Below are 60,948 nucleotides of genomic sequence, written 5' to 3' on the forward strand. Positions count from 1 at the left end.
TTTCCTGGAAACATTTCTTAACCGTTTTGCTTCGGCTGACTCGCCTTCATGATTTTTTCTCAACGACATTTAGATGGTCTCCTGTCTCACCTGAGACTTTGGAGACAGAACCAAACGTACAATTTATCTTAAACAAGACGAAAAAACATCTTTCTTAATTCTTCACCGAGCTCAAAACTTACCATCTCTACTATTTCTATCAAAAAAACATTACGCTATCGACATTGCTGATCCTAGCAATATGCAGGACGCGTGTCATAAGAACTTCGTAATAGACCTCGCTCATCGAAGTGTCTTTGTGGCTCAGTGGTAGAGCATTGGAGCGCAAATCCGAGGGTCTGAGGTTCGATTTCTCATGGGGACTCAGAATTTTTTCTTTATTCCACACTCGTGACAAAACGAAAAAACATCTTTTTTTATTCTTCACCGAGCTCAAAACTTACCATCTCTACTATTTCTATCATGATTGAAGTTGTGTACCGAACGGAAACCACTGCGGTAAACTTACATTTGCTTTAAAGAGAGGGAAAATGATTTCCTTTGTACTTATATCAAACTATACATGTAAGGATTGTTAGAAAATTAAAAGCATCGAGCCATATCGTTAAGGGAGTTTCAATAAACCTATTTTATTGCAATTGTGTAATTATGATAGGGCAGTGGTCAAATAGTAATTAGTATAACTCTCCTGGATCAGAATTGTAAATGTGCAACGATTTAAAATATAATTACGACATTATGTATTTCGTAAAGCTCATTTGTACCTGAAATATCTGTGAAATCTGCATACAGTTCAATTGAAAACAGGACATATTTCAAAGGGATGCAGTTTTTTTTTTTCATTATATTAAACGTTCCATAATATTTACAAGCTACATGCAGATACAAGTCGGTTCGGATCTGATGAACCGTGCACATGAGTGCATAGTTATTATCGAACTGCGCTTATCAGTTTTATTTCCAAATTTTGTGCGCTGAATGGCAGGTTTAAATCTCGTCGACCAGGGCTATGAAGTTAATGACTAGCTGAGATCCTACGCACGCTATGATTGGTCAACAATCTATCATTAACAACCCATAGTCATTATATAAGAGCATCTGACCACCCTTGCAATCGGTTTTCGGGCTTTTTCCTTTCAGGAAACCGTCAACCAACTGAGATGGGGCAACGAGATAGAGGAGAGAGTGAAACTGAGGTAGAGGTTACCGTGTTATGACAATTCGAAATATTTTTTGTTCAATTATGTCAAGTTTTTGGAAAAATGGATAATTGAGTTTTGTACTTTCGTAGTATGCCTTCAGTACTGAGAAAATTTGCCTTATGATTTTCACAGCTCAGTACACTGGGAAGGAACTGTACGCTTTATATCTCATACTACTACAGCTCATCATAAAAAATTTAAGCAATTCTTAACGAAAATTATAAACGGGAATCTGGTCAGATTGGTCCGTGTTATTTCATTCTTACAAAGAAAAAAAAAGTGAGTCATCAATTTCAATTAAGGCAAGGCTCGGAAAGCTATCAGCTGCCAACATCTTTTCGCGTCAAAAGTATTGAACATGAGATTCACGCTGCTATCAAGCGAGTTGAAACACAAAATGGAAATAAGTCATAAATATAACAAGGTCAAAAACCAACTGAAGAAAAAACTGAAAAGGTGCCTTCCCCGTTTCGGTAAGGCTTCGCTGCCAGCTTAATTGAAGCAACGCCTATGAGAGCCTTCAACACAGCGGTCAAACATGTGTGCATGCGTAAAAGTGAGTTGATCATCCAAACTGAAGAAAAGTTGCTTTTCGCGTGTCACCATTTCTGGTTTAAATCTCAACCTCATATGAGTGAAAGCTTTCATATCACACTTGTAGCTTTTTTTATTTAGCCCAATGGCTGTATTGAAAGATAAAGCGCGGAAATGACATACATAGATATGACAAATACATTCTTACCACTCAGAGAAGAGACTTTGTCGAGAGAAGCACCATGTAAATCCTTGCAACACCTGTTGGAAGAACTAATTACAAAGGCGGATCTAGAGAGACTAAAAGCAAATCACGATAACAGAAGCAACGTCGAATGACAGATTTTAATCAAAAATTATTTGAAACTCTGTAGGAACGTGCTCGTGCTGTACGGAGCTCGTACTTTACGTAGAACTCTGAATCAAGTATGGAACATATAATAAATAAATCATACTCCGCCATCGTTCAAATTGCACTTCACTTAGTATAAGTAAAAACCAAGATTTATGTTATCGCTGACGACAAAATTAAACTACAAACTACTCTCGTGGGAGAGAGTTTTCTTTCCTAGGCTTTCTTTCCCAGATTTAGAGGTAAACACATTTTGTTCCTCCATAAGCACAAAATTTGCCAATATTTCAGTTTTGCGACAAACCTGAAACTTCCAGTTAATTCCACAAACTAATTCCTCTCAGTTTTATAAGTTAGCGTTGATGACGAGATGGAAGTTGTTTTGATCACTCAACCAGTTACTATAATACTGTGACAGACGGAGCAAACGTGGAGCTTGCAAAATACTACAAACTTGATTCAAGTAAAGCAGCTTAAAATTTCGCATCTTCTTTCCATCTTATCAAAACGGCGGGAAAAGACCTCTTAATCACACGTTACAAAGCTTCCGTAGCCTGTAGGAGCGGTCAGCGGGTGCATTAGTGATCATTTGGTACTTCATTGTATATTGTGTTAAGCATTAAATAAAAGAGGTAAACAGATAAAAGTGAAGAACGATCGATATTTATTTATTTATCCACCGATATTCATCCGACCCTTAAAACATCAAACCGTAGAAATAGTTGGAGAGCAATGAGTCAAAGAAACTTGCCTTAAGTCATACGTTGTTAACTTGGGAAAGGAGAGAAATTACTACGCCATGTAATTACCTCGACAACAGCTTTCGTATCTGACGAACACGTCGAACTACGATATTTAAGCACAATCTCTCACTTTAAAACGGTGTCATAACAGTAAGCATAGTTTATAATCGATAACTTCCCTTTGTGTGTACAACTAAGGGGTCTTAGCCAGGGCAGAGCAGATCGTTGCCATTCTTAGCCACGCACGGTACCCGGAAGTGAATATTCCTTCCATTCTCTTGTGTCCGACAAAGTTTATATACACCTGTAGCATCAAGCAAAGGCTTCTTCGAGTAGCTGGTGCGAGTTAATTATTAAAAATTTTGCATCGGAAATTGCTGTGATAGACTGTTACTAACTTGTGGAAATTGCATATACTACAACAGCGACAAATGCATTCTCACGCCCTAGAAGGGCATTTTTAGTAGAAGAAACCATTCCATTTCATCTTGACAACGGTTCGTCCACGAAATTTATCGCGGAAGACTTCAAGATAAATAAGTAGCCTCGGGCCATGACTTAAACTTCATGGAATTGACGAATCAGTCTGCGTTTACAGGTAATAAGGTTTGAAATAAAGAGTGAAAGAAACGTTCAAAAACGTATTTCATCCAAGAAGTTGCCATGCTACAGCAGGTCAATAAACTTGCTTGCTGTTTGCTCGATTGAAACTCAATAGAATATGGCGCTGACCAACAGAATCGTGGCCCCAAAAAATCTATGTGACCATATAATGCGCGTGCGTTTAGCGCACCCCAGCTTAGGCGAAGACTGCGTTTTACCATAAGGAGAAACGAGGTTCAGGCGAGGTATATATATACTTCTCAACCTTTCCCATCATATTGGGGCGAGGAAGATGGAGCATGTTATTATCCGCCACATACATCCTGTAAAATTTGGGACGAGTTATTTCCTGTCGCGAGATGTCATAGAAGTGTCTAACTTGGTAACCCAAACAATTACACACCCTGATCAAATACTTACACATAGAAGTGATAACTATAAAAGGGTTTATAAAAAGAAATTTCCATACCAAACAGGTATACATGGTCGTAATGGCAAACCTTGTTATGGCGTAATTGCCGTGGAAAAAACTACAGATAATCGCCTAATTACGGCTTACCCGGTATTAACCTGACAGCTCGACTTCTGAGCCTTTACATCCTCTTTTGCTTCGGGACAGAGAATTTAATTAACAAAGCGGATTACAGAGTAAAATTGGATTGTTGTGATCATTATGCTGGAGTAACACAGCGGGTCAAATAGGTCAATCTACTTCTGATGAGAATCAATTTCATCCTCAACTGAATTTTTTAGCTATTAATTTATTTAATTTTCATGTATTTTTTTTAACGTGTGGTTCGATTTGGAAAACTAGGTCAAGCAAGTTTGAAAAATAAAGTAATTAAACCAGAACCAGAGAAAAAAAACTAAACAGGACATACTCATTTTATTAAAGCATCCGACCATGCTTGCCATCGGTTTTCGGGCTAAGAGAGTCTTGATAAGGCGGTGGAACATTTAGAAATTTAAGTATCAATCGCCCCATAGCCGCTCGAATTTGAGTGGAGGATGGGTGGTGATAAAGGAGAAAAAAGCTCGTTAAGTAAGAAACCCTATAATTACCCTGAGAAAATTTGCCTTATGATTCTCACAGCTTAGTAGACTGGGCAGGAACTGTACGTTTTATATCTCATACTACTACAGCTCGTCATAAAAAATATAAGCAATTGTTAGATAAATATTGGTCAGAGGATTTTTGGTGCAACAGCTGTCACTTAAAAATCTCAATGTGAATGTCCGCTATAACAACAATGCATTAGCACAGTTAAACGATTATATTCAGGCCATTAACACACTCCATCTTGTCCATTATTCACCTAGTAACTCCAAAATATCAAAGCTCATGGTTTCGTATTTCATCACCAGCGCGATCGTCTTCTCTTTCACTGGACTCGTCAAACCAAGTCATGATTTTACCCGTTGCCGTAACAGGATTTTCACCTTTAAAGATAAAAAGTGGTATTGGATCTTTAGGACAAGACATATTTATCCTTATGATGTCTACACCCTTTTCTCAGTGGAACCACAATTGCAAACTCCAAGCAAACAAGTGGGTATGTGATGCGAAAGAATTCGACATCTTAACCAATACAGGCCGATTCTCAAGTTAGCTGATTGGTTAAAAAAAATGACACAGCCCTCTCAAGACCTGAGATCCTAGATGCTTGTATTTATGCGATGAAACTCCGGTAAATGATTTTTTTTTTGTATATGACAAGCTTCCTGCTAACTACTGAATGATTCATTAAAGCTATTAATTGTTAGTCCTCAATAAAAGAGAGACAGACAGACTGAATAAAGAATGAGGCGAACAATCTCGATTTTCTTACACTGAATGATTCGACTAACTCGGAAAATTGAGATTTAAAAGAATCTCTGTGCTTCCCTCAAAACTCGGTATAATTTAGTAGATCTGTAAAATCACCAAGTGATGGGTACCAATCTTACAAATTATGACATAATTGGTGAACTTTTGGCAAAACAAACGATTTTACTCGATAAGCCAAGTACGGCAAACAAAGTGAATTGTCCTTCCCTCTTATGTGTGTCACAGATATCAAGCTCGTTGCGTCAAGTTTGAAACACTTGAACAGTCTCTCCAAGAGATTGATGCGAGTCAAACAGTGCCAAACCTGAACAAGCAGTCGCTTCTCAGCGGTCACCATACCAGGTTTAAAACAGTTCACATGCACTGTGAAATGAAGAGTGTATGCGCGTAAGTTCTCATATTTATCAGCAGCTGCCTTGACTATGATACGAAATCTCAATCGTCATTTTATTTTATTGTCATTCTTCTCAGTAAAAAAACAGCCGCGTAAAAATCACACGCGACATCAAACCACTGAAGTTTGATAAATAAATTGAGAAGCTGAATACTGAGAAAAACTGGGATCGTTGATTTCAGGCATTGACTTCATCCGTCCGCGACACGTCGTTTGATAAAATTCTTAGAGTTTCAAAGTAAAAAACTGTACTTTTATAAGGACCAGAGAAACATCGAATCAAGTTGGATTTACGCGGAACTGACGGACCAAATAACCACAAGTTATTTCGTAATTGAATTTAGACACTTAGTAGAATTGACGAATTTGATCGCCCTTTCGTTGATAACTAAGAAGTGAAAGTGGTTGCAGGTAAATACCGGTAAACGCACTAGAAGTTTCAGACACTATTAAAGAAGAAGGCTCTGGCATATCGTGGCTCTTAGAAAGTCCTTTGTCATACTAATGTGCGTGCGTCTGGTGAATCTAACGCTAAACGATGCTAAACAAAGACTTAGTTGTACCACAGGGAAGACCAATGATTAGATAAAGTAGAACCTATGAGCAGAGTAGACTAGAAATTTGGATAGTACTGGATCCTTGGGATCAAGTGTAGTGATACTACGGGTGTCGTACTAGTATACTGAAATAGTGAGCTCAAGGCTGGCCAAGGGCGTACATCTACTTCGAAAAAAGTTGTCATCAGGCGATGGGTGATTGGTCAATTTCCAAGACGGAAAGGAATCATGGGTATACAACTCAGTAAATACCGTAATTTCCGGTCGATTACCCGCACGGCCGATTACCCGCACCGGCCGATTATTGCATACGGCGAAAAAAAAAGTCAACGGATTACCCGCACCGGTGGATAACCCGCACGTTGTTATTCAACTTTTTCGGTGGCGAAAACGTGACATTAAGGCGATACATTTCAGTCTTTCGATTCAGACATGTGCACAATTCTGTGTCAATATTAGCTTATACTTTATTGATAAAATTATACAGTGAAAATTGAACAGTAAAATTATACAGGGCGAGTGTTAAAAACTTGAATGATAAAGTAAGTTCAGTTCAAAATCCATTAAAATCTTCATCCTCAGTGTCACTATTAAATAAGTCCATTAACTGCGCATCGAGTACAGGATCCAGAATTGCGGTAGATGTTATTTGTTCATCGTCACTGATGTCGGATGTCTGAGATGCATCATCGTCGGTGCCACTTGCAATTCCTGCTTTTCTAAAACCATTCTTGATGGATGAAACTTTTACAGCCTTTACATTAGTTAAGTTTCGCACCTATTATTTTCAACATTCTGGTGATGCATTTGGGATTTAAAATTACTGTCGGCAATTTCTCAAAAAAATCGATATCTCCTGTTCTACTGGGCCTAACAAGTCCCTTAAAACGGGAAAATTCTCTTTAGCTCAAGCTAGTGAAAACTGGAAATTTGTTACTGATGCGCCGGATATCCTTGGATTATTTTTGTCACCATCAAGGTTTTGTTTTCACGCGTGCCGATAAAAATTTGTTTGTCACGCAACTAATTATGCGTGAAATAAACTCGAGTTGGCATCATGTTTTCGTGCCGCTTTGTGGCACTTTTGATACAATAAAATTCATTTGAGAGGTGGAAACGCAGGTAGGTGAGAAATTTTTTCAATTCAACTTCCAGAAGAATTTAAAATTGTCACATAACCCGCACCTCCCTATTACCCGCAGTGGCGCGGATTTAATGCAAAATCAACAGATTACCCGCGGGTAATCGACCGGAAATCACGGTAATTCTTGCTGAGTGTTGTACATTTGTCTTTTTAACTGGATAGCAGCTTTTCAGTATAGCATTCTGTTACAAACAGAGCAAATATAATATGCACCTTCCCTTATCTTACTTTGAAAAGGTGTGCCATTAAGAGTGAATCTTATAATGTAGTACTTAACACTTTTTGCTTTTCTTTTCATATTATTGTGCTGAAAAATACAGCTGAAGCAATAATTTGAAATCCACATTAAAAACCCAGTATTATCCTTAGTATTGTCTGTGATTAACTTCTAAAGCAATAATTTGCTACCAAGAGATATAAATCACAGTATTCCTTGTTTCTACAAATTGAAGGCAATATTAATATCTACATCATATATTTGAAGTGTCCTTGGGAAATTGTTGATAGTGAATGGATTGTTATTGCCATTGAGTTTTTCTTTGTAAAACTTGTTTGCATGGTCAGTGATTCTATCTAGAGTCTGAATTCCAATACCCACAATATTTGATAATGGAAAAACAAATGCTATAAAAAGATGTGGCACAACAGCATAACAAGGGAATATGAATGGTTGTAATTTCAGCATCTGCATGATTTGCTTTGAGGGGGACAGCTGACAACTGTTGATCAGAATTATCTGTCATATCACATTGTTTTTCTTTAATATGTACACCTTTGAGTTCAAATGAAACATTTGGATTTTGATAAAGACCTTCAAATAGTTTATCAGCTCATTTAAGGTGTTAACTTCTAACAGCACACAAGTTCCTTAAGGATGGCACATACCATATGAATCTCTACCATGAGAATCAAATATCTTAAACTTACCATCACCATTACTGTAAAAACCTACTGAAGTACTAAGGATTGTTAAAAGAAAGGAATTATAATTTTGTCCCAGCAAAGCCTGCATAGCATTAGCAAATAACACACAATAATTGAAATCTTGTACTTCACAAGTACCATGTAAAGTACCAGTATAGCTTGGACTATATTGAAGCTGATAATTAATATTAAACATAATTATCATTTCAGGTACTCCTTTAAACCCTCAGAGTGACCAGCATCTAATTTCTCTGTACAGTAATATGGCTAAATCATTTGTTGACATCATGAGAATTGAGGAAATGATCTACTATTGTAAAACTAATTCTCCATGGCAGTACTAAAGGAAACATATAAAGAAGAGAATGGAGAATATAGATACTGATGTTGGGGCATTAAGGGTTAATAGGATTGCTTGGATAGACTAGATAGACCAGAATACGATTCATCATCAATGTTCATGATATTAACCAAGTCCATTGAGGATATAATACCATTCCTCTTGTTATATATGAGGGAAAGCAAGTGGCATGGCTACACAATGTGTACCAGCATTTAACCCAAACATTGCCATATTGTCTGAACTGTAAGGAGCTTGAATTGTTTCAGTAGAATTAATAACCGGACCAGGGTTTGTTTCTATATCCCCAGAAAGATTAGACTTAAAACGATTTACCCTGTGATTCAGATTTTTATAAACATTTGGTACTGAATTAGACCTCCATGCATTCGACTGCTTTAGCTTTGGACTGTTTATTACATGTGGATATTGGTTTTGCATTTGCATTTCCCTGTAAATGAGTCACAAGAATTTGGTGTTTGATCAGGGTAAAAACTTCTCCTTGGTAAGTTTGAGTATTTTCATTACCTGTTTTGCTGGAAAATGTTTGGAAATTATAGGGAGAAGTTAAATGTTAATCACTTCTGAGAGTTAGAGGGTTAAATTTATAGAGTGGAAAGGTAAGGCTAAAAAGTTCCAACAGAAAGAGCCACCCAAAAAATATTGATACTATTATAAACAAAATTAATTCAATATCTCTGCCTACTCCTTTCTCATAATTGGCAGACAACCAATTACCCTTCTAAAAGCCCCCTACCAGCTAGAGTATACTTTTAACTACATGAGCCAGAAACTATCAGTGTTACAAATTGAAGTAGCAAACCCATCAAAACAGATTGGGAGTGAGTCCTTGAAAAATTGACAATTTGAATGCTTGGAGCCCTACTATTTGCTACAAGTTTGAATAATTGATTTTGTAATTTAATTATATTTCAGTTTGTATTAGGGCCAGTTTGTTACAAACCTGCGCCAAGTTCTCAAAGAGAGAAAAAAAAGTGAAGAAGTGTGCAAAAGTTTCATGCCAGTGGAAGTAACAGCTATATATGTAAGGAAAATGGCTTGCACTCTTGTCTATCTACTGAATGCTGTTTTTGGCCAACCCACTCTTTTGCTTTTCTTCACTGATTGAGAACCTGGGGCAGACTGGCTGTAATATTAACAGTTCCTTCATTTAAAATCCTATGAAATTACAGCCACCATTTATAGAATGAGGAGGTTCACTAGCCTTAGCCCACAGTTATAACAAATTGATTTTCAAGTTTAAAGTTCTAGCTTTTTCAAACAACAATTCCACTGAACAAGTACACTAACTCATTAGCCAGCTAGAGTGGACCAAGTTAAATGTACAATTCAATCTCTATACATAAAATATTTAAATATGCAATTTTAACACAAAGGATTCAAGTAGCTGAAGTCAATTAAAACAAGAAAAATGCTTTTACTTCTTTCAGATACTACCATCCTAAATTCAGTTTTTAGGTTGAATTTTGACCATGCTGCTACTAGCAAACAAGACTGACAAGAAAAAAATTAGTTTTCACTTGCACAATTCCTTGCAAAACTTCATTTTTCTTTGATAATTAATAATTCAAACTTCAAATCCTGAGCCAAATTCAAATTCAAAGTGTACATTTGAGCTCTAAACAGTGAACTTCACATGAACTTTGAACTTTGAACTCTACTCTTAGTTTCAAACAACATTAATAAATTTCCCACACTACCTCACTTTTCACCTGTTGTTCCAATGGCTTAGTTACATATTGACTACAAAATGATCAGGTTTTTCTGAAAAAGCTTGGCTGAGGTAAAGTAACAGAAGCCACACCATTTTACCTTTTCCTTTTTCATCAGTTGCATAAAAAATTCTATCAAAACAGTTTCAGATAATCCAAGGGTTTATGTTCTTTAAGATATTTAAAAGTTTTTAGAGTTATATAACCAGGTTGAGGTAAAACAATTCATTGCCTTACATAGGTGGCGCTGATGCTACTGCACCATATGAAGGTTTGGGAGTGTAAATTCTCCCTGCTCCTCCCTGTGGTCCTTCTGTATAAGGGGGAGGTTGCTCACTCGCTGTGCTTGGTCCAAGGTTGTAGGGTGGAGGTCTGTTTGTCTGATGCTGCTCATACTGTGGAGGGGGATAGTATGGGTGGCCTTGTTGGTAAGGTTGTGCCTGTGTGGGGTAAGGTTGGGTGCTCGCTGGTGCAGATCTTATCGTAGTTGTCGTTGTTACTCTCTGCCCAACAATAATTCTGCCGCGATGAACTGTTCTTCGACGGCGACAAGCGCAGAAAATGCACATAGTAATGATGAAGATCACAGCTAGTAATCCAGATATTAAACCAATTATAAGGTTCCAATTAAAGCAATCATATTGACAAACTCCATTACAACAGATCAAGATATTTGGCAGACCACAATCGAGGTCGGAACTACAATCCAATCCAGAGCAGTCGATTTCCGCTGTGCATACATTGCTGCAACAACTTTCCGTGATGCCACAGTCGTTCTGAGAAGTGCAACTCAATCCAACACAAGAAGAGCCGAATTGACACTCATGGTTGCAGCAAACTTGGTTGAAAGAGCATCCAGATGCCCCAGATGAGCACCAAGCAGGAGTCACTTTAACAAAGTAATGGCTAACAAGGACAAAAACCACGAAAGAAGATCTGATCATCTCTCGAAAATACCGTATTTTCCCGTTAACACGATCTCTTCTTGCTTCCTTTTCACTTTGTGGAGTGTCAACACCAGATGTCCCACAATTCCTAGGGGATTCTTGTAAGACTTTGACGTCACTCCAAGCGGATTTTGGACTTTGACGTCATCGCATATAATTTTGCAGTGCCATCATACGACTCTGTGCATCACTTTCGTGAATCCCCCTTCCCCGTACCACGCGAGAAAAATTGGTTGAAAAAGAAAGCACACCTCATTTCAGTTAAGGCGGAAGCTATTTTGGAAATTTGTTTTTCGCATTCGCGATAAATAGCACTGCCACAAAAGTTGTCGTCCGTTCACTCTTTTCTAGATGTGTTCATCTGGTTGTAATCAGCGCTGTGCTCTCAGTTTGCGACTCGGGCCTCACTTCTGACCAACAAGCGTTGCAAGATCAAGGTAAACTGATTGATCTTTGAGAGTTGTGTTATACTGCACGTGTCTCATCTGCGTCGCTTCGTAGGCAGCTTACGCACATTAAGCAATGTTATCCTCTCAGTTCACCTTACAAACAGAATAGTTTGTGGTCATGTTTATTTATAGAATAATACCTTAAAAAACACAAAGTGCTCTATCTCTAGCCATGTTTTTGTCTGTGAATATGTCAGTACCCTGATGAATGAAATCTAAAACATTGTTTCTGAGCAAAAACAAGAAAAATTTTCATAGATTCTGGAAAACTGATTCATACAACTGAGAAACGTATGCCAGAGATTCACCTGGGTTTATTCAACTATTTATCGTTAATTATTTCCCGGTCACTGACGACCATCACTGCGTTTCCTTCGGCGTTTGCGCCATCCCTTCCCAGTAATGCATGTCACTTCAGTGGCCGGCCTGACTAAGAAATGGACGACCTCCGCGGCCGTGGACTTGAAGCACTAAAAATGGAATACTAGCATGATCTACACTAGACCCCACAGTTTAGAGAGAAGGATTTTTGTATGAAAGCTGGTACTAACTCAAAATATATTAAAGTTCACACGGCAACCAGGTGGACAATCAGACATAGTTTGATGCTACTCTGGTTTGCAGATTTAATGCATGTAATCGAAGAAGTTACAATTCATAGACCCAACGTTTCGACACTCCTGTCTAGTGCCTTCATCAGGGGTGATCTAAACGCTGCAACAAGAGGTCCTTTTGGGGGTTCTAGAACCTTGAATACCATTTCATCTATTCCTACACCAGAAAAAACTATTCATGTCACTACACGGGTGGTAGTGATTGCACAGAACCATAAGAAGGTTTAGGAGTGTAAACTCCCCCTGAAGTCCCCTGTGGTCCTCCACTATAAGGGGGAGGTTGTTCACTCAGCAAGTGACTTGCTATGCTTGGTTCAGGGTTGTAGGGCTGAGGCCTGTTTGTCTGATGCTGCTCATACTGTGGAGGGGGGTAGTTTGGGTAGCCTTGTTGGTAGGTGGGTGGATTCTGTTCGGGGTAGGTTGAGCTACTCTGCATTGCAGATCTTACTGTAGTAGTCGTTGTCACTCTTTGGCCGACGATTATCCTGCCACGATCAAGTGCTCTTCGACGACGAAAAGCAAAGGAAATACACATAAGGAACATGAAAAGCACGACAAGTGATCCAAATATTGAACCAAAGAAAACCGCGGCGTCATTGCAGTCGTTATATTGACAAGTGCCATCACAACAGTTAAGATTAAACTGACCACAATCGCTGTCGGCATTACAAGGGGACCCATTGCAGTCACTGCCATATTTGCAATCACTGTCGCAACACACTTCCTCGCTCGTACAGTCTGACTGAGAAGCGCAATTCCTTCCGACGCAAGAAGAGCCGTAAATACACTGATGGCTGCAGCAAACGTAGTTGGATTGACAGTCGCCCTGATATAAGCACCCAGAATGACTCACAGCAACAAATATATGTAATACATAGACAAAAAAAGCGAAGGATGATTTAACCATGTCTCAAAAATTCCTTATTTCTGTTTTTAAAAGATCTCAGTGTAGTTGTGTGCTTTCGACATCACTGGGATGTACCGCTTACTTCAACTTTTCCGGGTGGCATTCGTCGAGAGTGAACACACAAGTTTATAGTACAGCGGTCAAATTAAAAATACGTCATGTAAGCTCCAGCACTTGTTCTCCACGAAAAGTTCAAACCTGATATGTGCAAGATCGTACTGATTAAAGGAGCCTTGAGGTCCTGCAGCAGTTTCTTGATTTTGTTTAAGTATTTTGTGGTTCTCAAAAATAACTACCGAGATATATTTCTTTTGAGTAATTTTCGCGGAATTTTTGCCAGTAAGCTAAATGTGAATACAAATCTTTTTAATAACGGCATATAAAATAGCATTATATCATTACTGTTTTCTTCCACTATCAATCATTAGGAGAGGAAGAAGTATTATTAAATGCATGATCGCGTAGTTCGTAGCGATTCCCTAAATCCTAGATTCATTAAAACAAGCCAGCAATCTATACTTGTCTGTTTTTGTATACTCATATGTGGCTCACAGATAAAGATATACGAAAACTAATAAAAATGTCTTCAGTATGTTTGAACTATTTACAAGGTTATCAATGTGCCAATAAGCCTAACAATAACGTTTGAATTTTAGAAGGTAACGTCGTCTCTTAAAAAGTAAATTTTGAGGGAGATTCTCCTTGCAGCGTTAACTCCGTAGAGAGAAGTTCAATGTTTTTTTACTTGCATAATACGAAAAACTTGTTAACACTAAAACGTCAAATGATTCGTGAAATAACGAACGGGAATTTCAGGGATTGTACACACCCTACGTTTATGGGGAATTCTGAAGTAAATGGATGTAAATGACGTTCCCGATTTTGTGTCGACAGGAAATGCTTTAATGTATGCGAATGATACTACTTTTTATTGTATAGGCCCTAATGTTGAACGTGTTGTCTCCAATTTAAATTCTGTAATGGATCAGATCTCATGGAGTACGGGAAAATAAGCTTATCATTCACCCTGCTAAAAAAGAAGCTATGATTTTGAGGAGACCTCCTTTTATTGGCCCTATCCAACCCATACGTTTTGACAGTCTGGTTTTGGTATACTAGATTACGCAGCGTTCTCCTTTTCAGGCAGTAACCGGTAACATTTACCGCCTGTAGTGCCTCTTATTACCGTTTAAAATTGCTTGGAATTCTTGAAAATTCCACGGGTAAAAGGATTGCTGTACCGGTTTGAAAATTTATTTTACCTGTCATGCTTAAAATAAGGGAGAACACTGATTACGTACCTAGAGTGTTTTCCAAGGGCTCTCTTTTATATGAAATATTTTTAAATATTTCAACACCTTTCCGCCCGCTCCATTGCGTAAGTTTTTACAAAAGGTCAAAAGATCAGGTCTCTACAAGGCCCACACCGAATTGATAAAGGCAAAAAATCAGCTAAAGATAAAAGAAACTGCCCACCATTTTTCGAAACCCTCTTGTGATTTAACCACTTTGAGTGTAAGGCCTTCTTCACAAGGCATGTGGAACTAATAAGAACTTCTTGCACATATTCTCGAACTCCTTTCTTTTCCCATCGAAATAACCCAAGAAGCACTGGTTTTCAACTGAACAATTTTCAAGGTTTTCCTCAAGGAAGTCAATTTAAAGACGATTGAATAGTCGCCGCCATCATTGCGCATTCTAGTGTCTTAATCAAAGCTTGTCTTCAGTTTTTAAATGTCATCCTTTCGCGGGCTTTCGCAATTTTCCCACATTTCATAATTTTCCTGCTGACCAAAACTACCGTGTACTCATACCCTCGACGAACGCCATCGATATAGCGTCACCCAACTTTTCCGGTCACGAGAATAATCGGGAGCTCACGCAACTGCTTTGTTAAGCATGAAAAGTTGCGTTAAATTGGTCAATCAAGCTGTGTATGCGCTCCAGCTATCTAGGTCATTTACCTTTTGTTGCTGGGGTTTTCACATGCTTGAAAATCAGTTCTGCCTATACTAGTAGTTTCTGGGTGCTCTTTTTTTTTTCTTGATGTTCTTATTTACTTTTACTAAACTGGATTTGGACCACAAATGTCATATCACATTGCGTGAGAATTGAAAGCTGTGTTTCGTAATTGCACGCGCCCAGGTAACTCCGGAACCGAAAACATCTATAACATTTCTATCTACGTCATGTCTCTCGGAGGATTTTGATTGTATCGCGATAAAATTTATCTAATCCACACACGTAAGGCTCTGTAATATTCTTAGGATCCCCGTCACTGGGCAGTCAGTTCTCTTTAATCCCACCAAAAGGCTGTTCGCGATGACTGATTCCCCCTCATTTCCCCATGAAATTTATTAAAATCCTTCCAAAAATCCCCACAAGGATCCGATTACTGGCAACTCACACGTTACAGCCTGAAATACCATTTCGCTTACTTGTGATGAAAACAACTGTCTCGCTTTGCGTAGAAAAACATTATTTCTAATTTTGTGGAACCGGGGCATTTGAAACATATATTTAATTAAAACTCAAAATTCATCTGTTTTAAAAGTGTCACTGTTGGAGTTTTACTTGTTGTGTTGTGCTTATATTTCGTGGATAATTTGTTAGTCCCTAATCAAGAAGAAATGCTTTAGATTTGGTTTGAATTTACGCTTTTTTTCGCACAGGTGAGCTAATTAATTAATAAACCCCGAGAGAAGCAAGACTGGATATGGGGGAGAATTAGAAAGGCCAGAACTACAGAAGGGAGGGGAGGGTCAAGGAGAAGCGAATTACATGTGTTATCAGAATTTAGGGGACTGTCTCCTGTCTCTGTTTTTTTGCTTGGTAATGAAGGGGGGAAGGGGGAAGGGGGGGGAGAGAGAATCGGAGAATTTTGAGGGGGCATTCTGATTTTATCTCGTTAAAACTTACCCGACCCCTCTTTAGGCTCTGAAGTATTCTATTGATCCCTCATTGGCAGTAAATTCTCTATTATCCCCATTTTATACTTCGTCAGCGAGAACTGACCGTTCCCCCTGAAAAAGATTGGTTTTTAGGGGGAACGGTCAGTTCTCGCTGACGAAGTATGAAAGGGGGATAATAGAGAATTTACTGCCAATGAGGGATCAATAGAATACTTCAGAGCCTAAAGAGGGGTCAAGTAAGTTTTAACGAGATAAAATCAGAATTATCCGCCCCCCCGTCCACTACCAGCTGATTGATGAGTAACGATCAGTCCCTTAGACAGCCCAGAGCTAACATTTTGTATTCAAATGATGTCATTTTTTTGATCTCGAGTAATAAAAATGCCAGAGGTTTGAAGCTGCTCTGACACAACAATTTCTAGGGATTAATAACTGATATAGATCACAGGCTTTCAAATACAAATACATTTTTTGTGTCTGTAGCTAATATCAATGCCTATACAATATAAAAACCTTTTACTAAGGACACCAGAGCATAAACGGAATCATTAGAGATGCACTGGGTACTATTGAAGTGTGCTCCTCCATTTAGAGAGGGGCTGGGTAGCCTGTATTTCTACGTTATATTTATCGTTTACAAATCAGATATAAAGAACAAGATATCAAGTTTGAGTATATTATAAATGGGTTCCATCATACAGCACGTTTTTATACTTTCACGATAAATCCTAATCCTCTGGAACTTCCTCCCTGGTTTGGTTTGCGTCGCCTTCACCCCCGGATCTCTTCTCTGCTGTCTGGTTGTAAGGGGGAGGTTACACATATGCTACTATTTAATAAGCACATAGATTATACGTTGCTGGCTTGAAGTACTATCTTCAAACACTGTGACGTGGTTTACTCGCGCTCCGGACCCTCCCCCCCAAATCTTTCCTCCCCTACCTCACTGTAGGGGGGAGGGGAAGGTAGTTCATTCAATTCAGTTACAAGGTGATGCATATGTGTAGGTGATAGCTGACTTCTCTCCAAAGGTAAATCTTCTTCCAACACGGTAAAATGATTCAAATAGCTTCCTGAAAATCCAGTTCTAGAGCCCTCCTCTACTACCTCACTGTAAGGGGGAGGGGGAGGTAGTTCATTTGCTTCGGCTGTAAGGCGATGCATATATGTAGGTGTGAGCCGACTTATCTCCCTAGCTAAATCTTCTTCCAACAGAGCATCATGGTTCAAATAGCTTCCTGAACATCCAGTTGTAGAGCTTTCCTCTAACACCTCCCTGTGAGGGGGAGGGGAAGGTGGTTCATTTGATGCGGCTATAAGTTGCATACATATAGATGCAAAAGACAAATCTTCTTCCAACAGAGCATCATGGTTCAAATAGCTTCCTGAACATCTAAGTCTGGAGCCTTCCTCTACCTCATTACTGGAAGTCGGAGAAGGAACGTGAGGTGGTGAGTAGCCGAATATTTGTTGGTTACAGTACCCTTGCTCGTCGCTGCTCGTCTGTACATCTGTTTCTCTCTCCAAGTCAATTATCTCTATGTCTCGAGGTATGTTTGCCCTACTTCCTTCCGGCTGTGACGTCTGTACATCTGTTTCTCTTTCCAAGTCAATTATCTCTATGTCTCGAGGTATGTTTGCCCTACTTCCTTCCGGCTGTGATGAACCACTCTTACAGTTGCATACGTGACAAAGCAGCGTCTGAACGCAATTAAAAAATATGGCCGCGAATAACATTATTCCAAAAACCGCTAAGGTTGTTAAGAAACTGCATAAGGCATCAGACCATCCGCACATACCATAACAACACTCTTGATATCCACATGCTTTGCAATCGTCGTAAAGACGAAAATTTGAGCAATTATCTTCTCGATGGCATGTCCAATTACGACAATGTTCAGATGAGCCGCAGTCTAAATGAGACCTACAGTGGTAACCGAGACAGCTAGTATCATTCACACAGTTCACACTGCAGCTGAAACTTTCAGTTAGGTTTTCAATACTGCTCCAGGTCAAATAATCGTTGGAACAGGTGAGGCAGCAAACCTGATCATCACCGCAACCAGTTTGGCAATCTCGACCCCGGACATTGTCGCACTCGATTAGAATGGGGAACGTTGCAAAAAGCGCCAATAACGGCAATGCATTTGATTCGAACGATACGAGCAGAGTATCAAGAAGTGCTGTGTTGATCGTCGCCATTACGTACCTTGTTTGTCCTGGGATGATCAGCCTCCGGAATTTACCGCTAAATATTAAAAGGTAGCTGACGGCTAAAAAGTCACTTTCTCGGAATACTGTCTAAATGCCTTAGGTAACACATTGAAACAGATAAAAGGTACTTCGAACACCTCCTTGTACCTATTTCTGCTCGGAAAACTGTCCTAGTCGCAACTTCCCGATTCATCCGCCATAAACGCTTCGAAGTTTGATCATATGACCTGTACGTCACACGTCTGTACACTTCACAAAATAAAATATGGCGGACAGTATTTCGAGTGAGAGCAGTTCAATTTCGGGGTCTGATTATTCAGATTTTGATGACGGTGTAAGGTGAAAGTAATGATAGGGCTTATGAGCCTGTTGGTCTAATCAGACCCTGGCGATTTGAACCGCCAGGACGAAACGAATATAGAGCGCGAGAGTCAGAAGGAGATCAAGAGCCCATGCGTAGCGGCCGCCTCAATCAGGAAAGCGACAAATGGTGACTGAGTGCATTACGCTTGTAAACAAAGTATCTGAAAATCAGTCACTTATTGAAGATAGGAGAGATCAAGGAAATAAAACCAAATGTGCAGACTCTAGAATTCCAAAGGAGCGAAGTGATTTTGTGCTACACGCACGCACCTTCCGAAGCCTGTCAAAATATAAACATACACGCTAGTGGAGGTGCATTGAACCATAGTCTACTAACTATGATTGAACGGATTCATTTTTGAGGTAGTTTCCCACATTATACACGTTTCAACGCGTTTGTATCGGTTTTAAGTGTCCTTGTATTGAATTTGGCTGACGATTAAGGATTTCTCGGCTTTTACTGTAAAACATAAATTAACAAAAAATAGCATTCGTACTTTAACTTTTAACTTCGTTTTCCCTTTACCCCAAGGTGCCAGTGTGGAAACTGTCAATCAGTGTGGAGGGAGGAAGCCGGTAAACATCTGCTCTCAAGAATGAAAAATAAAAATTTGAAGGCTATCACAGAGGAACAGCTGCAGGCAGAACCCATATGCATTGTGCAGCATCCAAGAGTAGAAGACGCTTGATTTGAAGAAACTCTTTAATACTAGCTTGGAGCTAAAATTCAGCTATTTTTGCACAGAATCCTTTGTAGTTTTCAGCTGAGAAATGGTCGCTGCCAATGTGACCCGAACCTGGTGTCCACTATCACCGTACACTTTCATCAGCTGGAAACTGGCGAGAGCTTACTCCGTCTGCATTGTTATGTTATAAAACATCACTACACAGCGCTTCCCTGGTTTTCGTCTTCTTCGCTCGAAATCCTGTTGTTTAAAGTTCAGGTCGTAATTTGAGAAACATTACGCGCTTGTTATTTCCGTCGCACGATTGTGTCGCAGACTCGGTTCGTTTTTTTAACTAAGACACTGCGATTTATACTGTGGGTGCTGGGCAGTCTCATGACATGTGCTTTAATGATTTCCTCTCTCAGGCTATAGGCTTTTTTTTGTTTACGATAAACGAGCGTGAGTAATTTACTGTTCACCCAGCCGACAGTTGTATACTTTTGAAACGAGTAACCTTGGGGACATGATTGATTTCATCATGTTTTCCGGTCGCAAATGAGAAACATTACAAGGCGCTTCTATTGGAAGTCAAACTTAGCCACTCGAATGTGCTATATATGCTGTTCAATGTTAGTTGTAATCATTCCTGAAGAAGTCTCAGCTAGAGACGAAAAGCGTCGGAATAAATAGACAAAAAGTTACAACAGCAAGAAGTCTTCTTTTGTACTTCTCACTTGTCTCAGTAAAAAAAGATCAAGAAAGGATAAATCTTGAACATTTCTGGAACGGGGAAGACGAGTTTCGTTCACGAAACCAGATAAAGACCACCTATAATTTGCGACAACACTTTGCGTTTATGTGACGCTCACTCCAAAACCGATGGGTTTAAGGTCAGAGAGATATACACCGGACAAAATCTTAAGTTAAATGCTTTTGGGCCTGGACCAAAAAATATTTCTATAAGTAACAGACTCGATAATGGTCGAGAGGAAAAACAAAATTTCTTCTTTTTGTACCGCTGTTTGGCATGGCATGCAATTAGTTACCTGTGGCTGAATACAAATACGCGATCCGTCGCGTTTCGGATAATTCAGCCTTTTCAGTCTCTAAATGGTGGCTTGAACCAAAATGAAACAAATCTTTTTTTATCACCGCCCGGCCGGTAGCTGGACAGCGAGGGCGAAGTTGTTACTTTCAGGTCGTAATATAACCCTTTTCACTGCCTTTTACACATGTGACGTACACATCACGTAGCCTGGATCGGAACGTTTTAAAAAAAAATTTGTAGAAAATTTGGTTTTGCACAATATCGCCTATTTGCTCATCAAAGATTCTGTAACGTAGGAGGAATGTATTGGGACAATAAAGGGGGAAAAATTTGCCGTCAATTACCCTTTAATAAAGACAGCTATGACTTCATAGTTGTATCCGATTTACTCGAGTACAACTTTGTTGCATGCGACGAGCTTGAGACAGGCTTGCAACGCTAATTGTTTTGCGCAAATCAAACTTACAACTCGTTTGCGACTGACACATACGTCTGCAAAAATGTCGTAGCATATTAAAAAATGTCTTAAAACGCTGCGACAGTCGGAGCTGAAATTGATTCAAATGACTATTTCGTAACAAATTTCCACTGAGTTAGGAGAGAAAGGTAAAGTTTTCTTACATCAAAATGGCGGGCGAAGTTGCTTTTGTTGGCCATGATTAGTCACTGAATAGAAAAGCAAAAGAGGAGAGAGATAAATCAATTTCACTTTGTAGTGAAGAAGAAGTCCTGCTTAACGGGCCGTGCAAGGAGTATTTTTAGAGGAGTGGAATTGTATGCAATTTTGACCAGTTTGGCAATCTCGACCCCGGACATAGTCACACTCCTGAGGTCAGAATGGGAAACGGTGCGAAATGCGACAATAACGGCAACACGTACGATTTGAACGATATATCGTTGCGAGCAGAAGATCTTGAAACGCTGTATTCATCGTCGCCTTCACGTATTTTAATTGCACTGGGGGCACGGGACCATCAATTCAGAATATAATAATTCGATAATTATTAATAAGGACAGCTATGAATTCATCAATAAGCTATTGTTGATAGTTTTTAATCACTTCACAGCACATCAAATTTATTAAACTTATCTTAACCAGACCCATATAGCACGTTAACTGTTCCGCTGTTTCATAATCAACGAAAAATGAGGGCATCATCCCCCATATGTTCTCCCTAGTACTGATCTTGGAGATAGGGAATGAAGAGAACGAGCTCTTTTTTGTACTTTTAAAAGTGCTACTTTGTATAAATCTAATCCCAGTCAATAATTTTTAAGGCTGAATTGTGCAGAAATGTACCAGAAGGATTATGAGCTTAAATTAATTTAAAATTAGGTGACAAAGCAGTTTTATATTTACTATAACAGAAAAAAATAACTGTTCTCTGGTATGCAATAAGATCAAGAGGTTGAATCTTCAACTAAGAACTACTGGAATATGGTTGTACAACTTTCCTAATGAGTAACACCTGCTCTGATATCTGAAATTTGAAATCTGAAATTTCAAAGATTTTGGGGTCCTCAAGATGTTGTTCTTATCAGAACAAGCCTTAAATAGATGCTTGTTTTTTTAAATACCAATACCAGAGTTTCCTTAGAAAACAAAGGAATTGCTGACTTTTGAAAATCAGCCCATAACTACAGCCTCATTGACACCTCATATGCCCCTTATGATAAGAAGGCCGATATTGAGTCTTTGCAAGGGAAATAACTGGAAATTCACCAATCAAAAAAATTGATTAATTAGTCATAATTTTATCCTTGTATCAAGTTTTGTGAATATTTTACATTCTCATTTCCAGCTCTTCCACTTTGTCAAATGGTACATAAATTTGGCATATTTCTTGGCAGATGATACATCCAACCATCAGTTTCTTATTCTACTCAGCCTGATGGTTGGCAGGAGAGCTGAGTGCCAATGCTTACTTTTAAATCAAAATAAAATTTGGGGGGAAAAAGTTTACGAAGAAGAGTTAACAGTAGTTCCAATCATAGCTTTGGAGTGCCATAATCCTACTAGTTACAAAACAGAACTAAATGAAAAACAAAACTAATTAAAAACCAAAAACCAGGTTGTAGCTTTCCACTAATAAAATTAGCTTTAAATATAACTTGCTTTTTATTCAAACATGTCTGCTATAAACAACAAAGCCTTAGAGATCTCTTACAATCCCTTCCCAATGTGATTAATAAATATTACCTTAGAAATCCATGATATCCCTTATAGGTTCAGTGCAGTATGCTATTGCCTTTTGCCAAGTTTACAAATCAAAATTAGTCCTAATTATTTGCCACAGCAACATTTTTTTATCTTTTTTTTTTGTGCTAACCCAGGATTTGCACCAATCAGGTCTTAAACAACCTGGAATCTGGTTCCTACTTTAATTTTTTGCTTCACACTCAAGGTCAACATCTAAATAATTTTGAAATTCAAACAGTTCGATCAGGAAATTAGACAGAGCAAACTTGTTTTTCAGCTCTAAGCTGCACTTTACTTAGTTTAAGTGGCATTTTCATATATGATTGGTAGAAATTTCAAGAGACAAGCTTGAAGAAGGAATTCTACTATTTATCTGCCATTCATATTGATATCAAGAACCTCAGCCCTTATTTCTTCAAGTAACAACCATCAAGACATAAAATCCTATTGAATTACTTTAGCTGGAACCTTTGAAAATAAATTTGAAAGGTCAAAATTCTGATGCTTTACTAAGAAAAAAAATCAAAATTACCTAGGAAAAAATATGACAACCCTAACACTTTAAACCCTATCATCACTGTGCATAATCATCATGTTGTTTTCCATAAATTTTCTATGGTTACTGTTATGAAAGATTTGTCTAACAATTAAGAGCTTGTTACACTGACAATCATTTGTTTTGATTCTGCGAATTTAATGTTTGATTCAGAAATGTTACGGTGAAGAGAAATGAGAAGCTAGCCACTCTTAGAGGTTAGAGGTTTAAGGCAAAGAGTGAAGATAAAAAATGGGATCAAAGTTCCAAGTGCATGGCTTACTTGCATTTTTCTAACAATAAGAACAATATGTTCCTCTGTACATATTGGTCCTTTGATACACTGATAACTTAAATGAAATCAAACCTTCGCGTTTCTATAAAGAATTTGACACAGCACCATAGTTTGTATGAGGTGTATTCACCACCCCTGATGCCACCTCTGAGGTACGGTTGTAAGGAGGGGGTGCTTCACTTGTCTTTGCTGGGCCAACATTGTTTGGCGGATACTGAACGTATTGTGGCGGTGGACAGTAAGGATAGCTCTGTTGATAGGACGGTAGATATGGATAAGACAGGCTGCTGTCTCCCACAGTTGTTACCGATGGTAGTCTTCCTCCTTCTAAAACTCTTCCGTAGTACCTTCTTCGACGTCGACAAAAGCAGACAACAATCATGAAGAGGACCAAAATGATAAACAGACAAGCAAAAATTGAACCAAGCACGACCCAAATAGCGAAATTATCGCAGTCTACTTCATAGCTACATATTCCTCCGCAGCAGTACTCGTAAGATGTACAGTCGTAATTTGCCTTGCACGACAATCCAATGCAACCATAGCCATCTTTACAGGTTCCGCTACAACATACTTCACTCGAGGCACAATCTGATTCCACCGAACAGCCTTTACCAAGGCAGCTTGTTCCATTCACACAAATATTGTTGCAGCAAGTCTCACCAGAAGAACAGCCGTCATAGTTTGAACAACTAAGACCCACACAACTAGATCCCTGGATACAAGCGCTATTACAACATACAAAACCTTCTTTAAAGCATCCACCAGCACACCAGGCGGCAGTAACGGAGAACATCGACGAAAAGATAATCACTGCAAATATCAAGTCTTTCAAAGAAGGGATATACACTACAGATGCCGTGTTTGAGGCCATAATCCTTGCGGGTTTTCCTCAACATAAAATTTTCCCTTGCGCTCGTTTTGCACAGCTGTCAGAGTCACAAGACATATGACGTAATGCTGTCTTCTTCCCCGAACCAGTCTCTTTCGCTCTTAATCTGAAATTCTCATATGGGAGACTGGAAATGAAGAACTTAATTGCGTGACTTTGCGTGACTCGGTATCACCGACGTGGACAATATGGCGGACAAACACCGCGCTAGGAAGAATTGGAGATGCACTTTAGAAAGGGCGGAAAAATTCATTTCCTCGCAATATTTCGCTGATGTGAACTTGTTTAGTAGGTAAATCTACTGCATGGGTGTTGGTGTATTTTGCTAGATTCATTCCTGCTACATCATCGTTCGTTGCTTTTCAGATTAGAAATCAAGTATTACAGTATCTGTCAAACCACTTCCCGTACTTGATATAGTTATACATTTGATATATTATGTGGATCTATTGAAAAAAATAAATCCTGACGTTCTATTGAGTGACCTACGTGATTTACCGCCAGGTTTAAATTATTTAGTACTATTTGTGAAACGAAAGAAGTTTGCGTGCTTCTTAAATCCCGCAATTTCCAATAATAATTGAAAGGAAACTGCTTTTATTGTAATGTTCATAGATCCATTTTTTTATAATCATCCTTTACAGCTTTAGAGTCTCAGACGTATTTATTTAAACGTAAAACATGTATTTTGAGTTTGAATGAATAAAATCTTTGACTCTGATATGACATAGAGATTTGATTGTTTATGAGCAGGTATTTTAATTAAAGCAACCATGGAAATAGCCACTAATTTACTTTTAATCTGGAGCTGATTATTTACTCTTTCCCCAGGTTATATCCTAAGAAACTGCCTGTAAGTTCCCTGACTCACTACACAGCTCCTGGAAGAGTCCCATACAATGAAGCTGTTTGTGGGAAGTTTGCAGAGGCACAAGTGGGAAACAGTTATGGTCCTACGTGAGTCATGATCAACCACTGACTGCAGCAATTTACTTTTTAGTAGTTAGTTCAGCTAATGTACAGCAGATTCCTAGAGAAGAGGAGTGGCCTGGGGCTAAGTAGGTTTCAGATCCAGTATATTTGGCCGATAAAAAATATATTTGAGCATTTAAAAATGAAAGAACACCTTTTCTGAGTGATGAACCCATGGTTAAGGCTCATCAACTTATTGTCAATGCTTAATTTTAAGCAAAAGAAAAAGCAAAAACTCAATTATTTAAATCTAAATCAGTAAAAATAAAATAAAGAATCAAGGCATACTGTCATTTGTGATAGATAAATACCAAGGAGACTTTAGAAATGGGGTCTGCTTCATGATCAGTGGATTGAGTCCAAAGTTGGTGCAAATTAGCAGATTTACCTATATTTGACTCCAAACCCCTCCCTTGATCTTATATCCAAGATTGATGTTTTCACTTCCAAAATGTATTCTTAAATCCAACTCCTCACCCTCCTTATACAGGTGGTCCACTCATTGGTTCAAAGTTGTCATCGACATTCCAGAAGAGTGGACAGGAGAAATAGTGCATTTCAGATGGAACTCTGGATCAGAAGCTATGGTAACTTAGAACTCAGATATTAATTTTCTTATTTGATTCAATTCTTATATTTAGGAGATTGCTTCAATGGCAGAAATTCAGTGCTGAACCCTTTGACTCCAACATCTGATTGTTTATTCTTCCCTCAAGCTGTTACACATTTCTTTGTAAATTAGTGACCAGAATTTGATGTTAGATCAAGATAACAACTCCTAACGGATAAGTTTGAGTAAATCTCATTACCTGTTTGCCAGATAATGTATGGATATTATAGGGAGAAGTTAAATGTTAATCACTCCTGGGAATTAAAGGATTCAAGGTCTTAAATTTGGTAGAATTTTATCAATTATTTGTTTTACAACTCCGTTAATAATTTTTATCAGTAGTTGTTTATAATAACCGTAACAATGGTAAATATAATTTGTTTTAGGTGTGGCAAGAAGGAAAACCCAAACAGGTACATGTCAAAAAATTCACAGTAAGCAAGAAAAAAACTTGGCTCCATAAAAACTCAGAGAGCAAAATATGTTTTTTACCAGGTACAATTCACTCCCAGAGTTTAAAGTGTGCTGACTTATTTATTGGTATTGTTTGGTATTATTTGCATCACAAACTGCAATTTGAGAAAGAGGCACTTCATGTAACCTGTTTTAAGAACATATAAATATGTTATCTGGATAATGGTTCTAGGGGAGGGGATCATGACTGTCTTCTGGCCAGTTTTAGTGTCTGCTAAACATATGCCTCTTCTAACCTGAGAATTTATTTTTCAAAAGTATGAAATGGGTACCAGTAATCCTCAAGGTTATTCCAGCCCATACCACTGAAGGTTAGGCTTTTTCTGTTGTTGTATGAAGCAACCACAGGGTGTAGGAGTATTTTCCCCTCCATCCCTGTCATGAATGACCCCCTTCCCCCTGCCCAGCATTTCATCAAGTTCACAATTAAGTGTCCATTCATACTCATGAGTAGAGAAGTGCTGTTAGGGTAAAGTGCCCCACCCAACAACACAACAAAACAACAAGGGCTTGAATTCACACCTTTGGATGTACAGTAACTAGCCAATCATGGTCTTCTTTCATTATGTCTCATACTTTCATATCAATTTGTGCAATGCATTTTTATTCTATTAAAAAGCTGCTGTCAAACCTGATAGAAGTTTTAGCAAGAATCAATTTTTTTGGTTCCACTCATTCTCATAATTCTATTAATTTTTTTCTGTATTCTGTAGGGCCTAACAGGTGGAGATGGACATCAACAGCGTACAGACTATGTCCTCTCTACCAAAGCAACTCCTGGAAGGTACACATGAGCAACAGAGACATTATTAATTATTTTATGTGAAAATATCTTTAAATGTGGTTCCAGGACAGTGAAAAAGGCAAATGCGAAAGATTTGCTTAGAGCGCTGTCAGTATAATCTGGTTGAGATTGTTTGTTCTCTTGTTTGTTCGTTTGGTGTTGTTTCACTTTCTTCTGTTTTTTTTTTTTTTTATTTTTTATTTTTTTATGTCTTGCATTTTTAGCCTGAGAGGGGATTTGAATGTGGATGGGCTCCAAATCTCTTTATTCTTACCAATTGATGATTGCTGTGAGAATTGCAATGCTAACATTTTCAATGATTTATATTTGTTGTTGTTGTTGTTCCAAAGCTGTACCTTGTACGTGGAAATGGCTGCCAATGGTATGTTTGGTGCTGGAAAAGATGGCCTGATAAATGCACCGGACCCGAAAAGACATTACACGCTGTCCATGGCTGAAATTGCTGTGTTTGACGCTGAAGTTTACGAAGTTTTAATGGATCTTACGGTTATCATTGACCTGGCCAAGGTGAGAAATGAGTTGAAATAGCAAACAGGCGAACAAACAAGTAAAGAAAGGAAGGAACGAATAAGTTTATAATCAAACGCACAGTCGAATAAACGCACGCTAAAACGAAACAAACCTTAACCCTCTAAACCTTTAGAGTCACCAGCATCTAATTTCTCCTTAGTAAAATACTGCCGAAGCATTTATTAAGGTCATTAGAATAAAAGAAATAATCGGCATCCTAAGAAGCTTTGATCTTCAAATGAATTCTCCTTGTCAGTACCAAAAGACGTATATAGAGAAGAGTATGCAGAATATGGATACTGATGTTAGGGTGTTAAGGGTTAACAAGCTGGGGAATGAACAAAAGGTTTTGCAATCAAACTAGAGACAAATGAACGACCTAAAACAGTCAAGCAACAGTTTAACGTTAATTGAACAAGGAATGATCATTGTCCTGTGTAATTGTCTACCGCCTCACTACTTCGGCAAAAATGATGTCCAGGTACAATTGGGGTCACATATCCGGCAAAAGGCCGAATGTTTTGGAGAGTGCTTCAATTTTTTTCTTCTTCAGTGACTGTTTGATTTAAAGTTGGACTTCATCAATTAAAATTCCTGTTAATTCTGACTCGAAACTATACAAACAAAACTATTGTTTGTTATCTCAGTTCTATCCGCTACCACTGTGCCCCTGTGATAAATCTTTCGTTTACCCCATGGTAGAAACTTTCCTAGCCGCCGTTTGATTTTACTTTGACCTTTGTTTATTTCGCTTCGCCAACAGAATCTCTCTCAAGAGAATCCGAGAGCTTTCCAAGCTCTGTACACAGCAAATGATATTGTCAACGCTTGCCAGAATTTGTCGAATGATGGATCACTTCAGAGGTATAGCGCGGCTGTTTATTGTACGGTCAGACAGAGTATGCTCACGACGAGGTGGGGAGGGAGGATACTCAACAAATGTTTTCAAAGGAATGTCCCTCCCCAAGTTTCAAACTGTTAACCCTTTTAAACCACTTTTGACAAGAAAACCAGGTACACCTGTTACGCACTCGTAACTGATTAGCCGTAGTAAGGCACTATTACACATCAATTAAAAATTTTTACCTCTCTATGTCTCTTGTCACAATTCCTTGCATGTGTTGCTAGTTATCTTTTAGTGAAGGAGCATTTTAGCCAGTTCCAGGCAATCAGTTAGTATAACGGAGCGAAATTATAAACGGCGCAGTGGTAGTGGTTGGGGTCAACTTTACGCGACTCAACACAAGCCTTCCTCGCTTTTTGGCTCCACTACTATCGTGCCGTTTGCTACTGTTCTTCGTTTTACTGACGAACTGATGCCTGAAACAGGTTAGATGCATTTCGTTATAGTTTACGATAGGAAGTACTTCCCGCTCGGACTAATCTGCCTCTACATGTCATTAAGGACATTTAACGAGAACTGTAAAAGTAGGAAAGAGATGTTGCCTTACAACCGCTTTTAGTTCACTGATTTGGTGGAAGAGATGTTAATTTATCTGTTTTTTTAATAGTCTATGATTGGTTCTATCCATCCTTATATAATTCATTTCGTTAGGACATCATCCAATCCTTGGCCTTCAGTATAGGTTTTGTATTTTATGTTTTAACTCGTCTCATTAATGTTGTTACTTAGAGCAAACTCGGACCTTTCACCTAACTGCGGAAAGTGCTCTCTTTGTGAGAGAGAGACAAATTTTTGCCCTCCCAGGTATAATATATAATAGCATTCTCTAATGAGCTTTTTGCTCGTGTTTTTGTTGCCTCGGTTCCATGCAGAGCTCACGAGATCGCTACAAGATTTTTCAAGCAAACTAACGGTGAATCCCAGCACCAGGTTCACGCGGTCGGTAACTGCCATATTGACTGTGGTAAGCTGCTTCATCTGTCTGCTACTCTTACATGTATCACACATATACTCATTACTTTAACCCTTTAACCCCTGAGAGTGACAGCCATCTAATTTCTCCTTACCATATCACCAATGAATCAGACATAAAGGTCAGGGGAATATAGAAGCTGATCACCGATTAAAGAAGCTCTTGATAATTAGACAAATTCTCCATATCGGCAACGCAGGGAATATCTAGAGAACAGTTTAGAGAATATGCATATGATGTTAGGGGTGAAAAGGGTTAAGAGGCGTGGTGTGACATGAAGTCAGGACTGGGATAAGAGAGAGAGATCGGAAATAACTAAACCTTGATTAACTTCCTACTTTTTTTCCCCATTCTTAACGTATATAGGACCAACTCTCAAAAATTTAGTTTGCAAAATTCGCTACTGTGGCTAACCTATCTTTATCGATATCTAGTTGATAGTCAAATTACACTGATTTGTCCGTCGATGCCGCTCAACATGTTCTTTAGGTAATAGTAGATTGAGTTAAAAGCAATGAATTATTATTATGTTCAGCATGGTTGTGGCCTGTTGCTGAGACAGTGAGGAAGTGTGGGCGAAGTTTCGCTACTGCTGTGCGCTTGATGAAAAAATACCCTGACTTCAAATTTGTTTGTTCACAGGTTTGCTTTTAATTGTTTATTTTGTTTTTGTTGAAAATGTACTCATTAACTCTTATCTTCCTCCTCCTTCGCATCCCCTCCCCCCCCCTCCAACCTATATGTTAGTTACTGCTCAATTTAAGCCAACACCAAGTCTCCTTCTGTGTAGTTACAGTGCCAGCGCCTTCTTGGTTTTGTAAGTGATGTAAGTGGCATTTAATCCTATCCGGCTACTCTTAATCCGTCGAAGGACCTAGCAACCAAACTGAAACAACAACAAAAATAACGATGGAAAGTGAAAATGAAAAATCTCCTCACAGCCTGAATATAGACCTTCATCCCTTACGTCTTTCTATCCCCAATGTTTTAACATTATTCCGGTTACGTTAGCTGTAGGACAGTTTTTCACTCATTTAGTTTTGCAGCCTTTGATTGTGTCCTATATTTTGGATCCCAGGCGCAGCAACTGGAGTGGGTTAAAATCCATTACCCGACTTTATTTGAAGAGATTAAATTATTTGTTGCCAAGGGACAATTTATCCCTGTGGGTGGAACATGGGTTGAAATGGTAAGAAATCTCTTGAGTGCTACTATTTGTCAGTGTATGCAGGTCATTTAAAGCCTTTGAGGTAATACCAGATCATCGACAAGACAGTCAAGTTATTCAATATCTTGCTAGCAAACCCAGTGACGGTTAATATAATTCTTTGTTGTGCCTATCCCAGGATGGTAATATTCCGAGTGGAGAATCTTTCATTCGCCAGTTTTTAGTTGGACAAGATTTTCACCGGAAAGAATTTGGGAAAGTTTGTCAAGAGGTAGGTATAATTAAACTAACAAAGAAAATGAATGTACAGAAAGATGAATAAGTAGATAAATAAATGGATAGATCGTAAGTGAAAAAATGGATAAATAAATAACGACATCTATACATATTTTTAGTATACTATTGGAATACCCGACGAGTAGAGAAACGAGAGGGGAATGTTCCTTGAAAATTAGCCCGCCTTTATATTCTGGGAAATTTGATTCTGTAAATAAAACTCCCCAGTAAGAGATGATGAGGAAAAAAGTTTTCTTTCACAGTTAGGGCGTTTGACGCACTGCCCAGTCCATAGCAGGATCTTAGGTAGGCTAGGTAGTGAAGACGCGCCGCGGTCTGCAAGGAAAAGACCTGATTGGAAGCCTTGTTAGGGCACAATGTTTGGTTCTTGGAAAAGACAGTATATTGACGTTACCTCATTTTGTGACTAATGTTATCTCACTTTACTTTCTTGTTGTTGATTCTTGTCAGTTCTGGTTACCAGACACATTTGGTTACTCTGCTCAGCTGCCGCAGATTATTCGCGGAGTAGGAATGAAGTACTTTCTAACGATGAAACTGAGCTGGAGTCTGATAAATAAATTCCCTGTAAGAGACCTTTTTTTGTTTTGATTTGTTTTTGTTCTTTCACTAACTGTCCCTTGCTCGTTAGCCAAAGTGAAACTTTGCTCACTTTTTCTGTTCTTGCTTTGTTGTACTTTGTTTGTTTGTTTTTTTTTTTCCAGTCAGTGGTGTAACTGTGTTCATGAAGTGTCTAGTATTGATTTCAAAAGCTTACTCGTAAATTCTAGCTTTATTTCTTTTTTTCATAGTTTCATACGTTCTTTTGGGAGGGAATTGATGGATCAAGGTACGTTGCTATTTATAGCAATGTAAACGAGTGAAATAGCGGGGAAGCGCAATAACGGCGGATTTCATGAGAACTAAGCTAGGCCCCCGCTTTTCTTTTCCGTGCGCACGCCCTTTTGCTCGTTTCTACATTCTACCGAAATCATATTATGTAAAGTCTCTGCTGTTAAAGAATTTTTTAAAAAGATTCTTGAGAAGCTAAGAACCATCGTCGACAATTGTATTTCTCTTTCTACAAAAAGAAAGTTTTGATGATGATCTTGTTAGGGAAGATGGCAGTTCTTCCAAAAAACAACTTATCTACCTGTGGGAGACATAGTTGCCTAATGGCTAGCACGCTGAATTTTGGTGCAAGGTGAAGGAAGGGGGGCAGGGGGGAGGAGGGGCAGGGAGAGGAAGTGTAATCAGGTTTTGAATAGCAGTACACTGAGGTAGAGCACAATAGCAATACTCCCAGTCGCGTTATACGACGGAAAGGATTACCAGGATTACTTTCTTCGTTTACGACTAACCCCTTAACTTAATGTATCCCTTATTTTCTCCTTAATTTGTTGTGGACATTCGGCTGTATGGCTGCGCCAGCTTGTGAGTCCACAATACTTTGACCACTGTGATGACGAATACCGTTAACATCGACGTCAAAATTAAATTCTGGGGTCATCCATGTTTGAGAGCTGATAAAGGGGTTGCGTGGCTCTTTGATGCAAGCAGCGTTGTCTGTACCCTCAGCGACAAGGGCAAATTCACCAATCAGATTGCCCCATTACTTCCAATTGTGGTAAAATAACTCGGTGATCTTCAAATTACCGGTATTCTATCTAACTGTTCTTTTGTTTCCCTCATGTTTACAGGTGTCTTGCGCACTTTCCTCCCGCAGACACGTACGAGTCTCGTGCAAACGCTGCTGATGTAAGTCAGTGATGTATACATCTTATATAAGTCACGTCTTTTGCTCACGCTTCACGCTTACCGCATTAAACAAATATGCGAAGGATTGCTTTAGACTAAACTGGAGTCCCTTACCACACAATTTTGGATTTTGGCCAAAATTACATCTTTGCCGAGATAATCATTTACTGTTTGAGCTCCGGTTTGAAGACGAAGCCAAGAGAAAGAATGGATTTTAAATTTACTCCCCCCTCCTCAATTACTAACTGGTTGTCTTCACAGCCGCCTTGTTCTCCCCTTCACGGTCCATCTATTTTAATTTCATTGTAGTGATGATTTCTTCCCAATGCTTTTTGAGAAGATTGCCAGAATCGGATTTGTTTTTGGTGTATGTTTGTTTTTTTTAGTTAGAAATGTTTATCTCTATAGTCAGAGCGATACGTTTTTCTTTTCATTTCAGGTTTTAAAGACAGTAAGGCAACTGAAAGACAAAGGGCAAACTCACGCCAGTATGCTGTTGTATGGCCATGGAGATGGCGGCGGGGGACCCACGTGAGTGACACCTGAGCCATACGATTTTGTTTTACCAGTTTATGAATAATTTTTAAGTCTACGGCTGCAATACTTGTCCTGAGATACGGCATTCAGCAGTCTCTTTAAGAAAATAAACCTGGACCTGATCAACGCTAATCCTGGGTTAAATATAAACAAAAAATTAGATGTTTTCATGTCTGTTAAATCAGCATATTACCGAACGTAAAATTTATGCGAACTTGTGCCCTTGCAGTGAGGATATGTTACAAATGTTGAAGAGAATGGAAGATGTAGATGGCTGCCCGAGGTACGAGTTACTATGATTTGTATTTCATAGTTCTTCTGCATAGATTTCAGTCCGTTTAATTCTAGAGTATTACATCGCGCAAGTCATACCCTTACAATATGGAATCACTTTTTTTTCAGGGAAGCGCAGGCGGAAGGCGAGCGCGAGGACGATTAGCCACGCGTTCGAGCTTGTAACTGTTTGATTGTTCATGATGTGATTTTCGTTGTTAACTGACTCAGGGTGAAGCTGTCAGACCCTCATGAATTCTTCCATTCCCTTGAATCACGTGACGGCGGCAAGCTGTGCACGTGGGTTGGTGAGTTGTACTTGGAACTCCATCAAGGAACATACACCACGCAGGCGCAGGTGAGAACTGATAAAAGAAAATAAGAAAAGAAACAGACAAACAAACAAACAAACAGTGCTAATAGTTTTATTTACATTCATTGCTTTAGATTAAACGAGGAAATCGCCAAAGTGAATTCCTTCTTCATGACGCGGAACTCATGGCAACTCTTTCTTTCATTTTGGGAGGTTACAATGCGGGTTAGTTTTTTTTCCTTCATTTCTTCATTTCCTAATTAAAAAATAGATTGCTTGGGAGCAACTGGCGTTGTCCATTTTCTTCTCGATAAATTAATCTATCAACAGATTAACAACAGTCAACTGATAGCAACGAAGGGTTAATGTTGGGATCAGGCTAGGGGTTGATGTGTAGTTTCTCAGAAACTGTCATTAATTCAAATTAGATTTCAAATCTCTTTTTTTTTTGTACCTAGTTAGGGAAATGTCAAGACTTTAACAACCGATAAAACTGGTTGAACGCTTGTTTTTCGATATCTGGTATTTGCAAACCTTTGTATGTACGTTATATTTATATCTTGGTCTGTGATAAATTTCAGTTAATACAACTTTTAATTACTTTTGCGATTGATCAGAGATCTTTTTTTCTTCTATTTTTTGCTCTGTTTATCAGAATTTTATCCAGCTGAAGAATTCCTTAGGATCTGGAAACTTATGCTTTTAAATCAGTTTCATGACATTTTACCAGGAAGCTGTATCAAAGAGGTAAAAATGTCAACTTCTCGGCGTGTAATTCTTAAGCAAGGGAAGTGAGTGATACAATCTAAGGTCTTTTCGTGTCATTTTGTGTCATTGTCATTTAAGCTCTCGCACCCAGGGTGACTGACGCGTGTCACCACCACAGGTCCCTGTCACTGTCATTGTTACATGTGCTTGTTAGTTACTGACACGGGTCACTTTCACTTAAAGATCTCTATTGCTTGTCACTGACATTCTCACATAACCTCTTCACCATAACGAACAGATATCACTGTCGCCATTACTTTGACATGTCGAAGTCACCCTTTGCAACTCTTCATAACGTGTTACTGCTTGTCACTGCTGCATGTCATATTCAAAATCCGTATCACTGTTGCTGCGCATGCCAATTAGGATTTAGTGTTCCCTACACTGAAAGCACATGAAAATATCAAGCTTCTAAAGAGAGTTTCTTCATGTAAAAACCTTTCGCTCTTCATGTTTAGGCAGCCGACGACGCTCTGGCAAATTATAGAGGTACGTTTCTACTGAAATGAAAACTCGTATTTTATTTAAATGAGCCACATTATATGTCTGCAGTGTTACTAATGTTTAGTTTCACAACGAAAATTTGCAGAAATTCTTAAAAGTATCGCTCGCATTTTCGACGACAGTTGCTCAAAGGTTATATCTCAGGTATGAAATGAACCTTTCACTATCAGATGTGACTAACCATTGTGATATCTCTTTATCTTGCAATATCAACACACCATTCATCAAAGATGTGATTAGAGGGGTGGATCCAGGAGTTTTATTGATAGGGATGAAGGGAGGGGGGGGGGGGAATGTAAACTTGAATTCAGAAAACATATAATTTTTTTGTTCACATTCTGTCTTAAATGAGCTAAGAAATATTTCAAGATAAGTGAATTTTAAGTACTTGATATTGAGGAGTAACATGAGATCCTGTCGTTGCACGAACTTTGGTGTCAGACAAGAAATAAAAATCCGATCGATCAGATGGGAAGGGGGGTCTGGACACGCCCAGTATCACCTCCTGGGGCAAACATTGCTATCTTGTTATAGCTCCGAAGCCTTTTCAACGTTTACAAAGACATGTATGGCAGCTTAAGGGAGAATTTCGAATCAGATGATGGGATCAAAGAGCACCTTTGGCTGGAAACTATCGGTCAAACCTTTGTATTATCAGTATTGTCTGCAAAATTATTCTATTCTTATATTAATTTCTCTGTTGTGATGAATTTATTTACCCAATGCCCCACTACACACAACAAGAAAGGTAGCCATCGTTATGCGCTCACTCACTTATTCTTCTCGATAAAATACAGTTGAACTCTGGGGAAGAAAATTGCCTGATCAAACCAGTTCTTGTTAACACGCTCAGTTGGCCTCGGTCTGAAGTAGTAACCATTCCTAAGGAATTGTGGGAACGCTTATCTGCAAACGAACAGTCGTCCATGAAAACGCAGAGATCAAAGGAAGGAGAAAACCTTGGTGAGAGTAACACAATGCGATGCACCCCGGAGGATTAAAGCCCCAGACTACCACGAGAAACAAATCCATTTGATTGAATAGGAAAGCATCAACATAACTCTACAATTTTTTGAATACCGCGGGACCTCATTGGATTTGCTTTCAAGCGTTGAAATAGATCTCTTCTTGCCGTGAAATTTTTTTTTTTTTAACCAGTTCGGTAATTACATTTCCCCTTTGGAATTATTCCTTTCCATTCACAAGTGCCTCTCTTTTATAGGAACTTGGGGAAATGACTAACTAGTCTCTTGTTTTTTTTTGTTTTGCACCCCTGAAAAATTCTGTAGCTTGTTTTACTCATCTTGCTTACTATTCATCTTGTTTCAGTATCGGTTTCTGTTTCAAGCACGAGCATATCCAACGCAGTTGAAACAACGAATGAATTCCATCCAGTTTCTGTATCATTGGACGAGGTTTGGCTAAATTCAGTTAAGAAGTTTTCTATATTGCAGATCCTAGAAGAATGTGTCCTTGTGGTGAACAAAAAGCCCTTTTCAACTTTGTATTGTAAATCTAAAACTGAAGTTGTTACACAGGCCTATCTGAGCAAAAGTAAATATTACCAGGGATCAATGAGATCTCCCGCAAAAAAAACAAACGACCTAAAGCACAGGAAAACGCGAGTTAACATGTCGAGTCTGGCTGTATTCCTAGTGTGTCCATTTAGCAAAAACGTGCTTAATACTTCAACCCTTAAATGAGTTTTTGACCTCAAAAGCCTGTCTTCTTGTATGAAACTTGACAGATGATGTGAGCTTTCCAGTTTTGATTCAGCATAGCTGCCCGGGTAAAGCTGTCTTGTTCAGATTTTTTTATTTTATGTTTCAGACACAGGGATCTGTCACATTGGAAAACAATTTAATTCGAGTTGAATTGGTCCGAGGGGGTCTGGTAAGAAGTCTTGTACACAAGGCGAGTGGCAGGTAAAGGTAGTCGTAAGTGCACTGAAGACAGTTGCTTGTGTCTTCAGTCATTCATTAAATTTTAACGGTTTACCGGGGAATTTGGCACGAAGTTACAAATAACAGTGACCTCATAAACTTATTTTTCTTCTTCACCGTTTTCAGGGAAGCGATCAGCCCAGGGTATTCTGGAAACCAGTTTGTCCTGTTTGACGATGTTCCATTGTTTTGGGATGCTTGGGATGTGATGCCATACTACTTGGAAACGAGGTTTGTTTAAGAATTGAGAGAAACGAGAAAGAAATGGCCGAATTTTTATTCTACACAAAATTTGATTGTATGCTCTCACTCTCCATGTTAGTTTACTCTACTTGCTTAATGATCCTTTTATACTCAAATAACTTTAATAATGAACGAGCTAACGACTGAAAAATGACAGTGGTATGGTGGCTGGAAGAGTAATGTGTTAGTGGGGGAGAATGGGAACGAAGGACAGGCAACCACGTTCAACAGGACTAAATATTATGTTCCGAGTCTCATCCATCGCTTCTAACCACCTCGACTTTTAATACTTACAGTAAAGAATGAGTAAAAGTGTGGTAATTGTTCTCGGAGAAGTTCAGGGAAAGGCTTAGTGTTCACAAAACAGGGCCAAGCAAGTAATTATTCAGTTTTGTCGGAATGGTCCTGACGAGTCTCGCTCTCCTCGATGACGTATCTCAAATGAAAATTTAGTGATAGTGATAATAGTAATGATAATGATAATAATAATACTGATGATAATAATGACAATAAAAATGATGATACATGTAAAAAGGATTTATAGTGATAATAATGATATACCTGATAATATCTTGTTTTTCCAATCGTATTAGGAAACTATTACTTCCAACATCCTCTGAAGACTTCAAGGTCTTGGAGGAAGGGCCGCTTAGAGTCTCAGTCGAGGTAGATATAATAACTGTTACTTATTTGCGCTTACTTGCGTTTGTTTCAAAAGGACGTTAGACTACCAATTAAAATTTTGATTGGCTGACGTTGATATAGACCGCGTTCAATATTGCCTCAGAACCTTATGGTTTTCGAGTTTGTGGAAGGGAACACAAAAATTTAAACGTAAACGATATTAACTATGAATTAAGGAATATTATGTCGGTGATGCGGAGGAGAAATGAGGTCATAGCATGTGATAGAGCAACCCCTATTTGTGAGGAGGGGCCTGGAGTGAGAAGAGGTCAGTCGAGAAAGCTGTGATATCATAATTGTGGTGCATCTAACAATTTGTTATCATTAAGCTTTCGACTTCCTACAGCCACGAGCTTTCCTAACATTTCTTTTTTCTTTTATAGTTCTCTATAAGGATCAGTAAGCACAGTTCTTTGAGGCAAACAGTATCTTTGGATGCTGACTTACCATATGTTAAATTCCACACAAAGGTAAATCTCTGGGAAAACTGAGGTATCTGAAGAGATTAAGTGAAGGCCGAGTGAGGTAAAGGAGAAGGGACTGAAGTAAGCATGATGAAGAGATCGTGTTTTCGAAACAGAAAAAAATGTTCGTATTTCATCAGTATGCGTTGAATAAATAACATTTTCTGGCTAGATGAAGTTAAACCCAAAAAAATGCGCGATCGGCGAGACATACTTGGTTCTGTAAAAACAAACTGACAGACAAGTACAAAAAGACGTGAAAATAGATGATCAGAATTAGTCGATAACCACTGTATGTGCAGCATCGCACTGTCTTACGGTTTGGTAGCGAAGGGTTTGAGAACACTGAATAACATAAATATAACATAAATAACTTTGTTCACTTAACTAGTTGACATTGTTTGGTCTATGTTTGATGATGGAGAGATGGAGCAGAAGTTTCTCAACTCTATTTAAAAACTGTCGGAAATGTCTTCCATCATTGCAGGTTGAATGGCACGAGAATCGAAAGTTTCTTAAGGTTGAATTTCCCGTTGATGTTCACTCCATGAACGCTACTTACGAGATTCAGTTCGGCCACTTACAAAGGCCTACGCATTGCAATACTTCATGGGACTGGGCCAAGTATGAGGTAAGCAAATTTGTTTGTCTTACACAGTCTGGCCAAGTGAAAAATTGCCACTTGAATTTAAGAACGAAGGAGATTTTCTACACTTATTATTTTTCTAATGTAATTTGTAATGTACATCATTCAGACAACCACAATACAAAAATTTTCGGATATCACGGTGTGCTTTGCAGCTGATTGAGTAACGACTACATATTGATGTTATGAACATTGTGTCAGGTCTGTGGTCACAAGTGGGTGGATTTGTCCGAGCACGACTGGGGCGTGGCACTCATGACTAACTGCAAATATGGCTATTCTACTCATGGGAACGTCATGTACATCTCACTGTAAGTTCACTGTGTTCTCTCGTAACGTGCTTGAAAGTGCCACCCCGACAAAATTCGGTTATTATTTATGAAATTCTGAGTGATTTTCCATGGTTTCCTCGCGATGCGATGACAATCTAACATTTCTTCCACAGGCCAGTTCGAAGTCTGTTTAAAGCTAATCCTGGTTGAACTTCATTCCAAACTGTATATCACAGTAGCAGTTAAACCATCTTTCTGACTGAAATTCGGGCTTCGAAAACTTCAGCATAGGACTCTTCTTCAATCGATTAAGAGTGCACAAAAGTTTCTCTACTCCCCCTCATTTTCTACGACCTGTTCCCTTAAATTTTCATCTTCTGAGTAACTTTATACAACAATAACCAAAGAAACAGAATTTTTACTATCGTTGACCTTATTTACCAGGCTTCGTGCTCCTAAAGCCCCGGATGAGGAAGCTGATATGGGATCGCATGAGTTTTCTTATGCAGTTTATCCTCATACAGGTATACATCTTTGTTAATTTCGGATCGTGTCAACTTTTTAGACCTTAAAAGGCTGATGAATATTTTAAAATGTCTCTGTCTTGTTCTTTCCATCTTAAGGTACATTTCAAAGCGCTGGTGTTATTCAGCATGCTTACAACTTCAATCAGGCAATCTCCGTTATACCTGGTTCTGTTTGTGAAAGTGAGTGAAAACTTTTTGGATTATTCGTGTTCAAATAAGTGCCTGGAATCCAGTCGTCAAAAACCCTGTTCGCTTTAGGGCCGCTAAGACTGCGCGGGAAAATGCGAATGGGGCAAGGTACGATTGTTTTTAGCTTTGCATTTGATTGGTTGAAAGGATGGTGCGAGATTTTTGGACCAATCATGGAGCAAAGTTTAATAAAACCAAAACAATCTTGTATTTCTTTTGCCACTCAATTGAAAATAGCTCTATTGTGCAATATATTAAACCTGTTTGAAAGGGACACTTGCAATACTCCAGCGAGATTTCGCTTAAACAGGTTTTATGGTCAGTGAATTATGAAAATTGATTGATTATACCGAATACTGATAACTTCCATTTCTTTCCTTATTTCTATCTTCTACACTCTATGACATTTGGTCCTTTTTGTAGGAATTAAGGAAAGGTCCTTCTTTAACGTAGACAATCCAGCCGTGATATTGGAAACAGTGAAAAAGGTAAGGAAGTTGTGCGACGTACTAGAAGAAATTAATGTCCTATCCTGTTGCTTTGTATTTCATTTACGTCGTCTCGTGATCTTAGCTAGAATACCACAAATCGTGGCTTAGTGAAGATTTTTCTTTGTATTTATTCTCCTAATTTTTCAATGAAAAATTGAGGAAGATAGCTTGAATAATATTTGCTGTTCATTGTTTAATGTTGTAATCATTAGCCTTTGATTTTCAGTAAAACTTCAATGTTAAATTTCCTTATGTTGTTAAATAGCAATCCGTTTTTAGTCCTCTTCTTTTGAACCATCCTCGTTTCGTTCTTCTTTTTCTTTCTCACTTTATTGACTTTCTATCTTAACAATAAAATAATATTTTGAAGTTCCCCTGCCCTCCTCCATTGTAGGTAAATTTGCGTGTCGCAGAAGAACGACACAAAGGACTTTTCATAAGGACCTAAAATTGAACTGTGTTATGACTGAGAAACAGCCTAGGTTAACAGATAAATAAATTTGTTTTGACAGGCAGAATCAATTTCATCAGCAGCGGTTGTTCGACTTTACGAGGCTTTCGGAGGTCGCGCTCGTGCCAGACTCACGACTAGTCTTCCGGTCAAGAGAGTCGTAAAGTAAGTGATAGCGAGGTACTGTGGCAACCCACTAGCTTACATCAGAATTTACAGCTAGCCGTTCTTAATTTAAGAATCAATTTGGATTTCCTGTGTTCAAAAAAAAGTAAAAACAAAACGAAACGAAAAAAGAGACAAAAAAGACAGATTTTAGAACAGAACAGGCTTGTTGATACATGGTTCCAGAATTTATACAATTTTCAAAGAAGCACTTTAATCGTGGCAGTGTCGCACATGCGTACGAATTGAATAACATGTAATCGCTACATTGTTTTGTTAACTTTTAGATATTTTATGTAATATTTTCATATTGTTTGATCTTTTAAATTTCGTCAAAGTTGATTATGGCCAGAAAGGCACTGAACTATGCACGATTGTTAGTTTGAAACTGATTAAACCACCTTTTTATCAACCGTACACTTTTACATTTACCTGGGTAGATTAAGGATGCGGAGTATCGTAAGAGCAAGTCACTATAGTTTACATAATATATTCTTTCATTTGCGAGCACTAAAACTGAGACGTCAGAAACTTCAAGATGTCCCAACGACGTCGCCTAAAAAAAGCATTGATAAAACTTTAATTTCCATTCTCGTGAGAAGCCCGGTACCGGTGCCGTTTTCAACGACGTCAGACCTCTTAAGTATATCATATGAAGGTTGCGTTGAGTTTTTAAGCTGAAACGAAATGGGCCACGGGACGCTAATCCTAGGTTTTGCAAAGATGTTTTGCAGAGTACGGCCAGGGAATGTACCAAATTTTAAAACGCACGTGCACAGCTTTTTAAACTCGGTGTTTTCTTATTCACGTGGACAATTTAATTATCTAAAAACGTTCATTAAGAAGACAATAGCCGGCTTGAAAAGGCGTTGATTGTCTGTTTGATGTTCTATTTTTCGGCTCTTGTGATGAATGTTCACGGTACTTTTCCGAAGAATACATATTTTATATTATGTAAACAGTCAGCCAGTCAGTCAGTTTTGAAAGATTGGGGAACTTCCCAACGATTTTTTACACTATACAGGATTGAAGCATCAGTATCAATCGAAGGAACAAACTTTTTCACGGTGAAAGAAACTTATCGCTTAATTGTTAATTCATGGAAAGTTTTATCCAGTGACTATTTTCAATAAACGTTGACTGACAGGTGATAACGAAAGAGCAAGTGGATTAAATTTCCAAACTGATTTTAACTGCAAAGTAGCCTCTTTTGCAAATTTACTGGATAGTACTAATTTCATCCGATAAATGAAGAGGGTTCGCGTCTTGTGTTACGGAAAGTCAAAATAGGCAGAATGTAAGCCGTCGTTACATGAACCTAAACGAATTCACGTTAAGCATTGGCCATTGATGGCTGTAATTTTTGTCATGCTGTTTAACTTATTTCAAGTGATTAGTCCATCACTCTTGTTTATCCATTAACTGCCAATCCGGGTTTTACATTCTTGGCAAGATATTCTTCGCGCTGATGAATGCATTACTACGAGTTAACGGCAAACGTGCTTGCTTGTATTGATACGTTGGCCTGGCCCGCTTACAGAATCGAGTCTTTTACTTTATCCCTTAGATATTCCGTCAATATGTGTTCTAAAAGTTTTGGCGGTAGTGATTACCTCTTAGATGAAGCGCAAAAATGATAGTTGCTTTTCATGTCAGTCTATATGTAGCGTCTTTGTCGTTAAAACATCATTCGCTCCTGAATAATCTATGGGGTTGCCAAATATTGGTTTTCTCGTGTCTTTGGCTAGTTGATTGGCTGCAGAAAGTTTTTCACTTAAATCTGCGTTCGCATTGCCTTTACAATTTCATGTCTTGCGAGTACAGAATATTTATTTCTTGCATTTACTGAATCAGATTGAAGATCTTCTCGTCATAAGTATTCTCAAAGATTTAGTTATGTTATTATTTCCCACAACATGCTACACGGCGCTGTCTGCTTTTCGTCCAAAAAAAATTTGTTTAGTACTAAGAGAACTCTGATACTGGTAATTTTGCCGTATCTTGCTGTTGGCCTCTGGGGCACCTGTCATCTGAAAATTATATTCTTTGAAACTGTTAAAAGTGTATTTAAATACTCTTTGAGGATAGCCGATATCGCTGTAAGTCAGGAATCCGTGTCAAAATTCCATCTCAAATTTCAACCTTTCATCTAGAAAATTCTAAAAAAGAAGTAAATCCATTCGTTTATTTAAGCTGTTTCCCATTTTTGGTTCTCACTCCCCTTCGCGTTCATAAGCTAAAGCTGCAAATCTATTGTACCAGTTTAATTTCCTCTGATTGATAGCGCCATAGGGTTTTTTTGCATTGTCAACTTGTAAATTTGTAACCCTGGACATGGCGTGTGAAAAATGAGCGGTAAGGAATCATTTGTTATTCGCCCAACACTCGTTAACACCTGCAGCTCCCGTAGATTTTCAACAATGGCTTTAATTAAAATTCTTGCCAGTAGCAGGAAAGAGACGCAATTTGTAATGTATTTTGTTGGCGAGGAACGTCGACGTCTTCAAGTCGCTTAATAATACATTTCTGGTACATCTGATCTCACACCTTTCTTAAGTTTTGACTCCTTTGCAGGAGATCTGGCGATTTTCCGATCATAATTTTGCGCTGGAGAATTCGCTTAACGACGCCACGTTAATAACCAGCGTGGATTGGTAGAACTTGGTAGTTTATTGCATCAAAGGCTATTTTTTAAAGCGATTGATTTACAACGACGTGTTTTAACTGTCGGGAGGCATTAGAAACTGAAATGTGCTATAACTCAACATCTTTCATCAACTCAAGTGACTGTAACGAAACAGTACCTCTTGTAAAAGAACCCTCATTTAGCAAGGTTTATCGACTGGTAACCACTATTCTGTTCAGCGCCATCCTTGTTGCAAGCCTGGCCGGCAACAGCCTGGTTGTTTTTACAATCCTTCGACAGAAAAGCATGAAAACTCCATGTAATTATTTTATCATGAATATTGCTCTCGCAGACCTCGGTGTTGGGCTGATCGCGGCACCCTTACGTATTCTGGAAATATTTACCTCCTGGCCATTTGGAGATTTTATGTGCCGCTTTCTGTGGCCGATCCAAGATGTTTTTGTGTGTGTGTCCGTTCTCACTCATACTACGATTGGCCTAGAGAGATACAGGGCTATCGTCAAACCTTTTAATCCAAAAATATCTTTGCGGAAAACCAGAGTTATCATTACTATTTTATGGTTGGGATGTTACGGCGCCAGCGGAATACCACAAGCCTTTTTATTGGAACTGATCGAAGTTCTGCCAGGCTGGAGAATTTGCTCGCTTCAATGGCCTTCGCAGATGTTCCGTCGCTGTTACATCGCGTATCTAGTCCTTGTTTTTATAATGGTTCCACTGGCTGTTCAAACCTGTTGTTACATTAAGATCATCACTGTTTTAAATAGGAAAAGAGAATTTGGGGCATCTACTCGCATCGTTTCCAAGAACAGCGACGAACATGAGAGACGGAAAAAAAATAAGCGGCGTCTTATTCGGATGTTGCTCACGAGTTTGGTTATCTTTCAATTCTGCTATCTCCCTCGCGGTACTTTGATGGTTACTCTCGAATTCCAGCCAGTTGAAGTTATAAGAAGCAGCCGGACTATCGCCTATGCAGATTTAATTTGCCTAGTTCTGTACTACTGCAAACATGTTGTAAATCCTGTTATTTTGTTTCTAATGAGCGCTGATTTTCGAAAAGCGTTTGTAGCCAGTATGACGGAGTGTGTCGGAAAGCCAGATCACAGTCTCTTTAGTCAACGGGAAAGCATCGGCCCAGAATCGCTTCAAGAAGCGTCGGTTTAGAACGAGTCGTTGATCGAATATTTTGATTTTGTTTTCTTTCGGTTGAGATAATTTGTAGAAAATCGCGAGAAATTCCCGATGGGAATAAAGGTAAACGTTTTGACTGGGGCTTGCTCACTGTAAGTTCAGTATTGTTCGTAGAATGAATGTCGCCTTGACTGTACTCTGATGTGAAGAAAAGGTCCAGAGGGAATGGCGGCTAAAACTGGCATTTCTAATGATTTCTAGTACACAAATTGTCTCATGCTTTTATGCGCGAGTACTGCAAGCTCCGTCGCGATGTTTTCGATTCGCGCGAATTTTTTTTACGAACGTTTTAAAAAATTGATGGAGGAGAATTTTTGAAAGTTATACACAGCTGTCTCGAGTTGTGCCAACCCCCTTGTGCTTGAATATAAAAATAAAGTGTATAACAAAAATATGTGAAGAATAAATTTTTTCGAGAGGTATTCCACTTTTAAGGAAACTAAGCAAATTAAAATGGCCACCAAACATGGAATGAGGCATTCTATAGGGCCTCTTAGATGCTATAATGAAATCCAGGAACAAATTTCTAAAGCAAGTATTTGAATCATTCAATGCCTGTGCCACTTACACTATTGTATTTAATCCGCACGTCTAAAGTGTTTCTCTCTTAATAAAAAAAAGTTTTCTTTTATTTGCAGACAGAACTATGAGACAAAGTTTACGCGTGAAAACATGTTGATAACATATGGAATCTTCTTAATTATAAATCGCTTCATCGGATATTTGCAATTTATTGATAAACACTCCATTATTGGGGATTATAAAAACTATTACAGACTTTATTTGTCTAATTTACGTTGCTTTTGATTCAAGGGCACTTTCATCTTCTTAGTACAGTAACAATTAATACTAATATCAGTATGCATATTCTCCATACTGTTCTCTATACATTTCTTAATGTGCTGATAAGGAGAATTTGTGTAACAATCTAGAGCTCCTTAAGTTGATGTTCATTTCCTTTATTCTCGTCGATGACGAACGGGGGTCGTACTAGGAGGATAAGGGTAAATGTTACCGTGACACACCCAAACTCATCCGATCAAGCCTCGCCATCCCCTCTCCCCCCCTCCCCCGGGCGAAAAATAACGACCGGCCCTCTCTGTTCATGTGAGGCTTTTGGGTGGCTCTTAATCTCTGGTACCCGCAAAACTGCCTGGAACGCAAGCTAAGCGTGTGCTATTTATGATGGTTCCCAACGGTTTTTGTCAATTGTGCTCTGATGGATAAGCACCCTTACCTTTACGAAAGGGTCTCAATGGGGTGATGGCTTTTATATCCTACAGTTAAAATTTTGGCAATTTTACTCTACAGTTTAAGGCTAATTTCTTTCGTTTCGGTTACCACAAGAAATTTTACGGTTAACTTTTCGGGACCAACGGTTACAATTTGTCGATTTTTATGCCCAACGGCTAATTTTTTTGCAGTTCTACGGCTAACGCTGAGTTAACCTTACGAGACTCTCTTTCTAAGGTAGCGGCTCCAAGAACAGACACGGTTACAATGAAGCTAATCTTGTGTTCTAATCGGTTGCCCGAGCGGACACAATGACGAGAAATTTTTGTTGGTTTTTTTAGAGCGAGGAGGGTTTCGTTTTATCGCCAACCCACTCCAGATTTCTTATTTTCCTTCCCCAGTTATAACCTACAGGTTTTCTTTTTTTTTACCATGTAGATGCAACCTCCTAGAGGTCCCAGATGATGGTGGTGAAGTTCCGTTGTCGCGTGGTCGAGTGGATCTTAGTTTTCGACCATTTGAAATAACAACACTGCTGCTCTTTTTTGAATAAAAGGCCCTCTGTCGTGTAGTTGAGGTAACTCAAGCTGTTCCGGCATTTTTCATTAGGTAGTATTTCAGTTCTTTAGCTTCAGCCACATTTTTGAGACGTTTCCCGGCGCGACGGCACAGTGGAAAAAAGGTGTATAATCCATTAACTGTGCAAATATCGTTGATATTTTAGGCTATCCCCTAGAGGGCATTTCACACCCTTCAGTTTCGTCTCTAACACCATTTAGTTGGTTTAGAGGTCGTGAGAACTTGCCAGTTAAAAGTTATTTAAGTTTACTTGCCGCTGGGAGTTTTAGGAGGGGGTCACTCTCGTGAAATTTTTAATTTCCTTTTAATTTTAAATCATTTGCGCTACGGACCTCTTTCATAAATGGCGGGCGTGTACATAAACCCCCTAGCTTGGACGATATGGTTTGAATAAAAAAATTTCTCGCAAAAGCGGGGCCGACAGGGCTAATTTTCACTTTCACAAAAGAATTATAATCCTGCCTATGCTTATGAAAAAGGTCTTTAGGTTCGTCTTTAGCCCAACACGTTCTTTAGCTGAAAATAGATGAGATTAGACATTCTTGTCACTTAGGGATTGTTCTACGTGTATAACATCCCATTCTCTTGCACAAGTTACCTCCAAGGTGAGGCATTTAGACGGGAGAAATGCTAAAGTGCTTCTTTCGGGTATAAGTCGCAACATTTTTTTAAAATTGATATAAGATGTTTAGTACCGCTCTCGCTAAGCGCGGTCCTCTCTCAAAATGAATGCTCAAAATGTAGGCGTTAATCGGGCTAAAAAAGGCGTATCAGTGCATAGCTTATATACCAATGAGGTCACCGATTGCCTCAAACTCGCGGGTATATCTCTAATTTTCATCCACCAACATATTGAAAACAATGCAAATCCGTGTGCTCGCTCAATTGCGCTCGTGTCAAAGACATTTGCATAACTCTGAAAATTGACCAAGATCTCCTGTTGACCGTTCAAACTTCGTTCTTTTATCTTCTTCGTTGAGAATTTTAGGTTTTCATAACAACTGAATAGAGAATAGATGCCAAGTTGTCCTAAAACGTTGCGTAAACGTGATCGATCGTGACGCTTTCGCGCTTGTGTGAGTTACAAAGTAAACAAAGGTGATCGGAAGCGCTTCCTCGATAATTTTCATTGAAATATCAGGTCATGAACTACGGACAAATTGATGAATTTTTGATGTGCAAACTAAGGTCGAAGAGAAGGGTCTCCTCTGATCACGCTGGTATGAAAAATATTTCAGGTGAAGTTTCCATATCTTGTCTGTGAACTAACTCAATACATCTTGTAACTTGTAACAATTCCGTGAGCCATATTATTACAGTCGCTACGCGCTGGACAAAATCTGTGTACTTTACATTTTCGATTACTTTCCACACGGGTGGTCTAGCCAAAAATCATTTTTGGCTTGAGGCGACGCAAAAAAAGAGAATTGGAGAACAACTAAACTATTTTTGAAACATGTGTCTTAAACCCTTTTCATAGGCAAAAAATGAAAGAAAACGGGAAGTGGAGAGAACTCCTCTTAGCGAGAGCGGCACTTAGTTTACATACACCCGTTTCTGGCAAAATAGCGATGAAAACATCGTGTGAGAATTCATACAACATTGAGGTAAATAGGAAGTTTAATACTATGTAAATGGGAAATCTTTTTTTTTTTATCTCTTTTCATTAAACAGACGTTGAGTACCTTATTGTTTTTCTGCGGCCTAATGAAACCCTGGGGTCGAGCTGGAGATTTCTGGTGCTTTGCATTGTCATAGAGCATGTTTTCTTTGTTTTGTTTTGTTTGTCAGGATCACAAAGTGATGAATAACTCGGTGTATTTGCTGTTTTTATTTGTTTTGTACATACATTTGGCTTCTACTCAATGTCGGGTGGATTCGTATCTTAAGACAAATGATCAATGGTCAGCACATGGCAGCTGTAATGTAACCTCATGCTTGACCCACTGAATAAGAAGACAACCCGACATATTTTTTTTTTGACCTTGAGTCTTCCAATTGCCGTTGTACGTGCCTTGTAAGGCATTCCTTGTTACTGTTCTCAGCGGGTTTGCCCGCCCTGGCCCTGTCTGAGTTTCCTTTCGTGGATGTTATGTCGTGGCAATTACCTTCTAGCTACTTAGTATTAGATCAAATGTCAGCGTAAAAAATTGAACATTTGGATTGGATTCGCCCTTAAGGCTCTAATTAGCTCACCAAAGTGAACTTAAGTGGGTTATCCTAGCCAACCCTTTTGGAGTTTTTTTTTTTTTTTTCAAAAAGAAAATAACTCTATGTTAGCATATACAGCGGTATGTTGCTCGCACCAATCAAATCACCGCATTAGGGTATGTATCTCATTCCAATCACATTGCCGCATTGGTGTATGTATCTCGCACCATTCTTATCACAGCATCTGGATATATTGCTACAATCACAGCGTTTGGGTATTGTTTTCTTGTAAATGATGTCCTGGATCAGGAGGCTGTGCACAAAGAATGACATTAATCAGAAATTTTGGGCTCATATGTTAAGTGTAATGGTTTGTGGCTTTCGCGAAAGCCTCGTCGACTCGGGTCAAGATTTATCTGGATATGAAAGGTTCGCATTTAAATCTTTTAAGTTAGAACGTATTTTTTCCGTTCCTTTACCCACAACGTACACACCAAACAACTTAAATTCCATCACCTACAATGAAAACAGCTTTTAAAGTCCAATCAGAACATACTTAATCATTGCACCACATGAACATTAGGTATTTTTTCACGTGCTTGAATTGTATTCCACCAATCAAATTCCGTTTTGCCACATAATACTTCGCTCTATCACGTGTCATTTCCTTGTAAACAACCTGCATTTTATCATGTATTCTAACTGCATTGTCCAACCCCACTGAAAAAATTCACATGGAGCTAAATGCTGCTGATATTGAATTGTCCACGCAACTCTCCCGCATTTGACTTTTTCTGCCAATTAAGGTTTCTTTAAGTTAGCTTATACTTAACCCAATTGCGTGTTAATTCCTTCTAATAACAACCTGCATTTTATCACGTATTTCACACTCAGAGGGCAAAGTCCAGATAGGGAAAAACCAATCAAGGAGCCCTCTTTGAAATATTTTTCTCTTGCTCAATGTATCTTCACTTATTCAAGATCGCAATATATCTTTCATTGGGGTCTGTTAGAGGTACAACAGAGTTTCAGTTTGCTTTACGTGGGGTTATATTTTTGAGGTAAACTGTAGACGAATAATTTTGATTTTCTCTCTGTTGGAGAAAAGGCATCAGGCTTAGTCTCTTTTCGCAATAATTATTTGGTCTCGTCACGCAACGCGCTCTCTTTCAAAATAGAGGGCGTTGTGTAACGAGACCAAACGGCTGCGAAGAAGACAACAGTAAGCGTGGCACCGATGCATTTAATTTTTCTGTAGAAATATTTAGGCAATAGAGACAATAGACCACATAATATCTGTGTGAGTTCAGATAAATTAGGTTTTTTCTGCCCTTCTTAGATATTTTAGTTTTTGAAACTTGTGCCCTTTTCGATGACAAAAATGAAAACATTAAGTACACACTGTCCCACCTCAACCCACCCGGCCAAGAAAAAAAATTGCATGCTACGCATGCCTATGTTTACATTTGATTCCGATCCCGCAAAGCTCTGCTTTCCATGGTTACTATCGGTGACATTCCATGGAAGCATTTCTGAATGCTAACAACAAATATGATTGATTAACGAATGGTAACTCCAAACTCACGAACTTCAGTATGGCAGGGGCCAATTAGTTTCCCGCAGGGAAAATGATCACCAATTCTTAGCAGGCTTCGGATAGATTGGGAAAATATGTGGTTTAGGAATTTGAACTCACTATTCACAGTCAAAACGGTGATAAATCATATCGGGCTTGATGCGAAATTAAAGCTAATCATAGCTTATCCGATATCGTTTTCGTGGCTATCTTTTTCTTTTTTAATTTGATCCTGAGTTAAAACTGTTAGGACTATTTCCAGCTCTTTTGACCACTCCCTCTCTCTTTCTTGTATAGATTTCGATCTGAGCACGCAGACAAAATTGCTATTTACTGTTGGGTGAATGCACTAAGTGACCTCAGACCAAAAGATAAAGCCTGACAAGGACTTATCCTTTTAATTAATAAATTTTCTGCTGCTCTTGAGCCAGAACATACAAAGTAAAGACTAAATGACATAAATCCACTTGTAAGCGAGCTGGTTTGGGCTAGATTTTGGGGTATAAACCGCTTTTACTGCTAAGGAACGTCAACACTAAAACCAGCTCGACATGCATCGTTGTCAAGAAACACGAAAGATTACGAGACTTATATTTAAGTTTTGATAGGAATCTTGACCTGTCGATAAGATTCTTGTTTTGCTCCTCCTCTGACTGCAATCCTTTTGCTGTGGCCCCGAAAGTTTGCGCATTCAACATCATTTAACCATTTGCCATCAAAGATTATTTTACAATCGTGTATAATTTAAGGTATTTCCGGGTCTGAACGAACATACCCATGGAGAAACCTTTTGAGGCAAAAAAGAAAAAAAAAAAAAAACACCAAGAACCGTGCTAATAAGGTTTTCTAAGTTGTTTATTATTGCGTCAATTGAAATAAATCTGGGCTGGTATGCACTTGGATCCTCATGGTAAATTGAACACGTAGCCACGTATTTTGAGGTGAGAAGTGTTCCAGCATGTTTAGTTACACTTGACCTTGGCGAATTGTTATATTATAAGGGAGGGGGGGAGTGGTGTCTTGAGTGTGGTTTTAAGAGGGGAGGGAGGCTTAGTATTTGTTTACTATGTAGTTACTAAAAACAGTACAGATTCTGGCGGAAAAGGAAATGAGTTTTGCCATTCTTTTAAGGAAACATTGTCGCAATAGAGGAGACGAACCTAGTAGGGAGGAAAAAGTTTTATAACTGACCTTCAAAAGCATGGATAAAAAACTTGGGTGGAAAGTTAGCCAAATTTGCACGACAAATTTTTTTTGAAAGGTAAATCTAAATGAGTTCGTCAGGCAAACTGATGGCCCCCCCCACGCTGGGAAAAATTTATGGAGAAGTGACGGTATTCGTGGCATGTAAAACGTATCATATTTTCTGTTCATGATAAAATGAAAATGAGCTCTTAGAGAATCATAATAATAACACAGGGTGTTTGTTTTTCATATGGTTTACTGCTGCTGGCTGTGGCGAATTATGCCGCCATGTGTCATTAAGCAGAGTATCATGTTTGTTTGATGAAATATGCCACCACTGCAAATCAGCCTAATTGAGTTCACTGGCCATCATTGACTTCTAGATAAAAAGATAATTCAGGATTGAAAACAGTTTAGCCCGAAGAAGACGATGGCTTCACCCACTTCGACCGTCTTGTGGAATATTTCCTCCCCCTCTCCAGAGAAAACGTCAGCGCAATCATTGCCAACGCCGACAATTGGATTTGACGTGGATTCGTACGAACAAACGTATAACACTGCCTTGGCTATTCTCTTTTCAGGTGTGATCTTTTTTGGGGTCCTGCTCAACTCTATCATTGTCTTTACCGTGTATCGCTGGCCAGAAATGAGGACACCTTGCAATCTCCTCATCGTGAACATAGCTGTGGGCGATCTGGCAGTTGCTTCCTTAGGAGCACCTCTGAGGATCATCGAAGCGTTTGTGGGATGGCCGTTTGGAAACTTTCTATGCAGCGTCCTGCTTCCTCTTCTCGAAATGTTTGTTACTGTATCGGTTGTCACGCACACGACTATCGCCCTGGAAAGGTTCCGTGCCATTGTGCGACCCTTAAAAACGCGTTTATCACTTCGAAACACCAAGCTCGTTATCTTCGCGATATGGCCGGCGTGCTACGTAGCTTCTGCGCTTCCGATAGCCCCCGTTTTAAAGGTTCAAGAGATCGACGGTTTGGATCGGTGTTATCCACAATGGCCATTTGAACTCTATCGCCCGATATACCAAGTATATTTAGTGACATTGTTCATCGCCGTTCCCCTTGTCATACAAACTATGGCATACTTTAGGATCATGAAGGCACTACAAAACAGATTGACGCCGATGTGTGCCATGGCGTTAGACCGAAATATACTGTCTCGCGCGATACAATACCAAAAGCGCCGACGTGTTATCAAAACTCTGGCGATTATGGTGTTTGCGTTTCAAGTTTGTTATATTCCTCGAGCGGTGATGCTTATGTTCTATGAGTTTGGCATAAAAAGCGTGGACTGGACCAGCTTCAAATATGCTGATCTTGTGATTCTTATAATCTATTACTTAAAACACGTCTTGAATCCGATCATTCTTTTTGCATCAAGCAGAGACTTCCAACGCTGGAGCTGTCTTCAAATTTTTTGCCGTTGATATCTTTGCATGCGGCAGAAGAGATCATTCTTAAAAGCTCGTGACCTTTTGCACGTGGGTGTTTTTAAGACTGACAGAAACTTTTCGTCAACGATTTAATTTTTTTTTATGAATGGTTAAAGGTTACTTCGAAAACTTGACTTAGCGAGCAACACTTGACAAAGAAATGCAACCATTTATTATAATCAAACAGATACTGTTTTTCATCGAAAAAACAATGGTTAAAAACATTTAAAACAACTCGGGATGGTGTTTTCTTAGCTGTTTTGAGCTATATGTGGATTGACATGTTCGATTCGGATGGCTGCCGCTTAGTGCCGGATACGTTTTGATTCCATGGTTTTTGGTTTCCTTCTCTTTTCCGCAAAATGCCTTTTTATGTGGTGGCGATTGCGGTCGAAATTAAGTTGTAAACTAATACCAGAATCAAAGTTTGAACTCTTAAAAGTTAGAAAACTAAAACCCAGAGGTGAAAAAGAATAAATCTGAGATTGTCTGTCTGAATTTAGCGAGGAAGGAAGTTTATGTCAGATGAAAGTCCTATTACATAACGCATTAGACCTTTCAATAACTTCAGTCTTCTGGGCAAACAATTCACTAAATTTTTCCTCCAGATTATCGCGGTCGTCATGCTATGGCGCTCTAATTTTTCTAATCTGTAATTCTGCAATCGTTAAGGGTAACAATAGAGCATGGACAGCGCAATGAGACGCATTTTCTTTGTTTAATATGTTAACACTTTGCGCTAACAAAGTTTTTTTTATGATCACATGTATGGCGTTAGAGTGCACTTGCAGCAACTTGAATCTCTCAGGGGCTTAATAGTTTCATTCAAAGCTCGTTATAGTCTTAATTCCATTTCTTGTGCGTGGCAGCCCCATGAAATGTCCCTGATTGACGCTGAAAACTTAACCCCAGCGAACTTTGCATTCTTTTGCATGAGGACTCCGGACTACTTTCTTTATGATCGCCAGGATTATTGCGATATATACCCATGATTTTAGAAACGATTGGACCCATTAAGGCGATCACATTATCCCGCTTCTAAATTATTTTATTCCTTTGAATTTTTTGCGCTGTCATGGCTGATTTTCGGCGTTTAGCTCCGGGGGGTCGCAAATCAGTCTGGGATGTTTGCAAGATTCAAAGTCTAACTAAATTAAAACTCCTCTGCCCTGAGGCTTTGTAGACAAAACCAAATCGTTTGACATCAATTATTAATAGATAGAATTGCCACAAGAATCTCGAAAAAATTCAGCATTTATGTGAAATGTGTAGAGGACACTGCATTATAATCAGTCAAAGATGACCTAGATTTAGCATAGCCTGTTGTATAGAAGTTAGGAGCGAATTTAACAAACGAGCTTACTGTGTATAATATTATGGTGGTGCTGTTTGTTCGTGCAACTTGTACAATCGTGACAGACCACCTGCAGGTCTTTCAACTCTATAGACGCTTCCGACTGTCGTAAGTGATGTGCAGTAGCAATGAACGTGATGATACGATAAACGGTACCCAGACAGCGATCGAGCGAAAGGCATGCGCAAATGGATCAGCTCCAGCCATCCGAGCACCCTGCACATTTCAAAGGTAAATTTCAGAAATAACCGCTGTCTCACCCCCCCCCCCAAAAAAAAAAGAAGGGGGGTGGGTTAAAGGAAACAGAACGAGGGAAAAGGCAACTCAAGACTTTTCGAATACAAAGTTTATCAGCTATGGGTTTTCTTTTAATTTTCCGTTTTGTATACGTCTAACATGACAACACACCACCTCAGCTTTCTGCGGTTTTTGCGGAACAAGTAAACAAATTGATTTAGCCTGCTTGACTGTGTCATGCAAGTGACATCCATTAGCAACAAACCACGTGAAAAATCAATTGAAGTGCACCTCTTATCAATGGTGAATCAGCGAGATTAATGGTCACCATTCAAATTTTAGACAACCTGTATTGTAAACAATGTCATTTCTCTTTATTGTTCTGTCTTATCCGCTAATTATCTTCCCACCCCCGCTTTGCAGCGGCTTTCAACAAACAGGTGAGCACTTAATTAATTCACCACAATTTAACCGGAACAAACTTCCTTCAAGCTATTAATTTTTCACTCAAACTTCTTGTCCGACTTCAAACTTCTTTACATACACGAAATTAAATATGGCTTTTGATAATGGTCTTACATAACTTTGAAAATTGTAGAAATCATTTGTCTTTGAACAGTTTGTTATAATATATTATGCCATGGAGGAATTAAAGTTTTCTTTAAATCAAGTTAATGAAACTTTTCATGTCAATAAAACCATAATTTAGACTAGGAAGCGAGTATTGGTCGATTTCCATCGCGAATGGTTTCATTCGCATTTCGAATTTTGAATAGAATACAATTTTAAATTTTTCTTGTTTCTTAATTTTGTTTTTGTCGCTAACACTACGTCGAGAAAGTTTGATTTTAGACTGTTGTCTCTAAAATGTTCACTCCTCTCTCGAGTGGTGGTGTGTCCTCTAAACGCCTTGTAACAAGTTTTGTCGATTCGGTGTCACTTTCACTTCGCTCTCTCTTTTTACAACAGCCGAGAATTATTTCGATTCCACTTCTAAAGTCTCCACTCATCGAGAACAAAATCAGTGGGTTTATAACGTGTTTGAGATAGTATAGCGCCAAAGCTACAAGATCGATGTAATGAAACGTAGGAGTAATTAGTGAAGGATCAGCGAATTCTCGATACAACATCGTAACTCCTCGCGGAAGGTGACAAATCTGAAAAGCTATCACCAAAACCAGAAGCATTTTCACCAGCTTTCGCTTCCGTTTCATCCGCGCGACCATTGCGGCGCACGGGGCGCTCGAGTTAAACGGAATCGACGCGCCTGAAGCCGTTGAGATTTTCCGATCTTTTTCGGCTATCTGAAGTATATCACTCTTTTTCCTGAGGGTTCGGATGACGCTCACATAGGCATAACTCTGAATGAGAAGCTGAGCCACGATGAACACCAGCACCAGATAGATTTCATATATTCTGCGATAAAGGTCGGACCAAGCCGGAAGGCAATGCAGAGCTCCCTTAAAGGGCTGCAACTTCAGCGGAATCACCAGTGGCAGTCCGCTGAAGATGTAGCAAGATACCCATATTCCCAAGATGACAAATTTGATCTTCGTTGCTGATAGCCGGGGCTTGAACGGAGTTACAGTGGCTCTATACCTCTCCCAAGCGATTGTTGAATGAGTCACCACCGAAACGCACACCAACACATCTTGAAGTGGGACGATAAGTCTACAGAGTGCATCTCCGAATGGCCATCCCTGAAGGTACAATTCAGCAATTCTTAAGGGAGCAGCTATTAAGGCGACACCTAGGTCCGCCAAAGCGATAGTGCCAATTAAAAAGCCACAAGGATTTCTTAATTGTTTCAATTTTAAAATCGTTCCAAGCACTGACACATTGCCGAGAAAACCAAACGCAAAGATCACAGAAAAGAACGTGATGACCATAATTTTGTACGTTAGAGGGTCGAAGAGTTCACCTTGATGCCCTCGTACACTGCTGTCATTTCCTTGATGCTCCATGGTTCGATTTGGAAGCGAAACTTCAGTGCTGGAGTTTCTTAAAGGCGAGGATGCCATATATTATTTAAACGATTAGGTCGCTTCGTTCAAGCTTTCAATGACTTCGGCGTATCATTAATTTACGAGCTCGTTTTGTTTTCCAAAAAATCCTGCCATAAGACAAAAGTAAAATTGGTACTTGTGTCAAACTGAAATATTCATGAGTAATTAAAACTCAAACTCTTCTCCACGAACACAATCTTTAAATGAGGAATTCCTGTTTTTCTTACGGTAATTTTGCCTTCGGTAATATTCAAAATTTCTTCGCCGGAACCCTACCAAGCGAACGTTTTGAAACACAGCAGTAGGAAACATTTATACGCAAGAATATTAATCAGTTTTTGGAGACGCTAGCTTTGGTAATCTTTGTAACGATTAACCATGCTTTAAAAAACGCAATCTGATGTCAATATAGAAAAGAAAATTGAACAGCGGAAAGAACGTTGCAGCGGACAGAAATCGGCTAGCGTCATGTGAAATAAGAAAAAATCAAGCTCGACCCCATAAGGGGTTTTCTGATGCGGAAGAAGTTTCCGGCAGTCTTCAAGACGGACGCTTTTGCGAAACCTGTGCAAAGCTATATTATATGAAAAAATGGTTCATGATCTTCGACCGCTATTTCTTACCTCCTTATAACAAAATTATGTTGTCATAAAAAATTACTAAGGAAAAGATATAACACCTTTAAAAACCGTTTTTTATCGTTTTTTCGCCGCTGTCTTAATAAACAGCTGCGGTAAAACCCATAAAAGACCGAACCGCTAATATACGAAAAAGCAGACTGACGTCAGGGGCATCATTCGTTTAAATATTTGCACTTTGCCCTAAATCGCATAAAGCTCTAAGAAAAAGAAACCTCCCCCACAATTTCTTTAAAGAGGTTCAATTAAAGTGTTTTGAAATCGTTCTCAAATTTACTTACTTAATATACTTGCGTCGTCTGCGGTTAGAATTACGCTAACTTCTGGTAGGACGACGAATAACAGCTTATCTAAAAAGGGCCGTGAAGTTTATCTTTTGGTTTAACACGTAGAAACAAAATCAATTCAATCGCTTTTTTTCTCCCTCTGTCTTTAGTGAATGCTTTTGCTCAAGTTATCCTACGGTACTAAAAGTTTAAACTACGCCCACCTCACAAGATTTTCCAGTTTGACTATCCGAAACACGTTGCTTCAGAGTAGGTTCATAATCCTCATGAGTGATTGGTGTTTGAAACGCTAAGTTGCCGATGTTACGAGAAACTTAGCCACTGTGTGTTCAATCCACCTGGTTCCATTTCCTCCCCTATTCAGGTTATCTGTTAATCAACAGAAAAGCGGCGAATCAGCATTCTTGGCCTTTATTATTTACCAGAGTCAGTTAAAGGAAATGACGATCGTAAACATGGAAAATTAGCTGCGGTGAGCAAATTCTGAAAGGCATGTTTTGTACGGGCTGACAAAGGAATAAGTGAGTATGATTTCCGACTAGGGCCTGCAACAATCCGTCTTTTAATTTATGATAAAACTTTTATTTTACAGCTCTCCGTCCTCTCTACGCGCTTACATCATGGTTTGTGTTGCGTTTTAAATTTCACTTCAATTCAAACTTTGCTCAACGGAGATAGATGAATGATTATTGTTATCACTATCATTACTATATATTCTTTCTCTCCCTTTGGTGGTTACCTGTAATTATGAATTAGTAAAACCATAATTGTATTAAATCAAACAGTTTAAAAATGATTTATCCAACATAAACACGGTGACAACATAGAGCGACCATGGTCAATGCTAATTTCTTTCTTTCTTTATTTATTTATGATTTCTTGACCGCGGCATATTGATTACGTTTAGTGTGATGAATTGGGCATGCGTCACTCAATAAATTTTCTGCCTTCAAAAAGCCCTTCGCTTCATATCTATTCTCCGTGACGAGTAACTAACTCAGCGACGTTAAAAAATTAAAAAAAATTTAATGAAGACAGACATAAATCCGATACCTTAATTTTACAGTGTGTTTCCCAGTTTCCGGTCGTTATACGTTAAGGGCCAAAATGTTTCCGCCCATATATTTCTTTGGTTATTTCAATTTCCTCACAGTGGAGTATTCCGAAAGAAATCTGAATATCTCAGCAACCGATGGATAGTTTTGGCAAGCTTTTGGGCAAAGAAACTGCGGAGGACTAAGTAATGTTATCGAGTTGAGGTAAAGTTCTGCTGCTGATATTTATGTATTTCCTTTCACACCTACGTTACCACATATTATAATGTAAATCGAGAAATTGGGAGATTTGATTGGTTGGCAGTATCATTATTTCAGTGTAATAACGGTATAACAGCAAGAATGGATGATAGAACAAGGTTTCCATGACAATACTGAACACAATTACGTCTTGAAAAATTGCCGGTAAGATTCCGGGAAGTCACCGGTGAGGAAATACAAAAGCTCACCGTAAAAAGCAATAAACAAAAATTCAATCAAAACGACTGAAACGTGAATGGATTTTGGGAAGTCGTGGGCAGAAAGCAAGGGTCTTAACGATGATATTGTAAAATACGAAGTTAAAGAACAGGACGAATCGTCCCTCTCGATTCTTTCCCGAAATTCGCAAAAGCGATTGTAGTTTGCCCATTCAGCGCAACCATAAAGCGACTCCAGCCTGCCAAACAGTAGTCCACCACTTTCATGGTCAGGTGACGTTAAATTACGCAGCTGGTGTCGGTGTTAATTAATAGAGCAGCAATTAAAAAGCTTGCTTGTAGCAAACAGAATTTGTGGTTTCGCTTCACCGCTGCAGTTACTAAAAATTAGTAAAAATTTCTTTCATTAAAATATTTCATGTTATTTGCCTTCATTGGTTTGTACTGTTTTCACAAAAAAAACTGTCCATTTTTTTTTGTTCATCGAGTTAAAAAGATTTTTACGGATGCAGACGCCTTTGTTCGTTTTTGTAACCGTAACGAAATAAAATTATCTTGGGCGTTACCGAAAATGTCTTGGCTTCTACTATTAAAAAATAATAGCATGACCTGTACGTGGTATTTTTCAATAACACCGGCTCGTAATATTTCAAAATTGTCAAAAATACCACTCACCGCCTGGCGGCCCGTGGTATTTTGGAAAATTTTAATATTATTCTCGGTGTTATTGCCAAATATCACTACAAGTCATGCTCTTACCTACACTAACACACTCAGTTGGAAATATAAGAGGCGGAATGTTAGATTAAAGATGAAAATGCGCAGCGAACCGTTCTCATAGACTAGTTTATCTCTGTTATCTAGTCTAAGAAGAGAGATATTAGCAACAATTAAACTTTGATCTGACAGATAATTTTCCGGTCAATAAAAAGTTCATTGCTCAAAACCTACTTTGGAGAATTTTTATGAACTGATTGCATAATTTCCAAATTAATTTGTGATGTGGTTATATAGAGAAAGAGTGCACAAACAGCGATTAGCAAACACGACCCACTTCAGGGATGTTGCTTGTCCCCTCACCCCGCAGAAATAGTTTTGCTTCGAGTGTCTAAAATACGGTCGCTAAATATCTTTGCGAAGAAATAAAGAGAAAATGATTTGAAGTGCATCTGCGAGCTGGCATCCCGATTTTCTTCCCACAGCGGTAATGATGGCCAGAAACTGGACTATACATACAGTTGACCTAAAATTGACTAACGTAGAAAACTTTCGTCAAATGAAACATTACTCACAAGAGGCGTGGAAAAAGAGGCGTAAATAAAATGAACCGTCTGTTCTTGGAAAATTTGATACTATCTACAGAATGACGGAAAATTATGGTGATTTCAATCTAAAGTAATCGGAAACTGGGCAAATCAAGGATCTTATAATTAAGGGTAGTTTAGTGTTATCAACTGAGTTGATAACATAAATTGGCCACCGTAAAGTGTTTCAAAGCTGATGTTTCGGGCGTTAGCCCTTCGTCCGAGCGAATGGAGGTATTGTGGGTTGTGTGTGTGTTTATCTGCAGAAAATGGAGTACACGGGAACACGAGGACGAGAAACAAGAATAAATTAGTTGA

General features: G+C 38.8%; 5 protein-coding genes across 5 annotated transcripts; 3 read left to right on the forward strand and 2 right to left on the reverse strand.

Moving 5' to 3' along the window:
* Positions 1-11,846: 11,846 nt before the first annotated feature.
* Positions 11,847-24,459, reverse strand: LOC131778322 (uncharacterized). Its single transcript, XM_066161278.1, has 3 exons — positions 23,592-24,459; positions 17,131-18,484; positions 11,847-13,273 (listed from the first exon to the last, which is right to left on the reverse strand). Exons 1-3 carry the CDS (start codon positions 24,378-24,380, stop codon positions 12,549-12,551), a joined length of 2,868 nt encoding a protein of 955 aa, XP_066017375.1. The 5' UTR covers positions 24,381-24,459; the 3' UTR covers positions 11,847-12,548.
* A 93-nt stretch (positions 24,460-24,552) lies between these two features.
* LOC131778309 (alpha-mannosidase 2C1) lies at positions 24,553-48,655 on the forward strand. Its single transcript, XM_059094719.2, has 34 exons — positions 24,553-24,690; positions 25,230-25,355; positions 25,861-25,957; positions 26,367-26,393; positions 27,168-27,238; positions 27,589-27,766; positions 28,533-28,633; positions 29,546-29,637; positions 30,182-30,288; positions 30,725-30,835; positions 30,993-31,085; positions 31,562-31,678; positions 31,903-31,940; positions 32,791-32,848; positions 33,288-33,379; positions 33,615-33,668; positions 33,890-34,016; positions 34,106-34,196; positions 34,627-34,718; positions 35,198-35,228; positions 35,329-35,387; positions 36,041-36,206; positions 36,573-36,658; positions 37,074-37,168; positions 37,313-37,417; positions 38,023-38,095; positions 38,497-38,583; positions 39,065-39,208; positions 39,425-39,534; positions 39,940-40,019; positions 40,119-40,202; positions 40,635-40,699; positions 41,215-41,318; positions 46,831-48,655. Exons 1-34 carry the CDS (start codon positions 24,587-24,589, stop codon positions 46,943-46,945), a joined length of 3,180 nt encoding a protein of 1,059 aa, XP_058950702.2. The 5' UTR covers positions 24,553-24,586; the 3' UTR covers positions 46,946-48,655.
* LOC136278147 (QRFP-like peptide receptor) lies at positions 43,805-45,537 on the forward strand. Its single transcript, XM_066161510.1, has one exon. It carries the CDS (start codon positions 44,068-44,070, stop codon positions 45,130-45,132), a length of 1,065 nt encoding a protein of 354 aa, XP_066017607.1. The 5' UTR covers positions 43,805-44,067; the 3' UTR covers positions 45,133-45,537.
* A 3,400-nt stretch (positions 48,656-52,055) lies between the features above and the next one.
* Positions 52,056-53,828, forward strand: LOC131778341 (prolactin-releasing peptide receptor). Its single transcript, XM_059094755.2, has one exon. The coding sequence runs from the start codon at positions 52,314-52,316 to the stop codon at positions 53,322-53,324; it is 1,011 nt and encodes a 336-aa protein (XP_058950738.1). The 5' UTR covers positions 52,056-52,313; the 3' UTR covers positions 53,325-53,828.
* Positions 53,829-55,566: 1,738 nt separating this feature from the next.
* On the reverse strand, positions 55,567-58,939 carry LOC131778360 (orexin receptor type 2-like). The gene is made up of 3 exons (XM_059094784.2): positions 58,906-58,939; positions 58,056-58,221; positions 55,567-57,034 (listed from the first exon to the last, which is right to left on the reverse strand). The coding sequence occupies exon 3, from the start codon at positions 56,940-56,942 to the stop codon at positions 55,770-55,772; it is 1,173 nt and encodes a 390-aa protein (XP_058950767.1). The 5' UTR covers positions 56,943-57,034; positions 58,056-58,221; positions 58,906-58,939; the 3' UTR covers positions 55,567-55,769.
* Between the last annotated feature and the right edge of the window lie 2,009 nt (positions 58,940-60,948).

Source organism: Pocillopora verrucosa, chromosome 14 (genome assembly GCF_036669915.1).
Source record: "Pocillopora verrucosa isolate sample1 chromosome 14, ASM3666991v2, whole genome shotgun sequence".
Lineage (NCBI taxonomy): Eukaryota > Metazoa > Cnidaria > Anthozoa > Scleractinia > Pocilloporidae > Pocillopora > Pocillopora verrucosa.

Coding starts and splice junctions, on each gene's coding strand:
- LOC131778322 (XM_066161278.1), bottom strand. CDS start 24,380: ATGGCCTCAAACACGGCATCTGTAGTGTATATCCCTTCTTTGAAAGAC. Junction 18,485..23,591: donor GTGCTGTGTCAAATTCTTTA/TAGAAACGCGAA, acceptor TAAGGCATTTAG/ACAGTATTCCGAGAAAGTGA. Junction 13,274..17,130: donor ACCTTCCCCTCCCCCCTACA/GTGAGGTAGGGG, acceptor GGAATTTTTGAG/ACATGGTTAAATCATCCTTC.
- LOC131778309 (XM_059094719.2), top strand. CDS start 24,587: ATGGCGGACAAACACCGCGCTAGGAAGAATTGGAGATGCACTTTAGAA. Junction 27,239..27,588: donor ACCAAAGCAACTCCTGGAAG/GTACACATGAGC, acceptor GTTGTTCCAAAG/CTGTACCTTGTACGTGGAAA. Junction 36,207..36,572: donor AAAGGAAGGAGAAAACCTTG/GTGAGAGTAACA, acceptor ATCTTGTTTCAG/TATCGGTTTCTGTTTCAAGC.
- LOC136278147 (XM_066161510.1), top strand. CDS start 44,068: ATGTGCTATAACTCAACATCTTTCATCAACTCAAGTGACTGTAACGAA.
- LOC131778341 (XM_059094755.2), top strand. CDS start 52,314: ATGGCTTCACCCACTTCGACCGTCTTGTGGAATATTTCCTCCCCCTCT.
- LOC131778360 (XM_059094784.2), bottom strand. CDS start 56,942: ATGGCATCCTCGCCTTTAAGAAACTCCAGCACTGAAGTTTCGCTTCCA.